At 46.3% G+C, this 71,626-nt stretch overlaps 4 protein-coding genes across 9 annotated transcripts in view; all 4 read left to right on the forward strand.

Annotated features, from left to right (window-relative positions):
* Positions 1-8,030: 8,030 nt before the first annotated feature.
* LOC135543056 (four and a half LIM domains protein 2-like) lies at positions 8,031-21,055 on the forward strand. Its single transcript, XM_064970160.1, has 6 exons — positions 8,031-8,115; positions 12,153-12,340; positions 13,451-13,625; positions 18,498-18,667; positions 19,236-19,422; positions 20,536-21,055. The coding sequence occupies exons 2-6, from the start codon at positions 12,185-12,187 to the stop codon at positions 20,685-20,687; spliced, it is 840 nt and encodes a 279-aa protein (XP_064826232.1). The 5' UTR covers positions 8,031-8,115; positions 12,153-12,184; the 3' UTR covers positions 20,688-21,055.
* A 1,003-nt stretch (positions 21,056-22,058) lies between these two features.
* LOC135543515 (uncharacterized protein C7orf57 homolog) lies at positions 22,059-26,530 on the forward strand. 2 transcript variants are annotated; one of them, XM_064970843.1, is made up of 8 exons: positions 22,059-22,135; positions 22,457-22,523; positions 22,975-23,160; positions 23,637-23,724; positions 24,021-24,144; positions 24,515-24,603; positions 24,816-24,940; positions 25,195-26,530. In XM_064970843.1, exons 1-8 carry the CDS (start codon positions 22,073-22,075, stop codon positions 25,248-25,250), a joined length of 798 nt encoding a protein of 265 aa, XP_064826915.1. In that variant the 5' UTR covers positions 22,059-22,072; the 3' UTR covers positions 25,251-26,530. The 2 variants fall into 2 exon arrangements, with proteins under 2 accessions (XP_064826915.1, XP_064826916.1); XM_064970844.1 differs by having other exon boundaries at positions 24,840-24,940.
* Positions 26,531-26,897: 367 nt separating this feature from the next.
* On the forward strand, positions 26,898-48,517 carry LOC135543513 (plakophilin-4-like). Of its 4 annotated transcripts, none has more exons than XM_064970833.1 (21): positions 26,898-27,174; positions 27,702-27,853; positions 29,938-30,062; positions 30,329-30,366; positions 30,754-30,894; positions 35,979-36,163; positions 36,439-37,003; positions 39,192-39,371; positions 39,602-39,830; positions 40,971-41,103; positions 41,919-42,132; positions 42,548-42,731; positions 42,978-43,095; positions 43,320-43,511; positions 44,385-44,558; positions 44,811-44,961; positions 45,047-45,324; positions 45,503-45,623; positions 45,842-45,973; positions 46,112-46,185; positions 47,027-48,517. In XM_064970833.1, the coding sequence occupies exons 2-21, from the start codon at positions 27,719-27,721 to the stop codon at positions 47,300-47,302; spliced, it is 3,645 nt and encodes a 1,214-aa protein (XP_064826905.1). In that variant the 5' UTR covers positions 26,898-27,174; positions 27,702-27,718; the 3' UTR covers positions 47,303-48,517. The 4 variants fall into 4 exon arrangements, with proteins under 4 accessions (XP_064826905.1, XP_064826906.1, XP_064826908.1 ...); XM_064970834.1 differs by having other exon boundaries at positions 47,030-48,517; XM_064970836.1 differs by having other exon boundaries at positions 30,754-30,888.
* Positions 48,518-58,644: 10,127 nt separating this feature from the next.
* LOC135543512 (protein TANC1-like) overlaps positions 58,645-71,626 on the forward strand; it is a 47,907-nt gene continuing 34,925 nt past the window's right edge. For both annotated transcript variants that reach the window (XM_064970831.1, XM_064970832.1), the window contains exons 1-3: positions 58,645-58,798; positions 60,671-60,893; positions 61,643-61,924. In XM_064970831.1, coding sequence (XP_064826903.1) covers positions 58,718-58,798; positions 60,671-60,893; positions 61,643-61,924 — 586 coding nt within the window. In that variant the 5' untranslated portion in view covers positions 58,645-58,717. The remainder of the gene's footprint in view (positions 58,799-60,670; positions 60,894-61,642; positions 61,925-71,626) is intronic.

Below are 71,626 nucleotides of genomic sequence, written 5' to 3' on the forward strand. Positions count from 1 at the left end.
GTATCACACCCTCTACTCTACCTCTCCCATCATACAGTATCACACCCTCTACTCTACCTCTCCCATCATACAGTATCACACCCTCTACTCTACCTCTCCCATCATACAGTATCACACCCTCTACTCTACCTCTCCCATCATACAGTATCACACCCTCTACTCTACCTCTCCCATCATACAGTATCACACCCTCTACTCTACCTCTCCCATCATACAGTATCACACCCTCTACTCTACCCCCATCCCATCAGACAGTATCACACCCTCTACTCTACCTCTCCCATCAGACAGTATCACACCCTCTACTCTACACCTCCCATCAGACAGTATCACACCCTCTACTCTACACCTCCCATCAGACAGTATCACACCCTCTACTCTACCTCTCCCATCAGACAGTATCACACCCCCTCTACTCTACCCCTCTCCCATCATACAGTATCACACCCCTACTCTACACCTCCCATCATACAGTATCACACCCTGTACTCTACCTCTCCCATCATACAGTATCACACCCTCTACTCTACCCTCCCATCAGACAGTATCACACCCCTACTCTACACCTCCCATCATACAGTATCACACCCCTACTCTACACCTCCCATCAGACAGTATCACACCCTCTACTCTACCCCTCCCACCAGACAGTATCACACCCTCTACTCTACCCCTCCCATCATACAGTATCACACCCCCTACTCTACACCTCCCATCATACAGTATCACACCCCTACTCTACACCTCCCATCATACAGTATCACACCCTCTACTCTACCCCTCCCACCAGACAGTATCACACCCTCTACTCTACCCCTCCCATCATACAGTATCACACCCCTACTCTACACCTCCCATCAGACAGTATCACACCCTCTACTCTACCTCTCCCATCAGACAGTATCACACCCTCTACTCTACCCCTCCCATCATACAGTATCACACCCTCTACTCTACACCTCCCATCATACAGTATCACACCCCTACTCTACACCTCCCATCAGACAGTATCACACCCCCTACTCTACACCTCCCATCATACAGTATCACACCCCTACTCTACACCTCCCATCATACAGTATCACACCCTCTACTCTACCCCTCCCACCAGACAGTATCACACCCTCTACTCTACCCCTCCCATCATACAGTATCACACCCCTACTCTACACCTCCCATCAGACAGTATCACACCCCTACTCTACTCCCATCATACAGTATCCACCCTCTGCTCTACCCCTCCCACCAGACAGTATCACACCCTCTACTCTACCCCTCCCCATCATACAGTATCACCCCCTACTCTACACCTCCCATCAGACAGTATCACACCCTCTACTCTACACCTCCCATCATACAGTATCACACCCCTACTCTACACCTCCCACCAGACAGTATCACACCCCCTACTCTACACCTCCCATCAGACAGTATCACACCCCCTACTCTACACCTCCCATCAGACAGTATCACACCCCCTACTCTACCTCTCCCATCAGACAGTATCACACCCTCTACTCTACCCTCCCACCAGACAGTATCACACCCTCTACTCTACCTCTCCCACAGACAGTATCACACCCCCTACTCTACACCTCCCATCAGACAGTATCACACCCCTACTCTACCCTCCCATCATACAGTATCACACCCCTACTCTACACCTCCCACCAGACAGTATCCCATCAGACAGTATCACACCCTCTACTCTACCTCTCCCCATCAGACAGTATCACACCCCTACTCTACACCTCCCATCAGACAGTATCACACCCTCTACTCTACCTCAGACAGTATCACACCCTCTACTCTACCTCTCCCACCAGACAGTATCACACCCCTACTCTACACCTCCCATCAGACAGTATCACACCCCTACTCTACCCCTCCCATCATACAGTATCACACCCCCTACTCTACCCCTCCCATCATACAGTATCACACCCCCTACTCTACACCTCCCATCAGACAGTATCACACCCCCTATCCCATCAGACAGTATCACACCTCTACCCTCTATCACACTCTACTCTACCCCTCCCATCATACAGTATCACACCCCTACTCTACCCCTCCCATCATACAGTCTCACACCCCCTACTCTACCCCTCCCATCATACAGTATCACACCCCCTACTCTACCCGTCCCATCATACAGTCTAACACCCCTACTCTACCTCTCCCATCAGACAGTATCACACCCTCTACTCTACCTCTCCCACCAGACAGTATCACACCCTCTACTCTACCCCTCCCATCAGACAGTATCACACCCTCTACTCTACCCCTCCCATCAGACAGTATCACACCCCTACTCTACACCTCCCATCAGACAGTATCACACCCTCTACTCTACACCTCCCATCATACAGTATCACACCCTCCCACCATCAGACAGTATCACACCCTCTACTCTACCTCTCCCACCAGACAGTATCACACCCTCTACTCTACCTCTCCCACCAGACAGTATCACACCCTCTACTCTACCTCTCCCACCAGACAGTATCACACCCCCTACTCTACCCCTCCCATCATACAGTATCACACCCTCTACTCTACACCTCCCATCAGACAGTATCACACCCTCTACTCTACCTCTCCCACCAGACAGTATCACACCCTCTACTCTACCTCTCCCACCAGACAGTATCACACCCCCTACTCTACCTCTCCCATCAGACAGTATCACACCCTCTACTCTACACCTCCCATCATACAGTATCACACCCTCTACTCTACACCTCCCACCAGACAGTATCACACCCTCTACTCTACCCCTCCCACCAGACAGTATCACACCCCCTACTCTACCTCTCCCATCAGACAGTATCACACCCTCTACTCTACCTCTCCCATCATACAGTATCACACCCTCTACTCTACCTCTCCCATCCAGTATCACACCCTCTACTCTACCCCTCCCACAGTATCACACCCCTACTCTACCCCTCCCATCATACAGTCTCACACCCCTACTCTACCCCTCCCATCATACAGTATCACACCCCCTACTCTACCCGTCCCATCATACAGTCTCACCCCTACTCACCTCTCCCATCAGACAGTATCACACCCTCTACTCTACCTCTCCCACCAGACAGTATCACACCCTCTACTCTACCCCTCCCATCATACAGTATCACACCCCTACTCTACACCTCCCACCAGACAGTATCACACCCCTACTCTACACCTCCCATCAGACAGTATCACACCCTCTACTCTACACCTCCCATCATACAGTATCACACCCTCTACTCTACCTCTCCCATCAGACAGTATCACACCCTCTACTCTACCTCTCCCACCAGACAGTATCACACCCTCTACTCTACCTCTCCCACCAGACAGTATCACACCCTCTACTCTACCTCTCCCACCAGACAGTATCACACCCCCTACTCTACCCCTCCCATCATACAGTATCACACCCTCTACTCTACACCTCCCATCATACAGTATCACACCCTCTACTCTACCTCTCCCATCAGACAGTATCACACCCTCTACTCTACCTCTCCCACCAGACAGTATCACACCCTCTACTCTACCTCTCCCACCAGACAGTATCACACCCTCTACTCTACCTCTCCCACCAGACAGTATCACACCCCTACTCTACCCCTCCCATCATACAGTATCACACCCTCTACTCTACACCTCCCATCAGACAGTATCACACCCTCTACTCTACCTCTCCCACCAGACAGTATCACACCCTCTACTCTACCTCTCCCACCAGACAGTATCACACCCCCTACTCTACCCCTCCCATCATACAGTATCACACCCTCTACTCTACACCTCCCATCATACAGTATCACACCCTCTACTCTACACCTCCCACCAGACAGTATCACACCCCCTACTCTACACCTCCCATCAGACAGTATCACACCCTCTACTCTACCCCTCCCATCATACAGTATCACACCCTCTACTCTACACCTCCCACCAGACAGTATCACACCCCCTACTCTACACCTCCCACCAGACAGTATCACACCCCCTACTCTACACCTCCCATCAGACAGTATCACACCCTCTACTCTACCTCTCCCACCAGACAGTATCACACCCCCTACTCTACCCCTCCCATCATACAGTATCACACCCCCTACTCTACCCCTCCCATCATACAGTATCACACCCTCTACTCTACACCTCCCATCATACAGTATCACACCCTCCCACCCCTCCCATCAGACAGTATCACACCCCTACTCTACACCTCCCATCAGACAGTATCACACCCTCTACTCTACCCCTCCCATCATACAGTATCACACCCTCTACTCTACACCTCCCATCAGACAGTATCACACCCTCTACTCTACCTCTCCCATCATACAGTATCACACCCCCTACTCTACCCCTCCCATCAGACAGTATCACACCCTCTACTCTACACCTCCCATCATACAGTATCACACCCTCTACTCTACCCTCCCATCCAGTCACACCCCTACTCTACCTCTCCCACCAGACAGTATCACACCCTCTACTCTACCTCTCCCACCAGACAGTATCACACCCTCTACTCTACCCCTCCCATCATACAGTATCACACCCTCTACTCTACCTCTCCCACCAGACAGTATCACACCCTCTACTCTACCTCTCCCATCAGACAGTATCACACCCTCTACTCTACCTCTCCCACCAGACAGTATCACACCCTCTACTCTACCTCTCCCATCAGACAGTATCACACCCTCTACTCTACACCTCCCATCATACAGTATCACACCCCCTATCACACCTCCCATCATACAGTATCACACCCTACTCTACCTCTCCCATCATACAGTATCACACCCTCTACTCTACCTCTCCCATCATACAGTATCACACCCTCTACTCTACCTCTCCCATCATACAGTATCACACCCTCTACTCTACCTCTCCCATCATACAGTATCACACCCTCTACTCTACCTCTCCCATCATACAGTATCACACCCTCTACTCTACCTCTCCCATCATACAGTATCACACCCTCTACTCTACCTCTCCCATCATACAGTATCACACCCTCTACTCTACCTCTCCCATCATACAGTATCACACCCTCTACTCTACCTCTCCCATCATACAGTATCACACCCTCTACTCTACACCTCCCATCATACAGTATCACACCCCCTACTCTACACCTCCCATCATACAGTATCACACCCTCTACTCTACCTCTCCCACCAGACAGTATCACACCCTCTACTCTACCTCTCCCATCATACAGTATCACACCCTCTACTCTACCTCTCCCACCAGACAGTATCACACCCTCTACTCTACCTCTCCCATCATACAGTATCACACTCCTCACACCTCCCATCATACAGTATCACACCCCTACTCTACACCTCCCATCATACAGTATCACACCCTGTACTCTACCTCTCCCATCATACAGTATCACACCCTCTACTCTACACCTCCCATCAGACAGTATCACACCCTCTACTCTACACCTCCCATCATACAGTATCACACCCCTACTCTACACCTCCCATCATACAGTATCACACCCTCTACTCTACCCCTCCCACCAGACAGTATCACACCCTCTACTCTACCCCTCCCATCATACAGTATCACACCCCCTACTCTACACCTCCCATCATACAGTATCACACCCCTACTCTACACCTCCCATCATACAGTATCACACCCTCTACTCTACCTCTCCCACCAGACAGTATCACACCTCTACTCTACCCCTCCCATCATACAGTATCACACCCCTACTCTACACCTCCCATCAGACAGTATCACACCCTACTCTACCTCTCCCATCAGACAGTATCACACCCTCTACTCTACCCGTCCCATCATACAGTATCACACCCTCTACTCTACACCTCCCATCATACAGTATCACACCCTCTACTCTACCCCTCCCATCAGACAGTATCACACCCTCTACTCTACACCTCCCATCATACAGTCTCACACCCCTACTCTACACTCTCCCATCATACAGTATCACACCCTCTACTCTACCTCTCCCACCAGACAGTATCACACCCCCTACTCTACCCCTCCCATCAGACAGTATCACACCCCTACTCTACACCTCCCATCAGACAGTATCACACCCCTACTCTACACTCTCCCATCATACAGTATCACACCCTCTACTCTACCTCTCCCACCAGACAGTATCACACCCTCTACTCTACCTCTCCCATCAGACAGTATCACACCCTCTACTCTACCTCTCCCATCAGACAGTCTCACACCCTCTACTCTACCCCTCCCATCATACAGTCTCACACCCTCTACTCTACCTCTCCCATCATACAGTATCACACCCTCTACTCTACCCCTCCCACCAGACAGTATCACACCCCTACTCTACCTCTCCCACCAGACAGTATCACACCCTCTACTCTACCTCTCCCATCAGACAGTATCACACCCTCTACTCTACCCCTCCCATCATACAGTATCACACCCTCTACTCTACCCCTCCCATCATACAGTATCACACCCCCTACTCTACACCTCCCATCAGACAGTATCACACCCTCTACTCTACCTCTCCCATCATACAGTATCACACCCTCTACTCTACCCCTCCCATCAGACAGTATCACACCCTCTACCCTCCCATCATACAGTATCACACCCCTCTATCACACCCCTACTCTACACCTCCCATCATACAGTATCACACCCTCTGCTCTACCCCTCCCACCAGACAGTATCACACCCTCTACTCTACCCCTCCCATCATACAGTATCACACCCCTACTCTACACCTCCCATCAGACAGTATCACACCCTCTACTCTACCTCTCCCACCAGACAGTATCACACCCTCTACTCTACCCCTCCCATCATACAGTATCACACCCCTACTCTACACCTCCCACCAGACAGTATCACACCCCCTACTCTACACCTCCCATCAGACAGTATCACACCCCTACTCTACCTCTCCCACCAGACAGTATCACACCCTCTACTCTACCTCTCCCATCATACAGTATCACACCCTCTACTCTACACCTCCCATCAGACAGTATCCCATCCACTTCCCTGCCCAGCCTTAATGGCTACAACTGGAGTAGCTTTATATAACGATGGCGAGGGATTGGCTGTGAGACACAAGCGGCCTGGTGTTGATGATTCTAGCTCACAAATGACGGAGAACAAATAATGTAGTCTTCATGATCATCCATCAGGAATGAAACACACCGGTTTAACTCTTGTTTCAAATGATAAACTAATCATGGTAGTCAGTCTGAACCTTGGTTATTTGAACCAGTCAGGTAAGTGCTGGGCTGGCGTTGAACGTCAGCCTGTTTCCATTCCATAGCCTTCCAGGAATAAAGTTGAAACCCTCCTCAGCTCCACCTGATTCCCCTGACATGGTGAACTCGCGCAGCCCTGTTGCGTGTGATTTTGTTTTTCTCGGGGAACCTAGAATAATCAGTAATGTCCTCCTCGAGCATATTAGACGCAGGTCGACAGGAGGCCTCTTGAGGCCATGTTAAGCCATTCCAGTCTGTCTGTCAGGGCCATTGTGTCCATTGGAGATATCAAACCTCTCCTGGAGTGGAGTGTGAGTAACAGGAGCGGAACACAAATCCTTTTTCCAGAGGCCACGGATGAAGTGAGCTTACTGAGAGTCCACTGTTTGGAAACATTATATTTCTCTTTAGAGCTATTGCGTTTTATGTAGCAGACATTTTTTTTTTCATTAAAAAAAATAACTCAAATAATTGTCAATGGGATGGAGAGGGATGGTAGATCAGGTATAATCATTTGCATGTGTGACTGCATGTGTGCTTGTGTGGGCATGCCTGTGTATCTGTGTGACAGTATTCTCTATAATATACAGTGAAGCCAAAAAAGGCCACTGTCTGTCTGATGGTGGTGAGATGTAAAGTTCTGGCTCCAGTGTAGCTCAGTAGTTACGTTATATTTATAGCCTCAGATCAAGTGGTCCGGCCCACCATAGTCACCCCACTGCACAGTCCCCGGGTACTGCTCCTCTTAAACCAATCAAGCAGAGACGAGGACTGGTCTTCTCCCTCAACTCTCTGTCTGCTCTGACTCCTCTGGCAAGAGGCACACAGGCTGAGGCTGCCACACTCACAGGTAGGAGGACATTTCTCCGGACACTTCTCTCTCTACTCTGGCTCTGGTCCACTGTTCTGGTAACTGACTACTGGTCTACTCTCTTTTTTTTTTACACTTCCTTTGGTTATTCTAGACATCCGCTTGTTTATTTCTGTCTGTTCCACTGCTCTCCGTCTCACTTGCTAACTTGCAGCCACTCACACAGCTGAGGCTGAGCTGCAGATGCTTTCTTCAGGCTAGAGCTTGTTCTCTTTGGCAGCAAATTAGCTTTTTTGGATTTGTGAAACTTTGCGATGCTTTGGAGCTAACCCGCATCCTTTTATTTTGGAATTAGGTGGTTGATGTTTGCTTGATGCATTTTGTTTCAGATTAGTTTCAAATGCTTTGGTATATACAGATATCAATAGCTATCAGTAACTATCCACTGGGCACACACTGGTTGAATCAACGTTGTTTCCACGTAATTTCAGTGAAGTTACTTGGAACCAACGTGGAATATACACTACCGTTCAAAAGTTTGGGGTCACTTAGAAATGTCCTTGTTTTTGGAAGAAAAGCACATTTCTTTGTCCATTAAAATAACATCAAATTGATCAGAAATACAGTGTAGACATTGTTAATGTTGTAAATGACTATTGTAGCTGGAAACGGCTGATTTTTAATGGAACGTCTACATAGGCATACAGAGGCCTGTGTTCCAATGGCACTTTGTGTTTAAAAGGCTAATTGATCATTAGAAAAACCCCTTGCAATTATGTTAGCACAGCTGAAAACGGTTGTGCTGATTAAAGAAGCAATACAACTGCCCTTCTTTAGATTAGTTGAGTATCTGGAGCATCAGTATTTGTGGGTTCGATTACAGGCTCAAAATGGCCAGAAACAAATAACTTTCTTCTGAAACTCGTCAGTCTATTCTATTCTAGTCTATAACTAGACACTCTAATGTAATTGTCCTCTTGCTCAGGTTTGCACCAGGGCCTCCCAATCCTCTTTCTATTCTGGTTAGAGACAGTTTGCGCTGTTCTGTGAAGGGAGTAGTACACAGCGTTGTATGAGATTTTCAGTTTCTTGGAAATTTCTCACATGGAATAACCTTCATTTCTCAGAACAAAAATAGACTGATGAGTTTCAGAAGAAAATGATTTGTTTCTGGACATTTTGAGCCTGTAATCGCACCCACAAATGTTGACGCTCCAGATACTCAACTAGTCTAAAGACTAGGTGCACAACTGAGCAAGAGGACAAGTACATTCGAGTGTCTGAACGCTGAAGATGGACTGAACGCTGAAGAGTAAGTAGTCTTCGAAAACAAATAGCGGCTAAATACAGGAATCAGTGCAGTGTGGCTGGATGAAATGAGATGGAGGTTTGGGTGGGCTGGGCAGTTGCCTGAAGGGCCACGTTTTTGGAATGCCCATCCATGGTAGGGGACCTGGAGTCACTCATCATGATCTCTTATTAGTCATGGTGTCATGGTACTGTCGTGACAATTTGTGTGGCCTGTAAGACTCTACGGCCCTGCAATGAGATTATGGCTAAAGCAACAAATGGTGGTCCAGGGACTAATTACAATTACAATAATAGAGATCCATTGTAGACCTTGAATTAGACAGGAGATTGAGGGGAAATGAGATCTCGTTGGGCTTAATGTATGAATCCATTTATTGTTAGTAAAAGGGTCTAAACTACTACTAACACCTGACAAAGGTTTTGAGCCTGACTCTGATTTGGTAATGGATGAATTGAGGTCTTTGTTGTGGTAGGGAAATGGGACAGGAAGCCAACTGAAATTAGATTTGGATTGTTATAGGCTACTGCATGTGACAGTGTGTCACAACTACGCTCATGTCTTATTCTGAAAATGGGAAGTATCTACATGTCATGACAGAGATCTATCTGCGTCTCATACCCAACACTATTCTGATTATTCTAGATGACAGGGGGAAGGAAGTATGTCAATGTGCTGGTGAATGAGGTCTGCAATGCAGGTTTCATTGAATTTCCTGAGACTTCAAAGTTCTTCAATTGTCCTTGACAGATCAAATGAACCTGCAAATCAACCATAAATATCACTGTGGAATCTAAGTATTTGTGAAGTGCATGTCTCTATTTACAGTAGGGATCACTTCGATCTTGATCACAAAATCACTCAATTCCATTTGTGGAGGTGAACGAGTTGCGTTGAGTGTTGTGGTGTGTGTGGAGGAGAAGGAGTTACATTGAGGGTTGTGGTGTGTGTGGAGGAGAAGGAGTTACGTTGAGGGTTGTGGTGTGTGTGGAGGAGAAGGAGTTACGGAGGAGAAGGAGTTACGTTGATTGAGGGTTGTTGTGGTGTGTGTGGAGGAGAAGGAGTTACGTTGAGGGTGTGAGTGGAGGAGAAGGAGTTACGTTGAGGGTTGTGGTGTGTGTGGAGGAGAAGGAGTTACGTTGAGGGTTGTGGTTGTGTGTGGAGGAGAAGGAGTTACGTTGAGGGTTGTGGTGTGTGTGGAGGAGAAGGAGTTACGTTGAGGGTTGTGGTGTGTGTGGAGGAGAAGGAGTTGCGTTGAGGGTTGTGGTGTGTGTGGAGGAGAAGGAGTTGCGTTGAGTGTTGTGGTGTGTGTGGAGGAGGAGTTGCGTTGAGGGTTGTGGTGTGTGTGGAGGAGAAGGAGTTACGTTGAGGGTTGTGGTGTGTGTGGAGGAGAAGGAGTTACGTTGAGGGTTGTGGTGTGGGTGGAGGAGAAGGAGTTACGTTGAGGGTTGTATATGTGTGGAGGAGAAGGAGGAGGAGGAGGTATGTCGCTCTGTTCCAAACTCCTCTTATTGAGTTATGGACATCAACGCCAGCACACCGCCTCCCTGCCCCGGCCAACAGCTGCGCCAAATACTTCATCTTGTCATCCTGAGATGGTGGATCATCCGGGTCCATTCCAAAACAGAGAGAGAGGAGGAAGACAAGGGAGGCACAGAGGGAGAGAGGCCTAGAAATATCCACTGCTGTCGTAAACCTCTGCCAGAAACAACCTGTGGAATGAAGTCTCCTATTATAAGAAAGAGATACGCAATTAAATGCATCACTGCATACCTCATTGTCAATTCCTTCAAACTCTGCTCCTCTGCAGTGTTGTATTGTGTACCACGGGGTGGCCACCACAGGAGGCCGCTGAGGGGAGGACGGCTCATAATAATGACTGGAACGGAGCGAATGGAATGGCATCTAACCATGTGTTTGTATTTTACACCATTCCACTTATTCCGCTCCAGTCATTACCACAAGCCCATCCTCCCCAATTAAGGCGCTACCAGCCTCCCGTGGCGTCTACCTCATAGAAATAGACTTACTAAAAATAACCCCGGACCAAAGACTGCCACAGATTAGACTGCCACAGTCTATTCCATGTTGGTTCAACGTCATTTTATTGAACCAGTGTGTGGGAACTATTTACATTTCTGGCTGATTACAGCATTCTACCACTTTAAATGTGAAGCTCTTAAGCATTTCGTGGGACAGTCAACACCACGTGTATACAACTGATGCGATAGCTCACCAAAGCAGCTGATTGCGTAACCAATTTACTCTCGCGGACTTCCTTCTCCAAGGTCTCATCGTGACTTGAATTTTGGTCCATTGATTGAACCACAGAGATACTTTTATTTTTCGCTACGTTAGTAAGCCTTATATGTCATAGTCGAGTTCATTATGTCATTACATCACATTGACCTTGTAGTCTCATGGTCATTGAGACCAATCCACTATTAAAATACATCACATGTTGCTCCAAATCAAATCAAATTTGATTTGTCACATGCGCTGAATAGAACAGGGGTAGTAGACCTTACCGTGAAATGATTACTTACAAGAACTTAACCAGCAATGCCGAAAATATAGTTAAGAAAATATTTACTAAATAAACTCAAGTAAAAATTAAATTAAAAATATTTTTTTTTAAATGGAAGAATCATGTAACACTGAAACCAATTTTTCACTCAGGGGAAAAACTTCAATTTAAGTCAAATTTTCACTCAGTCTCCCATTGAAGAAACTGGGTGACTCTAAATGTTAATGTCCTCTTTTACAGGCAAGAGAGCAAAGGAAGAGATTTGATCCAAAATGGCGGAACGCTACGACTGCCATTACTGCAAGGAGTCCCTGTTTGGGAGGAAGTATGTGCTCAGGGAAGAGAACCCCTACTGTGTGAAGTGCTACGAGAACCTTTACTCTAACTCCTGTGAAGAGTGCAAGAAGTCCATTGGCTGCAGCAGCAGGGTAGGTGGTCCACTAAACGTGGTGGTGTACAGTAGAGTTTACCAGTACCCAAATTCTCTACACCGCAATAGCTTGTATTCCTTCCTACTAGTATTCACTTCATTTCTATTACCCAGGTGTTAAACAGAACTTGGAATTAGAACAGGAGTCGATGGAATTAAAACACAAATACCCCAGACCCAGGCACAGTCATTGACCTAGAGGGACACAGGACATACCACTATACACCGGCTCTCAGCATCTTAGCACACATGCACCCACACAGATACACACACACACATACACGTTCAAGCTACACACACGTCACAACTGCTGCAACCAGACTCCCATTATGACTGCTTAATACTACACAATTTAAACACTTGCCCCCCAATCCCCCCCTTCCATTATACACGTGTAAATATTGGACGATACATTGTGCTTTCATGATTTGTACTTATATCCTGTTTATTCTATTCTACTGCCATTTTACTTTATGTTCGTATTCCCATCTTTTATCTATTGTCGCTGTTGCATGAAGGAACCTGCAAGTAAGCATTTCGTGGGACAGGCAACACCACGTGTATCCTGTCCATATGTCTAATAAAGTGTGAAACTTGGAACTTGTGGCCTTCTAAGTTCGCATTCTTGCCGTGCGGTTTTTTTCCCAGCAATTTCTGTCACTTTACATGGTCATTAGTGTCACAGATGAGATGACTGTCACTCCCCCTGGATCGGCCTGGAGGGGGGGGGCTCATCTGTGCCGAATGTCCCTGTCCCCTGTAGCAGCTAGTCAGTCATCCGTCCTAGGCCTCTTTCAGTTTATCTAACCCATAGCTGTGAATGCCACCCCTGCTCCCATGTCAGTCATTATTCAGTCATTCATCTAAATTGGTAGCTAATTAGGCACATGTTGTCACACATCCATTGTCACCACGCCTCCAGCAGATAGGAGTTGAGTTGAGGTCACTGCTATGGCAGATCACTAGAACACAGGGCATGGTAATCTTAACAGACTGGTGGCCCTTAGATTCAGTAAAAACGCAGATGTCCATTATCCCAGAAAAGGAGGCAACGAGGTGAATGGAGATACACCTGACCCTTAGTCTCTGTCCCATCCTCCTTCTTCAGGACCTGTCCTACAAGGACCGCCACTGGCATGACGACTGCTTCCACTGCTTCAAGTGTAGCCGCTCCCTGGTGGACAAGCCCTTCTCCACCAAGGACGACCAGCTGCTCTGCACCGAGTGCTACTCCAACGAGTACTCCTCCAAGTGCCACGAGTGCAAGAAGACCATCATGCCAGGTAAGGAAATGTCTGGCCTGACAGAGGGATGGGGGGGGGGTCAGTGAATGGGGCTCTCCGTTGGATTTAGCCAGTACACAATCTACTGGTACAGGTAGAGGAACACCCCCTATCCTCATCAATGGAACAGTTAGTGGAGAGGGTAGTAATTTTTAAGTTCCTCGGCATACACATCACAGACAAACTGAATTGGTCCAGCCACACAGACAGCATCGTGAAGAAGGCACAGCAGCGCCTCTTCAACCTCAGGAGGCTGAAGAAATTCGGCTTGTCATCAAAAGCACTCACAAACTTCTACAGATGCACAATTGAGAGCATCCTGGCGGGCTGTATCACCGCCTGGTACGGCAACTGCTCCGCCCACAACCGTAAGGCTCTCCAGAGGGTAGTGAGGTCTGCACAACGCATCACCGGGGGCAAACTACCTGCCCTCCAGGACACCTACACCACCCGATGTTACAGGAAGGCCATAAAGATCATCAAGGACAACAACCACCCGAGCCACTGCCTGTTCCCCCCGCTATCATCCAGAAGGCGAGGTCAGTACAGGTGCATCAAAGCTGGGACCGAGAGACTGAAAAACAGCCTCTATCTCAAGGCCATCAGGCTGTTAAACAGCCACCACTAACATTGAGTGGCTGCTGCCAACACACTGACTCAACTCCAGCCACTTTAATAATGGGAATTGATGGGAAATGATGTAAAATATATCACTAGCCACTTTAAACAATGCTACCTGATATAATGTTTACATACCCTACATTATTCATCTCATATGTATACGTATATACTGTACTCTATATCATCTACTGCATCTTTATGTAATACATGTATCACTAGCCACTTTAACTGTGCCACTTTGTTTACATACTCATTTCATATGTATATACTGTACTCGATACCGTCTACTGTATCTTGCCTATACTGCTCTGTACCATCACTCATTCATATATCTTTATGTACATATTCTTTATCCCGTTACACTTGTGTGTATAAGACAGTAGTTTTGGAATTGTTAGTTAGATTACTTGTTGGTTATTACTGCATTGTCGGAACTAGAAGCACAAGCATTTCGCTACACTCGCATTAACATCTGCTAACCATGTGTATGTGACAAATAAAGTTTGATTTGATTTGGGTAAGGAAACTACTGAAGGGGAAAGAGTTGACAGATTTGCCAGACATCTAACTGAGTTGAGGTTTGAGTAGGATTTGGCTACTAGCAAGTCTATTTGGTGCAATCATGGGTGCCAAGTTTCCACCTCCTAGGAGGTGTTAGGAGTTTGTGTTAAATGATGTCGTTGCAGCAGTCAAGCGGGACAGGGGATGGTCTGTTATAGTTTGGTGGAGCCAGCTCACGTACCACTACTGATGTCATTATTCAATGTGTTACTCTGGAAGATCAGTCCCTATGTAACCAGATTTTCCTGTTTCTCTGATCTCAATTATATTATTATATCTACAGTTGAAGTCAGAACTTTATATACACTTTGGTTGGAGTCATTAAAACTAGTTTTTCAACCACTCCACAAAATTCTTGTTAACAAACTGTAGTTTTGGCAAGTGGGTTAGGACATCTACTTTGTGCATGACACAAATAATTTTTCCAACAATTGTTTACAGAAAGATTATTTCACTTATAATTCACTGTATCACAATTCCCGTGGTTCAGAAGTTACATACACGAAGTTGACTGTGCCTTTAAACACAAACACCTTGGAAAATTCCAGAAAATTATGTCATGGCTTTAGAAGCTTCTGATAAGCTAATTGACATAATTTGAGTCAATTGGAGGTGTACCTGTGGATGTATTTCAAAGCCTACTTTCAAACTCAGTGCCTCTTTGCTTGACATCATGGGAAAATCAAAAGAAATCAGCCAAGACCTCAAAAAAATGTTTTTACAGACCTCCACAAGTCTGGTTCATCCTTGGGAGAGATTTCCAAATGCCTGAAGGTACCACGTTCATCTGTACAAACAATAGTACGCAAGTATTAACACCATGGGACCACGCAGCCTTTATACAACCCAGGAAGGAGACGCGTTTCGTCTCCTAGAGATGAACGTACTTTGGAGAAAAAAGTGCAAATCAATCCCAGAACTACAGCAAAGGAACCTGTGAAGATGCTGGAGGAAACCGGTACAAAAGTTTCTATATCCACAGTAAAACGAGTCCTATATTGACATAACCTGAAAGGCCGCTCTGCAAGGAAGAAGCCACTGCTCCAAAACCGCCATAAAAAAAGCCAGACTACGGTTTGCAACTGCACATGGGGACAAAGATCTTACTTTTTGGAGAAATGTCCTCTGGTCTGATGAAACAAAAATAGAACTGTTTGGCCCATAATGACCATTGTTACGTTGAGGAAAAAGGGGGAGGCTTGCAAGCTGAAGAACACCATCCCAACCGTGAAGCACGGGGTGGCAGCATCATGTTGTGGGGGTGCTTTGCTGCAGGAGGGACTGGTGCACTTCACAAAATAGATGGCATCATGAGGTAAGAAAATGATGTAGATACAGTGCCTTGCGAAAGTATTCGTCCCCCTTGAACTTTGCGACCTTTTGCCACATTTCAGGCTTCAAACATAAAGATATAAAACTGTATTTTTTTGTGAAGAATCAACAACAAGTGGGACACAATCATGAAGTGGAACGACATTTATTGGATATTTCAAACTTTTTTAACAAATCAAAAACTGAAAAATTGGGCGTGCAAAATTATTCAGCCCCCATAAGTTAATACTTTGTAGCGCCACCTTTTGCTGCGATTACAGCTGTAAGTCGCTTGGGGTATGTCTCTATCAGTTTTGCACATCGAGAGACTGAAACTTTTTCCCATTCCTCCTTGCAAAAGAGCTTGAGCTCATTGAGGTTGGATGATGAGCATTTGTGAACAGCAGTTTTCAGTTCTTTCCACAGATTCTCGATTGGATTCAGGTCTGGACTTTGACTTGGCCATTCTAACACCTGGATATGTTTATTTTTTAACCATTCCATTGTAGATTTTGCTTTATGTTTTGGATCATTGTCTTGTTGGAAGACAAATCTCTGTCCCAGTCTCAGGTCTTTTGCAGACTCCATCAGGTTTTCTTCCAGAATGGTCCTGTATTTGGCTCCATCCATCTTCCCATCAATTTTAACCATCTTCCCTGTCCCTGCTGAAGAAAAGCAGGCCCAAACCATGATGCTACCACCACCATGTTTGACAGTGGGGATGGTGTGTTCAGGGTTATGGGCTGTGTTGCTTTTACGCCAAACATAACATTTTGCATTTTTGCCAAAAAGTTCAATTTTGGTTTCATCTGACCAGAGCACCTTCTTCCACATGTTTGTTTGGTGTGTCTCCCAGGTGGCTTGTGGCAAACTTTAAACAACACTTTTTATGGATATCTTTAAGAAATGGCTTTCTTCTTACCACTTCAATAAAGGCCAGATTTGTGCAATATACGACTTATTGTTGTCCTATGGACAGAGTCTCCCACCTCAGCTGTAGATCTCTGCAGTTCATCCAGAGTGATCAAGGGCCTCTTGGCTGCATCTCTGATCAGTCTTCTCCTTGCATGAGCTGAAAGTTTAGAGGGACGGCCAGGTCTTGGTAGATTTGCAGTGGTCTGATACTCCTTCCATTTCAATATTATCGCTTGCACAGTGCTCCTTGGGATGTTTAAAGCTTGGGAAATCTTTTTGTATCCAAATCCTGCTTCTTCACAACAGTATCTCGGACGTGCCTGGTGTGTTCCTTGTTCTTCATGATGCTCTCTGCGCTTTTAACGGACCTCTGAGACTATCACAGTGCAGGTGCATTTATACGGAAACTTGATTACACACTGGTGGATTGTATTTATCATCATTAGTCATTTAGGTCAACATTGGATCATTCAGAGGTCCTCACTGAACTTCTGGAGAGAGTTTGCTGCACTGACAGTAAAGGGGCTGAATAATTTTGCACGCCCAATTTTTCAGTTTTTGATTTGTTAAAAAAGTTTGAAATATCCAATAAATGTCGTTCCACTTCATGATTGTGTCCCACTTGTTGTTGATTCTTCACAAAAAAATACAGTTTTATATCTTGATGTTTGGAGCCTGAAATGGGGCAAAAGGTCGCAAAGTTCAAGGGGGCCGAATACTTTCGCAAGGCACTGTATATTGAAGCAACATCCCAAGACATCAGTCAGGAAGTTAAAGCTTGGTCGCAAATGGGTCTTCCAAACGAATTATGACCCCAAGCATACTTCCAAAGTTTTGGCAAAATGGCTTCAGGACAGCAAAGTCAAGGTATTGGAGTGGCCATCACAAAGCCCTGACCTCAATCCCATAAAACATTTGTGGGCAGAACTGAAAAAGCGTGTGCGAGCAAGGAGGCCAACAAACATGACTCAGTTACACCAGCTCTGTCAGGAGGAATGGGCCAAACTTTCACCCAACTTATTTTGGGAAGTTTGTGGAAGGCTACCCAAAACGTTTGACCCAAACCAATTTAAAGGCAAAGCTACCAAATACTAATTGAGTGTATGTAAACTTCTGACCCACTGGGAATGTGATGAAAGAAATAAAAGCTGAAATAAGTAATTCTCTCTTCTATTATTCTGACATTTCACATTCTTAAAATAAAGTGTTGATCCTAACTGACCTAAAACAGGGAATTTTTACTAGGATTAAATGTCAGGAATTGTGAAAAACTGAGTTTAAATGTATTTGGCTAAGGTGTATGTAAACTTCCGACTTCAACTGTTTCTCTCTCTCACTTCCCCTGTCTCTCTCTCTCTCTCTCTCTCTCTCTCTCCCTCTCTCTCTCTCTCTCCTCTCTCTCTCTCTCTCTCTCTCTCTCTCTCTCTCTCTCTCTCTCTCTCCTCTCTCTCTCCCCTCTCGCAGGCTCCAAGAAGATGGAGCATAAGGGCAACAGCTGGCATGAGACCTGCTTTACTTGCCAGCACTGCCAGCAGCCAATCGGCACCAAGAACTTCATCCATAAGGACAACAGTAACTACTGCGTGCCCTGTTACGAGAAGCAGTTTGCCATGCAGTGTATCCAATGCAAGAAGGTAGTATATACTGTTTTATATATATATTTATATTTAACCTTTTTTTGTACTAGGCAAGTCAGTTAAGAACAAACTCTTATTTACAATGATGACCTACACTGGCCAAAACCGGATGACTTTGGGCCAATTTTGCGCCGCCCTGTGGGACTCCCAATCACAGCCGGTTGTGACACAGTCTGGATTTGAAGCAGGGTGTCTGTAGTGACACCTCTAGCACTGAGACATAGTGCCTTAGAATGCTATGCCATTCGGGAGCCCTATATAACCCACTGGAGTGTGCTTAAATGGAGTGTACTGTATCAGAATGTATGCTTTTGGAGAGTTCTGTGTTAAAATGGATTGCTCCTCTCCAGATTCACATTTATTAACATTTTTTGTCAGCATTTAAAACTGGTTCCTTGTGCACACAAAACAAAGATTGTGATGAATAGAAGTTCACCTCAAATCAGTTGAACCTGCATTATGCAGTACTACTTTTTCCCATGGTCAAATACCTTCATAGGTATTGATGGTACCTAATTATTGATTGGTGGTTGAACTTGTCACTTCCTGTTTCTGTCTCCTGTAGCCAATCACCACAGGCGGGGTGACCTATCGCGATCAGCCGTGGCATAAGGACTGCTTCCTGTGCACCGGTTGTAAGCAGCAACTGTCTGGCCAGCGGTTCACCTCTCGGGACGACTTTGCCTACTGCCTGAACTGCTTCTGCAACCTGTATGCCAAGAAGTGTGCCACCTGCACCACCCCTATTAGTGGTACGTATGATCACTCACATTGGCTCATCCTTGCACATACCTGTAGTCTCTGGAGCCAATTTCACTTAAGTGAAATATTCACTTAGTCATGCATGGATGTCAATGGGAGACTAAGTGAAAGTTCAACATTAGTAGAAGTTAGGATTTACCCCTCTATGATTAGTTAACTATACACTGAGTGGACAAAACTTTAGGAACACCTGTTCTTTCCCTGACAGACTGACCAGGTGAATCCAGGCGAATGCTATGATCCCTTATTGGTGTCACCTGTTAAATCCACTTCAATCAGTGTTAAGGAAGGGGAGAAGACAAATTAAAGAAGCATTTTTAACCCTTGAGACATGGCTTGTGTATGTGTGCCATTCAGAGGGGGAATGGGCAAGACAAAATATTTAAGTGCCTTTAAACGGGGTATGGTAGTAGGTGCCAGTTGCACGGGTGTGAGTGTGTCATGAACTGCAACGCTGCTGGGGTTTTCACGCCCAACAGTTTCCTGTATGTATCAAGAATGGTCCACCACCCAAAGTACATCTAGCCAACGTGACACAACTGTGGGAAGCATTGGAGTCAACATGGGCCAGCATCCATGTGGAACGATTATGACACCTTGTAGAGTCCATGCCCCAAGGAATCGAGGCTGTTCTGAAGGCAAAACAGGGTGCAACTCAATATTAGAAAGGTTTTGTACACCCTAGTCACACACAAAGTGTACTGTGTTAAAATGTCACTAGGACCAGGACTTTTTCCTTACAATGTGACAAAAAACCCTGCCTGAAATACTCTTGTTCCTTATCCTTTCACTCCATACTCTCCACTTCTATTCACTCCTATTCAAATCATTCTGTAGTAATGGCCCCAACTCAAGGTTCCTTACTTACAGTGAGGTTACATATTAACTAGTCAGGTGATCTATTTATCTGTTGTTATAGAAACATGGCACTCAGATCATGGGTTTTGAATTCCTTCCAGAAAAATGTACTTACTCACTATCTATTAGAGTATTATTACTTTAGTGATCCGGAGTAATTTATAAGGAAATGCGCTGGACAGTGTTCCCACGCTCATCTTTCTCCATCCCTCCCTCTCTGTGCCTGTCTCGTCTTGCTTGTGCAGGTCTGGGTGGCAGCAAGTACATCTCGTTTGAAGAGCGCCAGTGGCACAACAACTGCTTCAACTGCAAGAAGTGCTCCATCTCCCTGGTGGGAAGGGGCTTTCTGACGGCCCGCGATGAGATCATGTGTCCCGAGTGTGGCAAATACGTCTAAATGCTGTGTGCCAGGATGAAGCGTCAAAGCCAGAGATGGCAAAGATGCAAGAGAATATAGGCCTACTCCTACTAACAATTCCTATATTAGAATGATATATTTATTCAATAATATACATTTCAGACTAACCCAAAGGGCTTTCTGCATGCACCGGCCTCAGATTGATACAGTATGTTGTCTGATGAATTGAGCACAAATTGCATTAAATTCTTAGAAAGAGAGATATAATTTTGATGTATTTTAAACAAAATAACAACTTTGTCTGTGGTTTGTTACCATTGAAACGTTTAACTATTGTGTTGTATGTTAGGATAATCATCCGTGACACAACTATAACAGGAGTTGTACTTTTCATTATAGCAGTGAAATCTAACGAGAACATGTCATGTACCTGCACTCTAAATGTGAAATAAAGTATTTTAAAGGCAATTCATTGATAGACTGATCTTTCTGACATTTCATTTTGTTCCAAATCTGTAAAGACAACAATAAAACCAATGGACTCTGGTCGAAAGTAGTGCACTATAGGGTGGCATAGGGAATAGGGTGGCATTTGGGAAGCACACCTACAACCCCCATGAATGGCTTACCCCTGACTCCATCCAGCGGTACAAACACCCCTTGGGGGGGAAATGGACTCTTGGCGTCTTGAACACTCAAAAACACATAAAGGAGATATGTGATGTGAACATTAGTGCCTAAGGGCGAGGGCCTGGGCCTGGGCCTGGATCTGTCCTGGTCTTGGCTGCAGGTTAGCTTTTGTCTTAATGAATCTTGTTCTGGAGGCAGCTCTGCAGAGTGGTCACTAGCTGGCACAGCCACAAAGTAACAGCCACAAAGTAATTAACCCCTAATGTCTAACCCTAACCTTTAATTACGACCAAAAAGCAAATTTTTGTTATGAATTTTTACAATATAGTCAATTTTGACTTTGCAGCTGACCTATCTAAGGGGAAATCACTCATTTCTGCCTCCAGTACGTCAATCTCTCAAATGTATTGGTCTGGGTCTGGAAGATGTTATTTCTGGTGGGGTTGTAGGATGAGCTGTCCATGGTTCTGAAAAGGTTCAGGGTGACGCTGTGGCTTGTTCGAGGTTGCTGTCCATGGTCCTGTACAGATGTATGGCGCTGGTTTTAGGTGAAGAAAATGAAAATTTTCTGTAATAAATGAAAATTCTAATTTACAGTATTACAAATCCAAAAGACACGAACGTCTCCTAATTGAAGTCAATCTATTTATACATTTTGGTTTATTGTAACTGTAATAAATAATTGTATGAACATGTGTAATGTATATTGGTAGGATATTTCTGTTTTGGGTGTTTTCTTTATAAATAATAAATACAACCACATGACCGGATGTACATGGAATGTGCAGCAGGAAATGCTAACCGCATTAGCTAACCATCCATATCGAGGTCTTCACGCTCACCGGCACACGAATTGTGTAAGATAGCTTTTCTAAACCTAAAATTCCTCTCTGAACATTGCATTACTCTCTGTGCGATTACCAACATGACATGATAACCTGTTAGCCAGTCGTGCTCGTTTGATGGCTTTTGTGTAAAGCTAGCTAGCTAGCTAGCTAAAGGATGCTATCCCACTAACTAGCATTGAACAAAGGTTGTGTGTGCCTCTCCCCCCTGTGTCTGAAACGGGGATACCCGATTGTCGTGTGGTTTACATATAGTGAGAGCTGCTAGCATAGTTTATCTTGCATATTTAACTGACGCTGCAACTTTCTTGTCTTTTTATTTTACCCTGTCAGCTAATTCTGGAATCATCATCAGCCAAAATGAGTGCTGCTCCCAACCACAGACGGACCAAGCCTGGTGGTAAGCTCGCTTGCTAACGTATTTTAGCCTCTGCATGTAGTCAGTTAACTGGACATCTGAGCCAACTAATACAGTATCCTTGCATTTAAGCAAACTCTCCTGTGCCATAAAGGGCAAGACCTCTAAGCAGAGTATTCCTAAAAAGAACCGAGAGAGTGTGGATTTATCCCTCTGCTTCCACCAAATGTAGCAATTGAGGAATGGCTGAGGTGGTACTTGAACCAGTTACCTTTGGGTTGCAGGGGAAAGTGCACTAGCTACCTCCCTTGCAGCGAATTTCGAGGCTTTCATATGCTTACATACAGGGAGGCTACACTATATCACTCAATATAGCTTTTACATCTAGGCCATGAATTCTCTAGCCAGCCAGGGCAGTTACGTCATCTGCCTGTAAATGCAGGCTTAAGTGCTGGTGACAACACCCATTCAAAACCGAATCATTTTATTACAGGCGTAAAGACAGGCTATCCAGGCCAAGCCCCCGCCAACGGTGTTACGGGACCCACTTCCCAGATCCCCGGGCTGTGCCAGGAAGCCACTGAGGGTGCTCCTGAGGCCAGGACCAGCGGAAGGCGTGTGGGAATATTCGACTCCGACTCCGACTATGTTAAACTTGCCAAAGGAGGGGGACAGAAGGGTAACAATGTTTTGTGACATAGCTTTGTGCTGCTTTACAGTAGATGCATGCTTTACACTTTGGTACATGGTCATTACTATGTCCTCATAGGACACAGATTAGTGTGGCTGTAATAATATTAGCTAGTTCAAATGATAGTGAATTGCTCTATATATCATGCTCAACTCACTTGGTATTTGGTATATTATTAGGATCCCCATTAGCTGTTGCGAAAGTTGCAGCTACTCTCCCTGGGGTTCCACACAGAACATGAAACGTGACATAATTCATGACATTAATAGACACAAACAGCTCAAGGACAGAACGACATGCGCAGCCTGCACATCAATACATACACCCAAAAATACCTAGGTCAAATAGGGGAGAGGCATTGAATTCCCAGAGGAAATGAAAAAAGACTGCTTTTCGAAAGACATGAATTCATGTTTAGTCATGTTCCTACTTTTAAGTACCTTGTATTATGTGTCCTTCCACAGGTTTACTGTGGCATGAGGACAACAAGGAGGAGGCTAGGCCTAATAAATCCTACAACTCGCCTGATTGGTTCTCAGCTGAATCTCAGAGGTAAGGACCCCGGACCCCGTTGGTTCGTTGGCTCTGTTTGATGAAAATATTATTGGAATGTCTCATTTTCTAAAGTGGGATCACGGAACAATATGTCAGGCCTAAGAAAACATTCTGCATCATGTCATGTCTGTATGTGTCTTGAAAACAGATGAACAGGTCATGTTTCGAATGGGAAGTTACATCTTGACTCTTGGTGGTGTACCTTTAGTCATCCAAGCCAGGGTTCTCAAATGGCCTCTTGGCCAAAAGTAGTGGCCAATGTAGGGGTATTACAATGGTTTTGTGCTTTACAGCGGAAGTAAAGCGGCATCCCCTGATGATTGTCAAGGATACGGCAAAAGGCAACCTCTAGCTGCTCCCTTCGGGACTGATGATATTTCAGCCTGGGAAAGGGAGAGTGATAGCTATAAAGAGAAGGTGAATTCAATGGCCCCAACAAACCCCCTCATCGCTGACACAGTTGTTATCATTTACCATCCTCCCCTCCCTTTATTTTGTCCTCAGTTCATCTCTTGAGTTGACTCCGTCAATACGTTCAGAAAGGGATCGGGGTGGTTGACTTCTGTTGAAATTCTTTGCCTTGTTTTTCACCAGTGTACTGTAACAACATTTCATTTGTTTGACTGCCAACCAGATTGCTGTGGTCATCATATCTTCATCCATTTATTTACTCGGTCCTCCATTTCATTGTTAGAAGTGTTCCATGCGCTCGTATACTTCATACAATGAGTATTCTTGTACTGGGCCTGACCGACTGGTTTGAGCTGGTTTGTATTCTTGTGTGCAGAACCCCACAGTCACTGATGCATCCAGCCAAATGGAGAACATGTCTCTAAGCCAAGGTGGTTATATGGAGATCAACAAATACAAGAAGACGTGAGTTTCTGCCTCTGTATTCCACATCTACTATTCATTCTGGAATTCCATTTCACTTCACGCTTAATAATACCAACATGCTGAAATATGCGTGTATCAGTATGTGATATGTTTGTATAACCTTTATAAGCGGTGTAGTATATCATTTGTGTAATGTTGGAAGTTATAAATTCAACATAACCACTAACACCATTGAATTTCCAACCTCTCAGTCAAAGTGATTTTACTATGGACAGGTCCGTTGAGAAGAAAACTGCTCCCGTGAGCATGTCCAAGCTGCTGAGCTTTGGCTACATAGAGGATGAGAAGAAGTCCACCAACGAGGATGACTGCTCAAGTACGACAAATTACTTAGCCTTATAGTCTTTGACAGACTTTTCCTCAACATGTATTTTGGAGGAATTAGCAGCAGCACTATATGTTTATTCTGCTAAATGAAACAACATTTCAAACAATTAAAGTGTTTATTTCATAACATATGGAAATTCTGGACTAATGCCAAACATGACTCATGGGTTGGCTACGGGATTGAATGCATTTTGAATGTATACCATTATTACATATGACCAACCTGTGTGTGTTGTCTTTCAGGTGTGACCTCTGAACAGACGAGCACCATCGCACCTGAGGATGAAGATCTGGAATAGGGAGGAGAACAGAAGAGGTCCATCTGGGGTAGAAAACAACAGTGGATACACACACCCACACATACCATTCACTCTACGGTCTGTTCTCTCTCTCTCTCTCTCTCTCTCTCTCTCTGAGTGACACACTTTCTCTCATTACCGTACATCCCAACTGTTATGTTTTGTAATTATGCAACGGTACCGTCTCTGTTAATTTATTTATTTATTTATTTGTCTTTTGTTTTTTTACTCCGTGTAATGTTGTTCTCAGAACACCGACACAGCTTGTTGATGCTTGTCATGTTTATATTATTGTTCTTGAATTGGAAGATGATTTGTGTGACTATGAAACTCTACACTGGAGTTTCTATTTGTGGTGTAAAAAAAAATGGTTTCGGTGCTGTGAAGATTGTTTGTGAACAAGGCCTACTGTACGGACACACAAAGGAGACGTCTGTGGCTCACGCTTTTCAGCTCCCATGTTGAATAGGATCGGAAACCGAGAGCTCTGCCAAAAAAAGATGGAAACATGGGTGCTAAAGTGATTCACTTGTCATGGGAAGGCAGACATGGTTTGGAATGGAAGACAGAAATGCCAATGAATCTACTTCATTCTATCTCATACCAGGATATGGTTCAGTGTTATGAAGTTATGGTGGCCATTGATTCCATAGATAGATAGAAACCTTTTGTGATGTTCTAACAACGGTGTCAATTCATTCTATATATTTAGGGAATAGTGGCAATTGTATCGTGCAATGATATTGTTTGCTTTGAAGTAAAAATGGTTTTGCTTTTGACGTGAAGGTAGGGCTGGGCGATATGGCCAAAACTATATCACTATAGTTTACAACGGTATGGTGGTATTCAACTGTATTTTATGTTTCTGAATAATACAAGATCCAAATGTGTTTTATTATTAGTGCATGAGACTAGAATGGCAACAAATGATTTTAACAGGCTTTCTTCATTACGGTTTTATTCTCAACCAAACTAAGACAAAAGTGACGTTGAAATAGTCCAATGTGTTGAACTGTTCAGTTATTTAGCACTTAATAAAAAAAACATTTTTTGATAGATGACATGTTGATCCAGACCGGTATTCGCCCAGCACTACCTGAAGGTACATGTGGCTTGGAGACATTTTCCACTTAGCACAGTAAATATACACAGTAATAATCTTCCCTAGTTTTTCATTGATGGATAGGTCCACTTTATTAACACAGTCAATGTGTTATTCTCACATCTTTCTTAAAGTGATGAGTGAATATGTCATTAAAATAAATTAGCATGTGCATGTACCCCTCGTGCTCTTTCTTGATTAAGCGGTAATTAGCTACACTGTCAGAACAGTACTAGTGTTAATAATCATGCCTATTGACAAGTACAGTATAAAACTATCACATAGCTTCCTACAGGTTATAGAACATAAATAATATGCAATCAAATTCATTCTATTCATATGCCTTATTACATTACAACAAAATATGATAGCATATTCATTTCATTCAATATATATTTGGAAAAAACACCACTTTAAATGTCATATCTGTTGATTAAACTATTATTTTGTAAGGTGAAGACAGTGTGTTGTATTCCTATGGCCCCAGCGAATTACCATATAAATACCTCCGTGTACAAACCGCATGGTGACGTCACACTTATCTTCGATCGTGGGTTGGTGCCACAGAAGTCAATTGCACCGTAGCTGGGTAGATTTTGGACAGCCAAGGCAGATACATAAATAAAAATATTGACATTCGCCAATGCATGGAATATTGCTTGAATCATTTCTAACGGATGAAGTAGTAATGTAGTTTTAGCGAGACTGTTTGCAAAATGAAGCTGTCGCGGTCGTATGGAAAATGGATTCCTGACGGACGTATACCCTGAGCAGTACATCAGCAACATCTGGCGGCTAAGGAATCTCACTAGCTCGTGCCTCGTAAGTAAGCAGCTGTTGCAGAATTGTAAATACATGATTCCTATCATTTTAACCTAGGTAGAGTCGGATGATTCACCTTCTCAATATCCATATGCGCCGTGTACATTTTCTCTTGCGTGTTCAAACTTCAAACACGGTGATTTTGTTTGTTACAATATATCTATCATGGGGTTATAGCTTCAGTGTATCATCATACCATCATGCATTGACCTCACAGTCCATTTTCATTGAACTGGCTGCACCAATGCCCTGATGTAATGCAGCAGCATCTTGCATTAGGAGAGCTGACATACCGTTGACAGTGGCTGTAGTAAATGTATTGCTATTATACACAGGCTTCTAGTTGAAGTGCTGTGCAGTGCTTCTCAGCCTGTCACATTGGTGGAAGTGCATGCATGCATTGCAAATAGGTAGCAAAATGACATGGCAAGCAATTGGGCCTTCCATGCACTGCAGTCCTTGTTTGGGTTTTAGTGCTGGACAGTAACATATTGTCTGTGTAATGTGTACTGGGAATGTCTCCACAGGGCAGAGAGGGTGGAGGATGTCCTCCCCGGAGCAGCGAGCAACGGAGATGGGGGAGGAGGGGGGAGGGTCTCTGCTGACCAGAGAGGGACCGAGCGGGCACAGCCAAGCAGACACCAGCACCAACAACCTACTGGCCTCGGTCAAAGAACAGGTATGAATAGCTCCCTCCTTTGCTCCTCTCGTGCTCTCGCAGTAGGAATGAATCGCATTCTCTCTCTCTCTCTCTCTCTCTCTCTCTCTCCCCTCTCTCTCTCTCTCTCTCTCTCTCTCTCTCCTCTCTCTCTCTCTCTCTCTCCCCCATCTCATTCTAGTTCTATGAGTCTTTGTCCCTCCCCTTTTCCCTTCTGCTGTTATTTTATGAATTTAGAGATGCTAGAATGTACAAGGAAATAACCTCCATTGATCGAGCAGTGTTTTCTGAGACTGTCGCTCAATCAGAATTGTGGGTAGGCAGAGTGCTTACAGATCCAGGATTTACAGATGGACAGTGTAGGCTGCCTCACTGTCCTGTCCTCCTGAGTGCTTAGTACAGAAATGAGTGATGACTGTGACAATATTCCAGACGTTTAATCAAACCCGTCACCTAACTGGAAATGAATGCAGTATCTTTTTCATTTTTGTCTCATTCTGAAAACTGGAAGTGTCTTCCTGATGTGATTTCATAGATTTTCTTGTATCTTTTAGTTAAAAACCAAATTGATTCCTGTTTGTTGTTGTTGTTGTTGTTGCGTACACTGTATTGCTGCATGAGTATGGCAGTGCTGTTTTGATGTGTTTTGACACCTAAGGCTTTAGGCTAAGTGTTTTCTAATGGGTTTCTCTCTTGAATTCTGTCAGATTTTGTGAAGAGTCAGCAGAAAGTGTGGGGGTCAGCTAACTGCGGTAGCATGATGAGCCGCAGCAATAATCTTTGCAAAATCAGCATTTTCCTTCTGAATAGCAATAGGAGTCCATCAGATGCTGTAGCAAACAGTATGCTGAATGAGCGATTAGCCATTCAGAAATTGGCAAACCCAGTAAGATGTTTAAAAAAATCAGCGGATGCCATGTTCGTGCCAAAAGTCCCAAGAGAACAAGACGTTCTAGTAAGAATTAAGTCTTGATGATTTTCTTGTTGTTGTCATGGAATGTTTGGTACCAGTATGTAGGATGAACACTGTGCCTCGCTGGTTTAGTTTTCCGGGAATGGTCCATCTCTCATCTCTATCCTAATCTAGATCTGTAGGTGGAGTTAAAGCACCAGTCAATCCAGTTACATCACCCACCCTGCTGCCCTGCCCGTATTTCACTGAGGTCCCTAATGCGCTGCAAACTGTTGAAGTTAGACAGCTGTCAGGGAGTGTATGTGTATTTATGCCCCCCCCCCCCCCCTTGTATTTATTGTGCGTGTGATGTGCTTGGTTGAGCCCAGTAATTCTCTGGTGAGAGTGTGTGTATGCTCTGTGTGTGTTGCACTCACGCACTCTGTCTTTGGCTGCGTTTCCTGTGGGTTTGCAGGATCCCAGTGTGTTGCAGAAGTTGTCTGGTTCTCTCTGGTGTGTGTACATCTGGTTCTAGTTTGTGTACAGCAGACAGGATCTGAGCTTCTGGGGTCGACGCCTCTCACTAGACAGAGACACTTTTGTGTTTGTGACCCTGTGACAATGGGCAGTCAGTCAGTGACGCCTCCAGTTCACCACTCAGCTGGTACAGTACTAGACACAACCTGGCACTGCTTGGCAGGGGAGGAGGGATCATTGGCAGGACGTCATCCTAATAAGAACCCATCCTGTTCAAGCTGGTGGCTGGCTGCCACTGTGCCACTGATTGCTTCCATTAGATGATGCTTCGTCATTTAGCGGTTAGTCTCACCTCTTGGCCTATAAAGTCTGCCTAGTCTATATACACATTTTTAGACATTTGTAGCCCTGAAGGGTTTTTAATTGACTTCTTATAATAATGCTGACTTGTAACAAACACATTAAGAAACACCCGTCCCTGTTCAGCGTGAAATCTGCCTGATGAATCTGGGTAGCTCTGACCTTAATGCCACAAAGCCTCTTTTGTTGACTTATTCATTTGGACCATAGATATTTTACAGGTCAAACATTAAAATGTTCTAAAATCGACTCAGAGTGAGCATGCCAAAGGCTGTGTACCTTGGTTATTGTTATCACAATGGAGGCTGTTGTCAGTGAAAGAAAGTGTCATTCGGCGAGTATGATTCTACCGTTTGTCCCTTCCGTGTTGCCGTAGGAGCTCCAGTTTGAGCGTCTGACCCGGGAGCTGGAGGAGGAGCGTCAGATCGTCGCCAGTCAACTTGAGAGGTGCATGCTGGGAGCTGAGTCGCCTGGCGATGATGATGATGATGCCAGTAGCAGGTACATAAACGCACACACACACACACAGAGCTCTGACCCTGTTTCTCAGCATGTCACCTACATTGGAGCTACTGATGATGAGTAGCTACAGTAATGCCTTTATCCAGGCTTACTGAATGCACAACATGCAACACACACACACACACAAATACAAACACAGGATTAAATTGTAAACGGTCATGTTGATCTAACGCTCATCTCCTCTCCATGCCTGTCCTGACCCACCTCCTTCCCTCCATTATCTAACTACCTTCTCTTCTTTGCAGTGACTCATCAGAGAAGTCCTTTGCTTGGAGATCATCAGGTACATCTTCTCCCATATCAAAATCACATTGACCCCCTATTGAAATCCTATTGTCTCGACACCCATAGGGTTGCCCAGTGGAAGTACAAGGGCATGTAGCGATTCCTATCATAAACTGCTTTTGAGGTACGCTACGTTTATACCACAGGAGGCTGCTGAGGGGAGGACGGCTCATAATAAGGGCTGGAATTGAGCAAATGAAATGGCATCAAACACCTGGAAACCATGTGTTTAATGTATTTGATACCATTCCACTTATTCTGCTCCAGTCGTTACCACGAGACCGTTCTCCCTAGTTAAGGTGCCACCAACCTTCTGTGATTTTGAAACCGTCTCGATAGCGATCACAGGATACAGGTTGACACGACGCCGTCATGTTTTCCTCAGTAGATGTGTCTGGTACAGGAGAGCACCGGGCTGCTGTAATGGACAGTCACCAGTCACCCTCCCGTCTCCTCCGAGCTGATCAGGGTCACGGGTCACTCTACCTCCCTGAAGCGGAGAGGGCATCCCCGCATGACAGTGAGGGTCTGTTACTTCCTGCATCCTCTTTATCATCTGCCTTCTTCTTCATTTGTTGTTGTTGTTGTTGTTGACAGTTTAGATTTAGCGTGGAGAATATAGAGCGTTTAGGGCTAGATGGGATTATTATTCTTTTTTTAAACTCAGGAATAATTACATAAAAAAAGGGGTGGGGGGGTTGAAAGTCAAAAGGCAGAAATGCTTTGAAACCAAAAAAAACTGAAAATGCTTTGAAGACAAGAGGCAGAAAATTCTTTGAAATAAAAAGTAGCTGTGGGATAACATCAAAGTATACCAGGTACAACATGCCATTTATAACGTAGCAGTGGTTTACTAATGAAATATTAAGACAACATCTACAACTAATGGAACCACGGCTTTAATTTGGCCATAAAATGCACGATAAACAGTATGTCGTCCTACGCGTGCGCATTCCGTAAGGTAGTGACAATGCTTCTTTAAATGGGCACTTATCTTTTACATACCGTGGGATGCTGTATTCATTATGAATGTATCGATTGCATTAATGCTCATTCGCTGTGTAGCCTAGCTCTGAAATAGACCTGAAGACCAACGAGGCAAACATCATTCTGTCCTCTCCTCCCTCCCATCTTTCTCCTCTCCTCCCTCCCACATCCCCCTCTCCTCCCTCTCCCCCCTCCTCTTTTTCTCCTCTACCCCTCCCCTCGCCTCCCTCTCACATCCCCCTCTCCTCCCTCTCCCCCTCCTCTCTTTCTCCTCTACCCCTCCCCTCGCCTCCCTCCCACATCCCCCTCTCCTCCCTCTCCCCCTCCTCTCTTTCTCCTCTACCCCTCCCCTCGCCTCCCTCTCACATCCCCCTCTCCTCCCTCTCCCCCCCTCCTCTTTCTCCTCTACCCCTCCCCTCGCCTCCCTCCCACATCCCCCTCTCCTCCCTCTCCCCCTCCTCTTTTCCCTCTCCCCCTCCCCTCGCCTCCCTCCCACATCCCCCTCTCCTCCCTCTCCCCCCTCCTCTCTTTCTCCTCTACCCCTCCCCTCGCCTCCTTCCCACATCCCCCTCTCCTCCCTCTCCCCCCTCCTCTCGCCTCCCTCCCACATCCCCCTCTCCTCCCTCTCCCCCTCCTCTCTTTCTCCTCTACCCCTCCCCTCGCCTCCCTCCCACATCCCCCTCTCCTCCCTCTCCCCCCTCCTCTCTTTCTCCCCCCCTCCCACATCCCCCTCTCCTCCCTCTCCCCCCCCTCCTCTCTTTCTCCTCTACCCCTCCCCTCGCCTCCTCCCACATCCCCCTCTCCCTCCCTCTCTCCTCTCCTCCCTCCCACATCCCCCTCTCCCTCCCTCTCCCCCTCTCCCCCCTCCTCTCTTTCTCCTCTACCCCCTCCCCTCCCCTCCCTCCCACATCCCCCTCTCCTCCCTCCCCCCCTCCTCTCTTTCTCCTCTACCCCTCCCCGCCTCCTTCCCACATCCCCCCTCTCCTCCCTCTCCCCCCCCTCCTATCCCTCCCTCCCACATCCCCCTCTCCTCCCTCTCCCCCTCCTCTCTTTCTCCTCTACCCCTCCCCTCCCCTCGCCTCCCTCCCACATCCCCCTCTCCTCCCTCTCCCCCCTCCTCTCTTTCTCCTCTACCCCTCTCCTCCCTCTCCCACCTCCTTCCCTCATCCCCTCCCTCCCTCCACATCCCCCTCTCCCCCTCCCCCCCTCTCACCTCCCTCCCCCTCCCCCTCTCCCCCTCTCATCCCCCCCTCTCCTCCCCCCCTCCCTCTTTCTCCTCTACCCCCCCTCCCCTCGCCTCCCTCCCACATCCCCCTCTCCTCCCTCTCCCACCTCCTCTCTTTCTCCTCTCCCCCCCCTCTCCTCCCTCTCACATCCCCCCTCTCCCTCCTCCTTTCCCTCTACCCCTCCCTCGCCTTCTCCCACATCCCCCTCTCCTCCCTCTCCCACCTCCTCTCTTTCTCCTCTACCCCTCCCCTCTCCTCCCTCCCACATCCCCCTCTCCTCCCTCTCCCACCTCCTCTCTTCCTCCTCTACCCCTCCCCTCTCCTCCCTCTCACATCCCCCTCTCCTCCCTCCCCCCTCCTCTCTTTCTCCTCTACCCCTCCCCTCGCCCTCCCTCCCACATCCCCCTCTCCTCCCTCTCCCACCTCCTCTCTTTCTCCTCTACCCCTCCCCTCTCCTCCCTCCCACATCCCCCTCTCCTCCCTCTCCCCCCTCCTCTCTTTCTCCTCTACCCCTCCCCTCGCCTCCCTCCCACATCCCCCTCTCCTCCCTCTCCTCCCTCCTCCTTTCTCCCTCTACCCCTCCCCCTCGCCTCCCTCCCACATCCCCCTCCCTCCCTCTCCCCCTCCTCCTTTCTCCTCTACCCCTCCCCTCCTCCTCCCACATCCCCCTCCCTCCCTCTCCCCCTCCTCTCCCTACCCCTCCCCCCTCCTCCCTCTCACATCCCCCTCTCCTCCCTCTCCCCCTCCTCTCTTTCTCCTCTACCCCTCCCCTCTCCTCCCTCCACATCCCCCCTCTCCCCCTCCCCCTCCTCTCTTTCCCCTCTACCCCCTCCCCTCGCCTCCCTCCCACATCCCCCTCTCCTCCCTCTCCCCCTCCTCCCTCTATCCCTCCCCTCGCCTCCCTCCCACATCCCCCTCTCCTCCCTCTCCCCCCTCCTCTTTCTCCTCTACCCCTCCCCTCGCCTCCCTACCACATCCCCCTCTCCTCCCTCTCCCCCTCCTCTCTTTCTCCTCTACCCCTCCCCTCGCCTCCCTCCCACATCCCCCTCCCTCCCTCTCCCCCTCCTCTCTCTCCTCTACCCCTCCCCCTCCCTTCCCACATCCCCCTCCTCCCTCTCCTCCCTCCTCTCGCCACCCTCCCATCCCCCTCTCCTCCCTCTCCCCCTCCTCTCTTTCTCCTCTACCCCTCCCCTCGCCTCCCTCCCACATCCCCCTCTCCCTCTCCCACCCCTCCCCTCCTCCCCCCTCCCACACATCCCCCCTCTCCCCCTCCTCTCGCCTCCCCCACATCCCCCCCTCTCCTCCCTCTCCCCCTCCTCTTTTCTCCCCTCGCCTCCCTCCCACATCCCTCCCCCCTCTCCTCCCTCCCACATCCCCCTCTCCTCCCTCTCCCCCTCCTCTCTTTCTCCTCTACCCCTCCCCTCGCCTCCCTCCCACATCCCCCTCTCCTCCCTCTCCCACCTCCTCTCTTTTTCTCCTCTACCCCTCCCCTCCCCTCCCCCCACATCCCCCTCTCCTCCCTCTCCCCCTCCTCTCTTTCCCTCCCCTCCCCTCCACCCACATCCCCCTCTCCCCCTCTCCCTCTCCCTCCCTCCCACATCCCCCTCTCCTCCCTCTCCCCCTCCTCTCTTTCTCCTCTACCCCTCCCTCCCACATCCCCCCCCCACATCCCCCTCTCCCCCTCCCCCCCTCCTCTCCTCTCCCCTCCCCTCCCCTCGCCTCCCTCCCACATCCCCCTCTCCTCCCTCTCCCCCTCCTCTCGCCCCCTCCCACATCCCCCTCTCCTCCCTCCCCCCTCCCTCTCTTCTCCCCTCTACCCCTCCCCCTCGCCTCCCTCCCACATCCCCCTCTCCTCCCTCTCCCCCTCCTCTCTTTCTCCTTTCTCCTCTCCCCACCCCTCTCTCCTCCTCCCTCCCTCCCTCACATCCCCCTCTCCTCCCTCTCTCCCCTCCTCTCTTTCTCCTCTACCCCTCCCCTCGCCTCCCTCCCACATCCCCCTCTCCCTCCCTCTCTCCCCTCCTCCTTTTCTCCTCTACCCCTCCCTCCCTCCCACATCCCCCTCCCTCCCTCTCCCACCTCCTCTCCTCCTCTACCCCTCCCCTCCCCCCTCTCCTCCCCCCTCCCCTCGCCTTCCCCTCTCCCTCCCTCTCTTTCTCCTCTACCCCCCCGCCTCCCCCCACATCCCCCTCCCTCCCTCTCCCCCCTCCCTCTTTCTCCTCTACCCCTCCCCCTCGCCTCCCTCCCACATCCCCCTCTCCTCCCTCTCCCCCTCCTCTCTTTCTCCTCTCCCACACCCCCTCCCCTCTACCCCCTCCCTCCCACATCCCCCTCTCCTCCCTCCCCCCTCCTCTCTTTCTCCTCTCCCCTCCCCTCGCCTCCCTCCCACATCCCCCCCCTCCCTCTCCCCCTCCTCCTCCCCCTCCCCCCCCTCCCCCTCTCCCCCTCCCACCTCCTCTCTTCCTCCTCTACCCCTCCCCTCCCTCCCTCTCCATCCCCCTCTCCCCCTCCCCCTCTCTCTTTCTCCCTCTACCCCTCCCCTCGCCTCCCTCCCACATCCCCCTCTCCTCCCTCTCCCACCTCCTCTCTTTCTCCTCTACCCCTCCCCTCTCCTCCCTCTCACATCCCCCTCTCCTCCCCTCCTCCTCTCCTTCTCCTCTACCCCCCTCCCCCCTCTCCCCCCTCCCTCTTTCTCCTCTACATCCCCCTCCCTCCCACATCCCCCTCCCCCTCCCTCCTCTCTTCTCCTCTCCCTCCCACATCCCCCCTCCCTCCCACCCACCCCTCCCTCCCCTCCCTCTCACACCCCCCCCTCCTCCCTCCTCCCCTCTACCCCTCCCTCCCTCCCTCACATCCCCCTCTCCTCCCTCTCCCCCTCCTCTCTTTCTCCTCTACCCCTCCCCTCGCCTCCCTCCCACATCCCCCTCTCCTCCCTCTCCCACCTCCCTCTCCTCCTCTACCCCCCCCCCCCCTCCCTCCTCCCCATCCCCCTCCCTCCCTCTCCCCCTCTCTCTCTTTCTCCTCTACCCCTCCCCTCCCTCCCACCCCCTCCCTCCCTCTCCCCCCTCCTCCCTCTCCCCTCCCCTCCCTCCCACATCCCCCTCTCCTCCCTCTCCCCCCTCCTCTCTTTCTCCTCTACCCCTCCCCTCGCCTCCCTCCCACATCCCCCTCTCCTCCCTCTCCCCCCCTCCTCTTTTCTCTTCCCCTCTCCTCCCACACCCCTCCCCTCCCTCTCCTCCCTCCCACATCCCCCTCTCTCCTCCCTCTCCCCCTCCTCCTTTCTCTCTACCCCCTCTCTCCCCATTCCTCTCCTCTACCCCTCCCCTCTCCTCCCTCCCACATCCCCCTCTCCCCCCTCCTCTCTTTCTCATCTACCCCTCCCCTCTCCTCCCTCTCACAGGATCTGTGGCCCATATGACGTCCTATGCAGACAGTGGCTACCAGGACAGCAGTATGAGTTACTACAGTGTGAGCAGAGAGAACGTGGTTCTGTCAGAGCCCAGACACGTGCTGTCAGGCAGCGGCCCCAGGGGAAGCCCCAGTCACGGCAGGAGCTCCCGGGCAGAGGGACAGGCCTCCGCACAGGTAGCCAATATACACTAACCCACCTCTACTGTGAAGAGACAGACACAACCTATTTATACGCCCACGTATTCATATGATATAACCTTTTAAATGCCCATTTATATAATATCTTAGTTAATCGACACAAACTGTTTACAACTCAAAGTTAAAGATAACCATATGTAAGGACTGAATTGGCTTTCCTGTGTGACGTGCCTTGTCCATACTGTATGTCTCCCCCACTCCCTGACACCCGGTATCTCTCCCCCACTCACCCTGCATCCCTCCTACTCCAGGTCTCAGCGTCAGGGCGGGTGATGAGGAGGATGGGCTCCCTCTCCTCCCGGGGCCAGTCTCCTGTGTGTGGTGTGGGGGGCACCGTGTCCCCGTCCCGGGTCTCTCTCCGCACCTCCCAGGGTGGCAGCGCCTACGGCTCACCCATCCTCACCGAGCCCAAACCCCTCGCCAGCATCTTCCCCGGGACCACCATGCCCCCCTCCTCCCTGCCCGGTCCAGGCACCACCCCCTCCTTCCAGCGCGCCACCTCTCCTTACTCCCCCACCCACCAGAGGAACGGGAACGGCGACTCTCCTCTCCGGACCAGCCCCCTTCCAGGGAGCGCCAGTCATGCCACCTCACCTCAACAGGCGATGGGTAGTGTCTCCGGGCGCCTGGGGTCTACACTGTCTCTGGTGGAGGGGAGGGGGCTGTCTGGATCTCCTCTGAGGTCCTGTATGATGGCTGTGCCCCAGCACTACGGCTCCACTCTGCCCCGCCAGGGGGCTCTCCCCTACGGACATGACGTCTACGGGCTCTACGAGAGGACCGCCCTGCCTCTGTCACGGCCTGACAGCCTCACTGGTTAGTCATACAGCAGGACTCTGCCTCGAAGCACACACGTTCATGCATACACACACACACACACACACACTTAAAGTTGGAATCCTTAATTAAAACAATAACAAACAAAGCGGTCAACCCGCCTGTGTTTTGGTAAGAAGCTGAGGGATGGGCCTGGGTAAATTTAACCACATTCAAATGCAAAGCTATGTAAGCAAGGACTGACCATCCATCAACATAATGATAGTAGTTTTAACCATGTTTTATGGCTATACAGCAGGGATCATCAACTAGATTCAGGCGCGGGAGGATTTTATTTTTGAGGGGATGGTCAGAGTGCCGGAACATAATGACAAATCATTTGTAGACTGCAAATTGACCGCAAGAAGCCCAAACCGATATAATATTTGACCAAAACATCATAATTTGAAACCTTGCTTACATTTTGTATTGCGATCACATTCACAGTATCTCCTTTTATTTGTGGGAATTACTTTGGAACAGATTTGAGATAAAATCCTCTGCAGGCCGCTAGTTGGGGAACCCTGCTATACAGCGTTTATTTACATTTGCTTTGTTTACAAACATCGGAGTATTAAACAGCTTATATTTTGGGTTCTGATGGGGTAGGCCTATAACTATTGAACCAGGTTCATGAGGCATTTATTTAAGTTATATTCTTCAAGAATCAATGGGTATATACAGTATCATTCATTTATAAGTCCAAAAATGGATGTAGCAAGTAAAGAGTCTAGCTTTAAAGGGTCATTTTATGCTGGTTAAAGGGTAGGAAAAATATTATTGAAAAGGGTAAAACGGTACCAGTCTCTCTTATTTACGTGCGGAGAACTTGCCTTTCTGAATCGATTTAGCTCTGTAGAGATCCATTGGTTTCTGTGTGAAAGGGATTATATTAACTAAATACTAGATCTGTAGTGTTTGCGACAGAGAGATGCTTTGTCCTTTATTCTGATCCATCATATCACCTAGCCTACCCTACTGACCCACATAGCCCTGTTTTAGAAATCCCGTGTTCGGAGGTTAACCATAGGGCTGTTGAAAGAACTGGACCAAGGTGCAGCGTGGTGAGCGTACATGTTCCTTTATTTCATATGACGCCGACAAAAACAATAAACCATCCAAAACAACCGTGAAGCTAAAGGCTATAGTGCCAACAAACAAAGACAACTACCCACCAAGACAGGTGGGGAAAAGGGCTGCCTCAGTATGGTTTCCAATCAGAGACAACGATAGACAGCTGTCCCTGATTGAGAACCATACCCGGCCAAAACAAAGAAATACAAAACATAGAAAAATGAACATAGAATGCCCACCCAAATCACACCCTGACCAAACCAAAATAGAGACATAAATAGCTCTCTAAATTCAGGACTTGACATCTGGGCAAACGTAGTGCACTTTATAGGCAATAGGGTGCCATTTGAGGCATAGCCAGAGTCGTTCGGAGCACTGCTCTGCTGTGGGGGGTGTTTGGTAAATGACAAAGCAGCATGGATTGGTTTCCATCTATTTTACAGGGCCAAAAGAAAGGTGCCTGTCGGCAAAGTGAATCAAGTGCGCCCTGGAGAACCATAAAGCATAGCCTTTTACAGCTCGTAACACTGAGGCAGAGGGATGCAGGGGATTCTTGTTGGCCATAGGCCTATACTGCACAGTACATCTCAATAGGTTGAGCTTTCAAAAGAGGTTGAACCATCCAAGATGCACTCTAGCATTAGTGTGGTCACTTCAACCAGCATTGTATTTGGGACATATCATTCGCTAAACCCTAAACCTCACCTAAATCTTCTAATGAATAATGGGGCAATTGAGCACGTTGAGGGGACTAAAATGATTGGTGTAACCCTAGATTGTAAACTGATCCCCATTAATTACTTGGTAGTAATTAATGGTGATCCTAATAACATACTAAACCACTTACATCAACCTGAATCATGAACATAGGTCTACTTTCACGCTGTACTGCAGCCTAGAATCAACCATTCACAACCAACATATGACACAACTGGTTGCAGATTGTAATATTATTTTTAGATTTAAGGTTGATTTTTAGGGTTGATGAAGAAATTCACCCCCATTTCTCCACCTTCCATCACCCACAACATTGTCCTCAAAGCCCATCTTGACAGCTGACACAGTGTAAATAATGTCGTGACTATTAATGTTCCACTACTGTGTGTGTGTTCAGGCCTGCACAGCTCCTACGCCACTCACCACAGCCCACTGGACCAGGATATGAGGATGGCCATGTCTCCTGACTGCCACGTCACGCCTGTCTACGACGACAGAGCCTTCCAAAGCCCCCTGTATCACAGTCCCACCCACACCCACCACGGATCACACAGCGCTATCTACAGGACACTCACAGGTACTGCAACACACTACGAGCAGATGCAACTCCACATGGCTTGGACCGTTGGGACCAGAGACTTGCACAGTGTGTAATGACTAGTTTGCAATCTACAGTCAACAAGATATTCATATGTGGGCTGTCTTTTCTAAGACACAAGACTCAAAGTGGAGAAGTGTGTGTGCGTGTGTGCGTGTGTGTGTAGGCTACGGCCTATCCTGAATATATCTGTGTCTTTGTATTCCCAGGTGCGGAGAACCTTCAGCGGACCCTCCAGAGGACCACAAGCCATTGCAGCACCCTGGCGTACCAAAGAAGCAGCTATGGGCTGAACACCGCAGGGTCATACGCAGACCCCTACAGGATCTCCCAGCAGGGACAGGGGCCCAATGAGACCACTTTCTCCAGGCACTCTGGTCTGGTCGACAGGGCTGCCACAAGGTCCCCCTCCATAGACAGTATTCAAAAGGATCCTAGGTACAAATACACAACGCACATCACACACTCACACACACGTCGAGCCACGTGATGATTACATCCAGACATGTTATTGATGAATTCAAATCAAATGTTGTGTCGTAGATGTTGGAAGCAATCGATTGGAAAGTGCTTTTAGACTCACTTTCTCTCCCTCTCCCCTACTATCTATTTCTCTCCCTCTCCCCTTATCGCTCTCCTACTATCTATTTCTCTCCCTCTCTTCTTATCTCTCTCCTACTATCTATTTCTCTCCCTCTCTTCTTATCTCTCTCCTACTATCTATTTCTCTCCCTCTCTTCTTATCTCTCTCCTACTATCTATTTCTCTCCCTCTCCTCTTATCTCTCTCCTACTATCTATTTCTCTCCCTCTCCTCTTATCTCTCTCCTACTATCTATTTCTCTCCCTCTCCTCTTATCTCTCTCCTACTATCAATTTCTCTCCCTCTCCCCTTATCTCTCTCCTACTATCTATTTCTCTCCCTCTCCCCTTATCTCTCTCCTACTATCTATTTCTCTCCCTCTCCCCTTATCTCTCTCCTACTATCTATTTCTCTCCCTCTCCCCTTATCTCTCTCCTACTATCTATTTCTCTCCCTCTCCCCTTATCTCTCTCCTACTATCTATTTCTCTCCCTCTCCCCTTATCTCTCTCCTACTATCTATCTCTCTCCCTCTCCCCTTATCTCTCTCCTACTATCTATTTCTCTCCCTCTCCCCTTATCTCTCTCCTACTATCTATTTCTCTCCCTCTCCCCTTATCTCTCTCCTACTATCTATTTCTCTCCCTCTCCTACCCTCTTATCTCTCTCCTACTATCTATTTCTCTCCCTCTCCCCTTATCTCTCTCCTACTATCTATTTCTCTCCCTCTCCCCTTATCTCTCTCCTACTATCTATTTCTCTCCCTCTCCCCTTATCTCTCTCCTACTATCTATTTCTCTCCCTCTCCCCTTATCTCTCTCCTTCTATCTATTTCTCTCCCTCTCCCCTTATCTCTCTCCTACTATCTATTTCTCTCCCTCTCCCCTTATCTCTCTCCTACTATCTATTTCTCTCCCCTTATCTCTCTCCTACTATCTATTTCTCTCCCCTTATCTCTCTCCTACGATCTCTTTCTCTCCCTCTCCACCCTCTGCAGGGAGTTTGCATGGCGTGACCCCGATCTCCCTGAGGTGATCCACATGCTGCAGCATCACTTCCCCTCGGTCCAGGCCAACGCTGCAGCCTACCTCCAGCACCTGTGTTACGGAGACAACCGTATCAAAGTGGAGGTACCAGGATGCCCGTCTGTCCTTGTCTGTTCCTAGCCTCTCAGCTGACGTGTATGATTAAACAGACTATATGGGGATGGGAAGTCCTTCCCTACAGAGGATTTGAAAGCACAAACACATAGCCCTTTTCTGCAGTTGAATGACCAAATCGCACTCTAGTGGTGTCATGGGTGGAATGTCATTCATATTTTTCATCATTTAAAAAAAAAAATTTTTTTCTTTTCAGAAAATGTCAAACGGTTTTGTTATATTTCAGTCTTCTGTGATGTGTATATAAAGTGTAATATTGGGATGCAAACTCAAAATGTAATACAGTTCAACTCTATATCTGACATGGCACAGTTGATTCTTTATTTTAAGCCCATAACCATGTCTGTGAGGTGTATGCCTTTGTTTCAAAGTAGATTGGTTAAAGACGGCCAAGAATCACTTTGTGACCCTGAATTTAGCCCACTGCAGTAAAAGGTGAATTAATATAAAGTATAGTCCTAAAAACACAAATATAAACTGGGTGGTTTGAGCCCTGAATGCAGACCACGGGTATGACAAAAAAATGGTTTACTGTTCTAATTACATTGGTAACCATTTTATAATAGCAATAAGGCACCTCGGTTGTTTGTGGTATATTGCCAATATACCACGGCTAAGGGATGTATCCAGGCATTCTTCTTTGCGTCGTGCTAGGGAACAGCCTTTAGGCGTGGTAAAATGGCCATATACCACACCCCCTCTGGCCTTATTGCTTTAGTAACTGTGTTATTGACTATACCTTTTTTGTCAGCTCCAGGTGTGTGACAATGACCCTCTTCTAACAGGTGTGTCACCTGGGAGGTATCCAGCACCTGGTGGACCTGCTGGACCACAAGGCTGTGGAGGTGCAGAAGAGTTCCTGTGGAGCCCTGAGGAACCTGGTTTATGGCAAGGCTACAGACGACAACAAGGTGGCCCTGAGGAACTCTGGTGGCGTTCCCGCTCTGCTCAGACTGCTGAGGAAAACCACAGACAACGAAGTCCGGGAGCTGGTCACTGGTACGTCTCTCTGCCTCACTGTCTGTCTCTGTCTTTTTATTTTGCTGTCTGCCTGTTTTTATGACTGTCTAGACCAGGGGTACTCAACTCTTACCCTACGAAGTCCGGAGTCTGTTGGTTTTCTGTTCTACCTGTTAATTAGTTGTACCCACCTGGTGTCCCAGCTCTAAATCGGTCCCTGATTAGAGGGTACCAATGACAAAAACGTAGTGGAACTGGCTTCGAGGTCCAGAGTTGAGTTTGAGAGGTCTAGATCTAGGTCTTTATGCCTGCTTTCTGATACAGCATTTTTTGCTTGTCTCTGCATTATCAACTGAGGGATGACTGGATACAACCTTATGGCCACACCTCAGCACGATGTAGTGAGCAGTGTCCTCTGCTCACTACATCCGTGCCTATCCCCGTTTACCACCAGGGGTGCTGTGGAACCTGTCGTCGTGCGACGCGGTCAAGATGACCATCATCAGGGACGCTCTGAGCACCCTGACCAATACTGTGGTCATCCCCCACTCTGGCTGGAGCAGCAGCAACTACCGAGAGGAGACCAAGCTCAAGTTCCACTCCTCTCTCCTGCTGCGCAACACCACCGGCTGCCTCAGGTGAGGAGTGAGGAGGTCATCCCTGTAAGAACAGATGACTGTACATCGCTTTGGATTAAAGTGTCTGCTAAATGGCTTCTCTCTCTCTGTGTGTGTGTGTGTGTTGTGTGTGTGTGTGTGTGTGTGTGTGTGTGTGTGTGTGTGTGTGTGTGTGTGTGTGTGTGTGTGTGTGTGTGTGTGTGTGTGACCCTTAATGTACTGTATAAGTGCATGTATTGTTCACCTTTCTACTGTGTTTTGCTACAGAAACCTGAGTTCAGCAGGAGAGGAGGCCAGGGGTCAGCTGAGGTGTTGCGAGGGGCTGGTGGATTCACTTCTCTATGTCCTCAAGGCCTGCGTTAGTACCTCTGACTTCGACAGCAAGGTGGGCTTACTATAAGAGGAGTACATTTAGGCGAGTCCAAAAACAATGACACGCACCTCATCCGCCTGAACCCCATCTACTTTACCCATAATTAGACCAGTCCTCTTCACTCAGTATCTGCCCATCGATCTCTGCTATCCCGACTTGAAGTTCCTGATCTTACCCCCTTTGTGTGTGTGTGTATGTTGTGTGCATCACTGAAATGCTTCCCCCTCCTCTCCCAGATTGTGGAGAACTGTGTGTGTACTCTGAGGAACCTGTCCTACCGTCTGGAGATAGAGATGCCCTCGTCTCGCCTGCTGGGGACTCAGGAACTGGATGCCCTGCTGGGCTACGGGTCCCCCAGTAAGGATCTAGACTACCTCTGCTGGGGTAAGAAGAGGAAGAAGAAGAAGAGGGGCTGGCTGGATGATAAGGTGTGTATAGTAGGGGGTTATCCGCTTTCCTTGGCTAAGTCACACTCTGACACCTATGATAAAGGCGCCTGGAAATGTGTTAGAATTAACACAGAACATTAGCTAAGATACACTATGTACACTAAGTATGTGGACACCTGCTCGTCGAACATCTCATTCCAAAATCATGGGCATTAATATGGAATTGGTCCCCGCCTTGCTGCTATAACTGCCTCCACTCTTCTGGGAAGGCTTTCCTCTAGATGTTGGAACATTGCTGGGAGGATTTGCTTCCATTCAGCATTAGTGAGGTCGGGCACTGATGTTGGGTGATTAGGCCTGGCTTGCAGTAGGCTTTCCAATTCATCACAAAGGTGTTCGATGGGGTTGAGGTCAGGGCTCTGTGCAGGTCAGTCAAGTTCTTCCGCACTCATCTTGACAAACCATTTCTGTATTGACCTCGCTTCATGTACGGGGGCTTTATCATGCTGAAACAGGAAAGGGCCTTCCCCAAACTGTTCCCACAAAGTTGGAAGTACAGAATCGTCTAAAACGTCATTGTATGTTGTAGCGTTAGTTCCAGTGAAGGGAAATCCTAAGGGGCCTAGCCCGAACCATGAAAACAGCCCCAGACCATTACTCCTCCACCAAACAAGAGTCCAATGGTGGCGAGCTTTACACCACTCCAGTCGGCTCTTTGCATTGCGCACGGTGATCTTAGGCTTGTGTGCGGCTGCTCAGCCACGGAAAGCCATTTCATGAAGCTCCAGAGGCAGTTTGGAACTCTGTAGTTGGTGACAGTGTTTCTTCCATTCTGTGGGGTGATTTCTCCTCCAAGATTTGATTAGAACCGAATGCCTATATCCCGCTCATGCTCTTCATTATGCTTTCAAGTGGGACGGCGTGGGACCCATCCCGGGGTTTGGTAAGCCTCCGCGGGGGGCAGAGATGCTGTGGCACCCGGCCGTGGTGAAGCCCTACCTCAGCCTGCTGGCAGAGAGCTCCAACCCTGCCACCCTGGAGGGCTCCGCCGGATCCCTTCAGAACCTCTCCGCTGGAAACTGGAAGGTGTCCCATTTTTTTGTTTCATTGTAACCTTTGTTTAAGCAGGTTAGTCTCATTAAGATGTCTCATTGAGATCAAATCTATTTCGCAAGAGACCAACAACCCCCACCTGACGCTCGTGTCTGTTATGCGTCGCTTCACACCATTTATCGGGTGTTATTGAATGGTAATGATGCTGTAATAACATACTTGGACTTCCTGGGTAAATGAAGGTTCAATCAAAATACGATAGAAATTATTATGCCCTGTGTGCAGTTTGCGGCCTACATCCGCGCGGCGGTGCGCAAAGAGAAGGGGCTTCCTATCCTGGTGGAGCTGCTGAGGATGGACAACGACAGGGTGGTCTGCTCTGTGGCCACCGCTCTGAGGAACATGGCCCTGGACAGCAGGAACAAGGAGCTTATAGGTCAGACACACACACACACACAGAAACTCGCTCTCTTTCTCACCCACACACTTAAGTCCTTCATGCCCCCTGTCTCCCCTCTCAGGAAAGTATGCGATGCGGGACCTGGTGAACCGTCTCCCCGGGGGAAGCCCCTCCCTGCTGTCTGACGAGACGGTGGCGTCTGTCTGCTGCACGCTCCACGAAGTCACCAGCAGGAACATGGAGAACGCTAAGGCCCTGGCAGACACGGGGGGCATCGAGAAGCTGGTGGACATCAGTAAGGGCAGGGGGAAAGGGTATTCCATGAAGGTGGTGAAGGCTGCTGCTCAGGTCCTCAACACGCTGTGGCAGTACAGGGACCTGCGCACCCTCTACAAACAGGTCAGATCACTGTGTCTTCACAAGTCAATGGTTTTGGTATAATCGCTTAACTCATATCAAAAGTTAGAGACTTGGCTCCATTTTAACCTTCGAAAAACTGAAGTGATCTCTGATAAAATACCTTGATATCCAATGTAAAACATCACTGTCCTGAGAGTTGCAATTATCTCTGTTGTAGGACGGATGGCACCACGGTCATTTCATCACTCCTGTGTCCACTCTGGAGAGAGACCGGTACAGGTCTCAACCAACCCTGCCTACTAGCACCTTACAGATGTCCCCCGTGCCCCGCCAATCAGGTGAAGAGCACTCAACTATCATGTTCAAGCTACTCATCAACACACACCACAATGGACGTTCGCTCCGGGTCTGGTTCCTCTCAAGGTTTGTTCCCTGCCACTATGCTTCCGTTTGCTCTTTGATGTCTAGGCCCGGGTTACTGTCGAGCACTTTCTGACCAGTGGTTTCTAAATATAATGTTGATTAGAGTGATTGAATGAATGGAATGTCTTCTCAGGTGGTAGTGCAACCTCCTCTCCTGCCATGTTAGGAATCAGAAGACACAGCTCTAACTACCAGAGGGCTCAGTCATCTATGCAACTTGATACATATTATGGAGACAACAGTTTACATAGAAACCAGTACACAGGTAAGCCACGATAGTCTCTTTTTTTTTATTCACCAGTACATTTTCCGTTGTACATTTGCATATATTTTGAATGTTTCATACACCGAGTTGAGTTCAACAATGCCTCATGTTTGTATTCTCTTTGTTTTTCACTTTCAGGGTCAGAAAAGCAAACACCATATTTTATCGGGTCCTATTCCTCACCATCAAGAGAGGACTATCCTAGGTCCCAGGTAAGACAAAGAAATGTTGTGGTTCTGTTGTCTTAAAGGGCCAATGCAGCCGTTTTTATCTCAATATCAAATCATTTCTGCGTAACAATCAAGTATCTTACTGTGATTGTTTTCAATTAAATGTGTCAAAAATAAACAACAATAGCTTCTTAGCAAGAATTTAGCTAGGCCTGTCTGAGAGTGGTCTGAGTGGGGAAAACAGGCTATTTTTGGCAGAGAGGTTGAATTGGAACCCTCTTTCTTATTGGTCTATTAACTCATTTACCACCTGGTGACATACCGGGCACTCCAAAACTCCATCCCACCCAAACGGAATGAAACTTTGTTCATTTCAAACAGCTCTTGGACTTAAAGGGGCATTATCATAATTTTTTAAATTTCACAGTATTATTCCAAACTCATTATGTGGAAATGTATATTAAGCACAAGAAAATCTCAATTCTGACTGCACTGGGCTTTTAATTATTTTTCAGTTACCTAAAACAAGATTACACAACCCTATTGTCCTTTATTGGGGGTAGTGGTGCCCACTGAGTCCGCATAGAGCCATCCATGTGTTGAAGGGATTAAATGTATCTTAAACGTTTGGTCTTTCATTGTGTTCGGTGGTGTAGTGGAGAGTACATTTTCTGTTTTGGAAGAGGGTTCACCCATCTTTTCTGGAAAAATGCATTGAAAGTATAGGACTACGGACTGCGATCAGAGATTACCAACCTATTTCATTTTTTTACCACGACGTCACTGGTTGTGTGTAAAAGTCCCTCCACTCTCATGTAGGACCCATGTTTGTTGTCTTGAAGGGACTGAGTTTGTCTTAAGAATTTGTCTTTTGTTTTACGAGCAGGAAGATGTGTTCTACTCCGACGAGCCGGATAGGAATACCTACAACAACTACAGAATGTACCTGTCATCGCCGCACGGTTACGAGGAGGAGGAGCCTGGGTCTTACCGGGACGAGCCAGAGAACCTGACCTCCACAGAGCGATACAACACCTCCCAATCTAACAGACTGAAATCCAATACCAACACCACTAACTACGTGGACTTCTACTCCACCACGAGGAGGCCTTCTCAGAAGGCTAACCAGTACACTGGATCCCCTGACTCCTGGGTGTAGGGGTGGAGAAACCATGTGGAAACCATGGACCGACTCATCTGTGTGTGTGTGTGATATTTTAGTGGGAAAGAGCTTGTTGTTTTCTGGAGTGGTGTAATGTCTGCCAAAGAACGTGTTCTATTACAGGATAGTCTGTTCTAGTTATTCTCAGCAGTAGGGAAGGTCCATTCGCTTTATGATGTGAGGTTGGTTGGATACGAGCCAATCATCCGCTTGGTTGGAAATGTGGAGAATGGAGAAAGTGCTGAAGAAGTGCGTAAAAAAAAAAAACATTAAAGGGATAGTTTACTCAAAATAGAAATTAACATGATGTTCAATATATGTTAGCTGTAGTTGATAAACTAAGACCGTTATGGATATAGTAAAGGCAGCAAATATCTCAACTAGCTTGATGAATCGACTACAGCCAAAAGGAAAATAATGTGAATTTGTATTTTGAGTAAAATAAATTATTTCCATGTTGGCCAAATATATATCATGAAGTCATATCTGTGAAATGTCAAATAGTATTTGTACAGAGAAAAAAAATGTTACGCTGTGTTGTTACATAACATTACTGTATTCAATGTGTAGACTGTGTATGTATGATATGGTGTCTAGTGAATTTTTTAATGATTGTTGTATGTTTTCCAACACTGGCGAAGATGTGCCATGTGTCAAATCGAAGTGTATGAAGAATAAAAAAGAGCGTATCATAAACACTAAAAAAAAGATTCAGAGTTGTGAAAATGAGGCTTTGTTAAATAAATCAGCTGTGGAATGGAACTGCAGGTGTTGGTGGATTTTATTTATTTATTTTTGTCATCCAAACGTTCTTCACTTCGAGGACTCGCGCACCCAGCTCCCAGAAAGCGCACGACAGAGAGAACCTTTCATCAGCAACTCCAACTTCGAGGATGGATCACATCTCGGCTCATGCAATGAACATTCCTATAGCTATGGAGGGAAATGCGTTGTTTTGAAGAAACCTCGACGAACTTAACTTGACTCTTCTTTTTTTAACAGGTATATTTTGCTTGTACTGTTAAATGTGAGGTTGTCGGCTGTTTTGTGTGCCAACTTCTAGATGCGTGAAGTATCATGACAAACCGTTACATTGTTTAACGTTACAGTTTACATAATCGTTAATGTGCCGCGTCAAAGTTGTTGTATTTTTTAAAACTGTGTCGTGTGTGAATTCATTCGTAAGTAATACTGTTAGATGAAATAAACGGATTTCAGCATGTGCCTCGCATTTGTTTTCAAGTCTAATTTTCTGCTATTCACCTTTGCTAATCTGGAATCCATTTCACATTGAGCTGCATCCATTCATTTGTACTCCACATTTCCCTTTTTGTCAGGTTTCATTCCAGACCACTGTGCCTGGATTCGTTAGGGCTCATCATAATCCATATCTTCCCATGTCTAGTGTTGCCTCATTTAGGAGTATATGGTAATGTTACTACACTAGCACTTTTTGCAGAGGGAATAATATATTTGTATTGACTATCTTTCACAGAACTCCCTGCAATCAGTTTAACATGTTCAAAGCAGTGTTTGTGAGGAATAGGAAAGAAGAGAAGAGGAGCAGGAGGGATCCAGGTAGGAACGAGAACAAACAACACCATCAACAACATTGCACCCATTACAGTTTGTGACAGGTTGCTAAACACCTTTTCACTGACTATAATAGTGTCATATGATTTTGTTGATAAAAGGGTGGGTTGACATTTTTGCCGATAGGGTACTGATGGATTTCTGGAGCCGTGGGGATGATTCTGGAATCTGGGTACTATCTCTGTTGTATCAGTCTCGGGGCAGAGATCGTTTCTGGCGAAGTGAAACCAATCCTTGACATTAGTAGCACTCGCCCTAATTGAAGACGGTAGCTACTTGGCTGCTCCGAATTTCCTGTCCCCGGGTGTTTGAGTACAGAGCCATTTCAATTAGCCTAATTAAGGAGTGAATGCTGCCTCCCACTGCTGTAAGTTCCTCTCAGACCTAAAGTGTGTCACGAGAAGTTGGAGTGGGTTAAACAAACAGCCCTGACCCACAAAAAGAAGATACTGAAATTATCAATAACTTTTTGGGTCATGAGGGGTTACTATACAAAATTAGGAAGAACACCTGCTCTTTTCATGACACAGACTGACCAGGTGCATTCAGGTGGAAGCTATGTACCCTTATTGGTGTCACTTGTTAAATCCACTTCCAATCAGTGTAGATGAAAGGGAGGAGACAGGTTAAAGAAGTATTTTTAAGCCTTGAGCCAATTGAGACATGGATTGTGTGTATGTGTGCCGTTCAAAAGGGGCAAGACAACATATTTAAATGCCTTTTGAACAGGGTATGCTAGTAGATGCCAGGCGCAACGGTTTCTGTCAAGAATTGCAACGCAGCTGGGTTTTTTCACGCTCAACAGTTTCCTGTGTGTATTAAGAATGGTCCACTATCCAAAGGACATCGAGCCAACTTGACACAAACTGTGGGAAGCATAGGAGTCAAAATGGGCCAGCATCCCTGTGGAATGCTTTCAACACCTTGCAGAGTCCATGCCCTGATGAATTGAGGCTGTTCTGGGGGAAAGGGGGGAGGGGGGGATATAACTACAGTATATAGCTTTTTCTTACCAGTTCTAAATCATTTTAGTCAACCCTCTTTATTTTGGTAGGCTATAATCTATTATTCAGATTGATGCTGGGCCTCGTGTGCTTCCGCTGTGGGGTTGTGCTTCTTTCCAGTAGTTATGTAGCTACTAGTTAGCTCCATTCTGTGAGGTAACAACAAGGGTGTTGTCAGTTTCTCATAATGTGAGTGTTCACCCCTAGAGAAGTCTGGGGGAAATCAGAAGGCACTCTAGATGTATGGGTACAAAGTCAGCATATTGCACATGAAATATTTAATGCATCTAATGTTGACGAGCTACAGAACTCAGAGAACTGTGTCAGTCTCATCTACCATCTACCATGAAACCTACCATTGATGCCTCTAGGTCCTTAGATTTCGTCCAAAAAGGTGGACTGCCATGCTACTAATGGCATGTACATTTTAAATCATTTTCGTTGTTGGACATAAAAGGCTGTAAAATCACCAGGAAATCATCTCAAAGTGATTTTAATGTAGGAAATCTGTTCCCAAGTATTCCCACGCATAAATAGAGACATATGCGATGCAATATAATCAAGGGTTGAAATGATTATTTTTTGTGTCTAATACTACAGTATATCTGTTTGGGATTATTGCGGTCAATTTGCAGTGTACAAATGATTTATAACTATGTTCCGGCCGTCCGACCATCCTCTCAAGGAAAAATTGGCCCAGGGCTGAATGTAATTGGCGACCCCTGGTCTAAGCCTATGGGTATACGTCGTGTGACGCTGACTGTGATTGGATGAAAAGCCTTGAGAGAGAAAGTTGTTCCCTGACTACATGATGAGCAGCATATGTTTCCCATAAGGCTGTGGCCTGGAGGCTCGCTCAGAGGCATCAGAGAAGGAGAATGGAAACTTTGCAGCACGATTAGGGGCCCTGAATTTATTACTAATTACAATCAAGTTATAGCAACTCCCTACCTTGTAATGATGGTTTTTGTCCAAAACCTGTACGTTCTGCTTTTTAAGGCTGTGTATCCTTGCAGATTGTCGTTCAAATACATTATATAATGTAGATTACCATCTGTCTCCTTGTCTTCCACAGGAATGAGGTCACTGTATAAACCATGCGATATTTCAATGGGCTGCTTTAATGTCATTGTTTTGTAGCATTACATACATTACATACTACTCCAGCCCCAGTGTTATTATTGCACTCTATGCATCAGTTAGTAGCCACGAACTGCAATGACTACTAGACTTCAAGAATAGATCCGGTCTCTTAATGCAAGGGGATGTCGTCCACTTATTGTTGCTTCAAAACATGTATTTGACGGTCCTGTTTAAAGGGATAACCCACCCTAGAAATAAAAATCATACAACTCCTGTCAATTTGGTGAAAGCCTATGTTCTATCAGTAAGTTAAAAAATAATAATAATAAATCCCCCATGATTTAACTTCTAAGTGGTCCATCTGTGAAATCAGGAATTCGTGTCGGAACGAGTCAGAGCTACATGGTTCTCCTCACACACACTATCACATTTAATAACACTTTTTTTGTGCTCAATCTAAACAGTGTACAAAATGATTCAACTCAGTTTCTCTTTCAAGTAGCATCCCACAATGCGCCCTGTCTGTGGGAAAGGTGGGAAAGGGCCAGTGTTGCCATAGCAACATCCTCTGCACTCACTCCAGTCAGAGATGAACTTCAGGTTGAACTCGGTGAGATAGACTCCTAAATTGCTAGTGCAGTTGGTTTAGGCAATTTTACAGATAGCTAGCTACTTCACATGCTGATATTGACTTTGGTATTATTGTGTGTAGATACGTTTGCTACTTAGCTAAATAGCCAGCCAGCCCAGATAGCATTGCATTGTGGGTTTTGTAGTCGACTTGAGCTGCAACAGATTTCCACTACGATTTTCACATGTTGCAACCAACCTTGTTGTAACGACAAAATTAAACATTTGTTCACAAAAAAATATTGTTTTCACATATTAGTGTTATTTAACACTGTTAATCATAAGAATTAGTGGTTTGGGGTGGATTATCCCTTTACGTTTCCAGACCTTTTGATAGGCCCTGTTATTGATTACAGTTTAATTTGTTCTCTCTCTCGCTCTCTCTCTCTTCTTTTCTGACCCCTTTTAATCTCTCTTACCTTTCCCACTATATCTCCCTCGCCTCTCGCTAGCGGTAGTCACTGATTACCACAGCCACAGTATCCAACGAAGGGGTGCTGGTGCTTGGGTGACCCACTACCAGGAACCTAGCCATGCCCACCACCCCCACCCCTCAAGGGGCAGGCCGAGGGGGAAGCTGGCTAAGGGGGAGTCCATCTCCCTGCCTTCCTCGCCCCTGGTCCATCGCCAGTCCTACATAATGCCCTCACATATGGGCATCAAGTCCCCAGGTACTGTAACAGCCATTCACCAGGCTTTTGTTCTTCTAATGAACACACATATACAGTTGAAGTCTGAAGTTTACATCCACCTTAGCCAAATACATTTAAACTCAGTTTTTCACAATTCCTGACATTTAATCCTAGTAAAAATTCCCTGTCATAGGTCAGTTAGGATCACCACTTTATTTTAGTGTGAAATGTCAGAATAATAGTAGAGAGAATTATTTATTTCAGCTTTTTTTCTTTCATCACATTTACGTACACTCAATTAGTATTTGGTAGCATTGCCTTTAAATGTTTAACTTGGGTCAAACGTTTCGGGTAGCCTTCCACAACCTTCCCACAATAAGTTGGGTGAATTTTGGCCCATTCCTCCTAACAGAGCTGGTGTAACTGAGTCATGAATGTAGGCCTCCTTGCTCGCACACGCTTTTTCAGTTCTGCCCACACATTTTCTATGGATTTCAGATCAGGGCTTTGTGATGGCCACTCCTCCAATACCTTGACTTTGTTGTCCTTAAGCCGTTTTGCCACAACTTTGGAAGTATGCTTGTGGTCATTGTCCGTTTGGAGGACCCATTTGCGACCAAGCTTTAACTCTGATGTCTTGAGATGTTGCTTCAATATATCCACATAATTTTTTTGCCTCATGATGCCATCTATTTTGTGAAGTGCACCAGTCCCTCCTGCAGCAAAGCACTCCCACAACATGATGCTGCCACCCCCATGCTTCATGTTTGGGATGGTGTTCTTCGGCTTGCAAGCCTCCCCCTTTTTCCTCCAAATATAAGAATGGTCATTATGGCCAAACAGTTCTATTTTTGTTTCATCAGACCAGAGGACATTTCTCCAAAAAGTACGATCTTTGTCCCTATGTGCAGTTGCAAACCGTAGTCTGGCTTTTTTATGGCGGTTTTGGAGCAGTGGCTTCTTCCTTGCTGAGGTTATGTCGATATAGGACTCGTTTTATGTGGATATAGATACTTCTGTACCTGTTTCCTCCAGCATCTTCACAAGGTCCTTTTCTGTTGTTCTGGGATTGATTTGCACTTTTCGCACCAAAGTACGTTCGTTCATCTCTAGGAGACAGAACACATCTCCTTCCTGAGCGGTATGACGGCTGCGAGGTCCCATGGTGTTTATACTTGCGTACTATTGTTTGTACAGATGAACGTTGTACCTTCAGGCGTATGGAAATTGCTCCCATTTTTTTCTGATGTCTTGGCTGATTTCTTTTGATTTTCCCATGATGTCAAGCAAAGAGGTACTGAGTTTGAAGGTAGGCCTTCATACATCCACAGGTACACCTCCAATTTACTCAAATGATGTCAATTCGCCTATCAGAAGCTCCTAAAGCCATGACATTTTTTTCTGGAATTTTCCAAACTGTTTAAAGGCACAGTCAACTTAGTGTATGTAAACTTCTGACCCTCTGGAATTGTGATTCTGTGAAATAATCTGTCTCTAAACAATTGTTGGAAAATTTACTTGTGTCACGCACAAAGTAGATGTCCTAACTGACTTGCCAAAACTATAGTTTGTTAACAAGAAATGTATGGAGTGGTTGAAAAACGAGTTTTAATGAATCCAACCTAAGTGTATGTAAACTTACGACTTCAACTGTACACACACATACACACACACATACACACACAGAGGGAAGGGCACATCTATAGATCATCTGTAAAAACAAATATACTTTCATCATGCTCTTTTTTGCAGGTCACCTTGTTCTCGTTGCTATGTTCGTTGCTAGCCTAGCGACGAGTCCGGCTCGTATGCATATTGATCACATGTGCTGGTCTGTAGCTCCCACGGTTCTGACAGGCTCTTGTGTGCTCTTTGTGGAGATTAGGTTATGATGGCTCTGCCTGGTTTTTAAGTCCAGTGGGTTTATAGCACAGCCAGTACATGCCTAGTGATTGATTAAAGGCTATTCACACAGCTCGCACTTTATTTCCCCTGGGAGAAATAGTAGATTATGCTCAAATCCCATTGTCAAATGTACATGCTGTCCAGGATACCATACAACAATAACAACAACTCACTGTATCTCCAAGGACTGAATGCTGGGGAAGTTTAGAAAGCAAATAGTATGTCATTAGCTTTTTGATTATTTCTACTATGCCTTGATTTCTCAGTGGCAGGCCAGGGTTATGTAGTAACTGGGTTTCTACTCTCCACAGTTCAACCTCTTTCTCACTGACCCAGTGCCCCCCACTGCTCAGCTTTGGAAAGGAACGGTATACCTTTTTTGGAAGATTATGTTTAGATGTCTTCAATGTTTGTGTCTTCGGCATTCTAGCTGAGTAACACTAGGTGGCAGTGCGGTGTGCATCAAGCTGAAGCTTCAAGTTTACTGTCGTGGTGTGGACCTTTACCTCAACACACACAGACACACACACACAGACACTCATGTTGGCGATTTGAGCTGTTATCATCACAGGGATTAGTTTATACTGTACTGCATGTATCCGAGCTCATGCTGGCTTCTCCCAACTGGTGGGAGAAATTCAAATTCCCGACTGCAAATCCCATCTGGAAGAGTTGAATTTCTCTCTCTCTCTCTCTCTCTCTCTCACTTTCTCTTCCCTTTCTCGTTACCCCCATCTCACTCTCTCTCTCTGTTGCTCTGACTGAAGGTCCGTACAGGAAGCTGGAGTATGTGGAGAGTCCTTCTTTTCCTGGAGATGCGTTCGTCTTCGCTCTGAACAATAGCAAGACTTCCCAGAGAGGTGAGTGTGAGCGTGTCTGCACAGAGAGTTGTGGATGCGAGACAAAGGGAGGGGAGAGAGAATGACATGCGGTACGGTACATTTGGAAAAGGAGGAAGAGAGGTACAGAGGATAGAGAGAAGAGAACAAATCTTCCATAGTTTTGTTTACATGTTAGTTGATTTAGCGCCTGCTGTTATTTTTCCAACTGCACATGTACAGTTTGTGCAAGCGTATTTGTGCACGTGGATGCATGTGTCCATGCGCATGTGTTTAATTGACCTGCCAAACCTAAGTGGTGCTGAGGGTAACAGTGTAAATGCCAGCCATCCCCTGCACAGCTGTCTATGTGGAGAGGCTGGGGGCTAGTCCTGAGGCGGAGCAGCCTGTCTCCAGCATCCTCCTGCCCTCTTGTTGCCAAGCTCCGCTCTTCTCCCTCTGCTTCTCGTAACCAGCAGCGACAGCGTGCTGGTCTGTTTACTGTGTGTTTCAATCATTCTGAACCCCCTTCCTGGAATTTGTCGCGCAGAGGTCAGAGTTCGATTGATGAAGCTTTCAATAGTGTCTGGTTGTTTTAGTTACGAGGTGTTGTTCCTAATAGTGCCATGGAGAGCTGAACGCAGAGGTTCACTGATTATAGCTTCCTGACCTCAGGTGGGAAATCAGTTGGGCACTTAGGCAATGGATGGAGACATTGGCTGATATACTGCATCCTCAATCTATCTTGTTCTCTCTCTCTCTCTCTCTCTCTCTCTCTCTCTCTCTCTCTCTCTCTCTCTCTCATTCTCTTTCTCTCTCTGTGTCTCACTCTCACACCCTCCCTCTCACTTTCTCTCTCTCGGTTTGTCTTGTTTAGTTTTAGCCACAGTTGTGTGATTTGAGGGTAGCTTTTTAAAACAGTAACCACCATTTCCCACTGCCCACATAGACCCACAATGTATCTCCAATAACCATTATGAATGTAAAGTAAATCTAGATCATTATAACATACATTTACTAACCATTTCCTTCAAATTGTTGTGTTAATTTGCAATACTTTTCAATGGGATGTTTTCCATATTTGCTTTTCCATGTGCTTAGCTCGTTATGAATTTTAATGAACCCTGAATGGTGCCGAGGTATAATTTCAACAGCATATAAGATTATTAGGTTTGCCTTTCGAAACCAACTCAGCAGACTCAAACAAATGAATTGATTAGAAATGAATAGCTGTAAAATACATTTCAGTGTATACTATGAATTCAATGTTCGGTAATGACTCTGACTTTGGTAATGACTGACAGGCCACATCATTATTCTCTTTTGCACAAAAAAAAACAAGAATACAAGAATTTCTCCCCGAATTTGAAGGGGTTGTTTCCTTGAGACAGAGGGTGCAGAGTCAGATCTTGTTCTCAGTTTCTGTGGATCTCTGCTTTGACCCGAGTGCCTTTCCTCTGAACTGTTTGAATCAACATTGTTTTCACCAGTGGAGGCTGCTGAGGGGAGGATGGCTCATACTAATGGCTGGGATGGAGTCAATGGAATGGCGTCACATGCAAACCACGTTTGATACCATTCCATTGACTCCATTTCAGCCATTATTAGTTGCCGTCCTCCCATCAGCAGCCTCCACTGGTTTCCACATCATTCTATCCCCCCAAAAATGTCATGTGAGGACATTGAATCAACGTGGGAAAATGATTGGATTTCCAAAAAGTCAGCAACGTAAGGGAATTTCATATTTTTTCCCCGCCCAACTTTGAACCTTAATCTGATGTCTTTGTGACTTTTCGTTGTTGTTGATTCCACGTTAGTTGACCACTCAAGCAATTGCAATTCAAAAATAGACGTTAAACTGGCGTCTGTGCACAGTGGGTTGAAGTGTGCTAAGATTTGATTGAACAACCTTCTGCCAGAAAGAACCAAGCGTGCTCCAGCTCCCGGTCTATTACACAACCCAGTGTGGACCAAAAGACTTTGGATGTATGTTTTTCACAGAAAGAGAACATGTATCAGAGTGATAATGTGGAAGGGAGCTGCTAATGTGACAGCTGCTGTGACTACGGTTGGTTTGCTACTTCACTTCCATGAAGCTGGATAATGGAGGGTGACATCACAGGATTCATTTAGTTCAGGTGATACCCCTGTTATGATTTCCATCTGAGATGGCACCCGACTACCCTGGCATTGACGGTCTCTTTTTCTTTCCCATTTGTAATGTACACCGTTGAATCAGGAGCTCCAGCCAGACAGTCAGATCTCTTGCAGACAGTCCGGCCCCCTGTGCCACCAAGCGTCTGTTTGTCCTTCTGTCTCCCTCGCTGTCTGTGATTAACAGCTCTACGTGTGATCTCTGCTGTGTAGGAAAGGTGCCGGTGCCGGTGCCTGCCTTTCGTCTAACCCGGCAGCTCGTTTCATCACCGCCCCTTGCCTGAGAGATGGAGGAAGTTGTGACTTTAGGGGGCGGGAGAAGAGAGGAGGGATATGCAATAGTGAGGTGGTGGTGGCTGTTTCCTCTTATTTGCTTACTGTGTATTGCATCATCTCTACGGTTCATTGGAGAGAGCAATGGATTATGTGGAGGCGGGGAGAGGACATCGACAGTGAGATTGAAAGAATGGGGCGATCCTGAGGGCTTGGGGGGGGGGATTGATGGAGGAATACACTTAGAAAAAAAGGTGCATTCTAGAACCTAAAACGGTTCTTCGGCTGTCCCCACAGGAGAACCTTTTGAAGAGCCCTTTCTGGTTCCAGGTAGAACCCTTTTGGGTTCTATGTAAAAACCCTTTCCCACAGAGGGTTCTACATGGAACCCAAATGAGTTCCAGCTGAATCCAAAAAGGGTTCTACCTGGAACCAAAAAGGGTTCACCTTTTGGAACTCCTTTTCCCAAGAGGGATTGAGGGGAGTAATGGTTGAGAAGGTGTCTAACCCACGAAGGGTTGAGAGTAACTAACGCCCAACAAGCTGTGTCTCGGCCCTCCCACATTCCTTCCCTTCTTCCTCATCTCTCTCAATAGTATCTCTGTTTCCTAGACATCCTCATATTTTCCAACTCACTGTAAACAGGATATAGAGGTGTCGTATTGAACACCCTCTCCTCATCCACCTCTGCATCTGTACAGTGGCGAGCTGGAGGTGAAAGGTCAGGTACATCAGGCCCTTCTCAGTGATGTATCAACGCACCATATTGCTCATCTCAGCCCAATATGTCCGGACAGGTCAGCCAGAGCCAAAGACGGCGGTGCAAAGGCGCCTATCCTCTGCTGGAGGCCAGGGCTGAGCTGAGCTCATTGAGATTCTACGCCTGTCTTCTAACCAAGCGGGAGCGCTGAGCAGGCACACACACACACACATACACATATGGACACACACGCAGACGGAGCTGCTTCAGTCATGCAGTCGGGGACTGAGAAAGCCACAGCCTCTTCATCGGTAATGAGGCCGACCGGCGCTGCTGCTGACCTGTGGATGCATATACATTAACCTCTCCTCCAGCGGCATAATATACATAATCCTCCATCCAATCGACGTAGCCAGGTAGGAGGAAAGGCAGGAAGGAGGAATTGAGCTGGACTGAGCTGAACTGGGCTGCGCTACAGAACGGTGTGTGTGTGTGTGTTTGGTGTGGTCGTGTCGTGCTGCTCACAGCGATCCGCTCGTCTGTCATCTCTCTCCATCTGTCCTCCAGAGCTGCACGCGGAGCTCCAGCCCAGCTCCTCCTCCTTCTCAAACCAGGAACTGATGACCAGGCTGGGCTTCTTACTGGGAGAAGGGACCCCAGCCTCGCCTAGCACCCCCATGGAGGACCGGAGGGAAAAGAAGGTGTGTGAAATGAAAGATGTTGGGAAGGATGGGTAGAAGAAAAGAGGGAGAGTGACTGAGAAAGTCAGATGTCAGAAATATGAAAAGGAGGCTGATGTTTTCTTTGCAGAAGTGAGGAGTTTTTGTATGGCTTCTTTAATTAGATTTAAAGGCAATGTTTTGTATGATAACCAAGATTGAGAGTTTGTTTTTGTTAAGCTGCAGATTTAGAAACTACAACTTTGAAGGTAAATTACCAGTTGAAAAAGAAAATCGGAGGCAGTCTTGACTTAATATTTGAAAGTATATACTGTGATGGCATTTTCTTTATGGAATGTGTACATAAGGTGATGTCAGTTGAATATCTTGCTTTTAATCTTGTTGCATTGGTTCGCAACATGCTGTTGAGCCTGCAGGACGTTTATATACTGTACTGTATCATTATATCATAGTTTGAGCATTGCCCCACTTTCCTAACCTCCTTCCTCCACCTGAGCTCCAGATGGAGCCAATTTTATAGAGACAATGTGTCGGCTGTGAGCAGTGTACCGTGTCCTGGTTCCGATGACTGATGGGGTGGTAAGGTGGGAATAGCACTGAGCTGAACGTTCTCTAACGTTGCAAAAACGCTGAGTGCTGGGATGAGTTGAGACCTATAGGATCTAGGAAATGTAGGGTTCGGGTGTTGTTGGAGACATATGAAGAAGGATGCAGATATTGGGGTTTGGGGACATTGGGAGGAGAGGGGGACATTGACACACACACACTGAGTGCTGGGATGAGTTGAGACCTATAGGATCTAGGAAATGTAGGGTTCGGGTGTTGTTGGAGACATATGAAGAAGGATGCAGATATTGGGGTTTGGGGACATTGGGAGGAGAGGGGGACATTGACACACACACACACACACACACACACACTTATCTACAATGACCTATATACCATACATTAACCTGGGGACAGCTGGAAATGGGGCCAACAGGGTCTATACCTCTGATAATACTTGTCCATAGACAGAGCTTTAAATAAAACACCTCTTTCTCTCTCTCTTCTTCCTTCCCTTTCTCTTTCTATATCTCTCTTCTCTTGCCACACGTTCTATCCATCTCTTCTCACTTTCTACTTGACTGATATCGCCTACTCCCCCCTCTTTCTATCCCCCTCTCCTCTCTCGTCCCTCTCTCATCCCTCTCTGCCCATCCCTCTCTCTCTCCCTCTCTCCCTCCCTCTCTCACCCTTCTCTCTCTCATCCCTCTCTGCCCATCCCTCTCTTGTCCCTCTCTGCCCATCCCTCTCTCCCTCTCTGCCCATCCCCCTCTCTCGTCCCTCTCTGCCCATCCCTCTCTCCCCCTTCTCTCTCTCATCCCTCTCTGCCCATCCCTCTCTCTCTCCCTCTCTCTCTCCCCCTTCTCTCTCTCGTCCCTCTCTGCCCATCCCTCTCTCCCTCTCTCCCCTCTCTCCCCCTTCTCGCTCCCCCTCTCTGCCCATCCCTCTCTCTCTCCCTCTCTCCCCCCCTCTCCCCCTTCTCTCTCTCGTCCCTCTCTGCCCATCCCTCTCTCCCTCTCTCGTCCCTCTCTCCCCCTTCTCTCTCTCGTCCCTCTCTGCCCATCCCTCTCTCTCGTCCCTCTCTGCCCATCCCTCTCTCTCTCCCTCTCTCGTCCCTCTCTCCCCCTTCTCTCTCTCGTCCCTCTCTGCCCATCCCTCTCTCCCTCTCTCGTCCCTCTCTCCCCCTTCTCTCTCTCGTCCCTCTCTGCCCATCCCTCTCTCTCTCCCTCTCTCGTCCCTCTCTCCCCCTTCTCTCTCTCGTCCCTCTCTGCCCATCCCTCTCTCCCTCTCTCGTCCCTCTCTCACCCTTCTCTCTCTCTCCCTCTCTCGCTCCCTCCCTCCCTGTAGTGTAATATCTCTGGCCAGGCGGTGAGCCCATGCTCCACATTGACCTGCAGCACTACGTCTCCATGCTCAGACAGCCCCTGCTCCACCCTGGGTAGTAGCAGTACCGGGGGGCCACCCTCCTGTCTTCCCAATCCCAGCCCCAGCCCAGGTGGGACCCTCCTCAGCCCCAGTCCCTGCCGGAGCCCCAGCTCCACATTTGAGAGCCAGGATAGCGGAATCATAGGTGAGTGGCTTATATAGACCATCATCCCCATAGTTGGATCAATTTCAATTTTTTCTGTGTTGTGTTTGTGTTGTGTTCTCTTCTCACCTCCCGAGAAATAATGGATATGTGCACATGATTGTGAGACCTCTATGGAAGAAAAAACACCATCTCGTCCTTCCATTGGTCATCAATATATCTCAGTACTCACATTGTCAATAATCCTGATTAGGATATAAGGGCCTCAGCACTGAAGAAATAGAGATGGATGATACTTGTTTCACCTTGCTTTGAGTTCTCAGGCTCTTTCTATCTCCCGACTCTCTCTCTTTGCCTGTGCCACTTTAGTCGAGAGGCTTCAGTTCCCTCTTGACAAAACTGGGACGTTGCTGTCTTTGCTGCGTACGGGTCTGGACTTTCTAAAATAGGACATCTTTCTCCCTAAATAGAGCTTGTATTTCTCGGTAAATACATAAGGACAAAGGGTGCACAGTACACGCGTTTGATTGTGTTGATGTCGATGTGTGACTGATGCCTCGTCACTGTTGATGTGACTGATGATCGGCCTTTTACTCTAAACTCGGTACAGTGTCACTGCCAATAACGTACCAGACTGGAAAACTACAGTGAACTGAAGCAGAGTTTGAGCTCATCCGAAATGACAGCTATTCCTAACTTGATCTTATCCAAAAGGCACTCATGAGGAGTCAACAGTTTGGTTTTGTCGTTTGTAATCCCCTTCACCCCTGTCTACTCCCCCTGTGCCTCAGCTACCATCACCAGCTCTCCTGAGAATGAGGATCGCGGTGGTTCCACTCTGGACCTGAGCAAAGATGGCAGCTGGAGGGGCGCTGGGCGTGGCGGGCACCAAGGCGACTCCTGCCCTCCTGTCGCCAAGGACGACCTGCCAGGACGCAGCGAGGCCCCGCCCAGGTCTGAAATCACCATCCTAGAGGCACCCAGAACTCCGCCCCCAGCCAAGAGGCCCTTCCCACAGCGCCACACGCACAGCACTTCTTCCCTGGTGATGCCACGCCCTAACTCTGTGGCAGGTGAGTGACCATCTCTTGCCGCTGACTGGTGGTGTCTCAATAGTCTCAACTAGTCTCATTTCCTTGTGTCCTTTCCTCTATGATTACTGGCCTGGTAGTGCATGATAGATGAAAGCAGTACATTGGAGATCTATCCAGTCCTTTTATCTTTTAGCGGTGATGAGGGAAAGGAGATGAGGAAACAGCTCTACCTTGACCAGGTGTCTAGAACCAATCGTTTTTTTGTGGTGAAGTTCTCTTTCCTCCATTCATTTCTGTAGTTAAAACAGCTGCAGCTGAAGCTTTTTCTGACCAAGTGGTTTCTGTGACGTGGAAGAGCCATTAGACAGAGCTGCTTCCTGTCTACTTTCTGTCATTAGACGAGGACGGCATACGGCATTACGTCTCTGGAGGATGGAGACAGTGAACGCTGCCGGCTACAGTATTCCAGGAGGGTTTACGTTGTTATCCTACATCTGTTTCTCCTCTGTGTTTGAGAGAACAAGAGACAACTTTTCCTTCGTTAGATGCCACTCCATTTGGAGAGCGTGGGGGGATGGGGGACGGGGGGGGGGGGGTGATGGTCTCAGGGGAGTGGATCCACTGCAATGACTGACAGACTCTTCTACTCTTGTTAGGGATGCTGCTCGTGAACAACTTTAATTACTTGAAATGAGAATGCATGGCAATATTTGTTTAAATAGACCTCCCTTTCAGGTTGTGATGGCGGGGGGGGGAGATGGGAGTAACACAGGACATGTTTTGGTTTCTTTCAAAGCCCACGCCCCTACATGGGTTTCTATCTGTCGTTGTGGTCCGAGCAGAGAGGAAGTGTTAGTCCCGCATTAAGCCTGATGATTTCAGTACAGCTTGAGAGTTAAGTGGCGCCGTGTGTGAATAGAATGTCAGTATTCCTGCGGTGCCATTGAAAGAGGGCAGACCCCCCCCCCTTGCCATTCAACTGCCATTGGAGCTTTCGTCATAGTGCTCTGAGATTATTATTATACCAACCGACATGTATTTGAGGTGGAAGATCGTGGTCAAATGTGTTTTCTACGTTGTTTAACAGTAACCTGGCCCTGGGTTGAACAAGATTTAGGGTGACTCAGCAGTAGACTGGACATTGTGGTGTTGGGAGGTGTGATGTGAAGTGTCTCTCTGTATCTCTGAGGTCAATGGTTCTAACGCTGAACAATAGCCTGGTCCAGCCTCCAACCGCTTTTTTCCCAAGATCCAGGTGTGACTCTTCACTAGATTGGACATGACGAGGGTGATGTTGGGGTTGTAACATGGTGTTCCAGTGGGTGCTCCTGCCCTGTGAGCTGTGCAGTACGTGTCACAGAGCCGAGCAACGTGACATTCCCCTTCTGATTCCACTCTGTGGGGATTAAAGGTCTCATGTAATGCCAGATTATACTGTAGTACAGGAGGCTGGGCCGCGCACTATTGATTTATGTGCTGCATAAGGTGGAGAGAGAGAGAGAGAGAGAGAGAGAGAGAGAGAGAGAGAGCTATAGTTCCTTGCCATGTGGAACAAAATGTGTTATTTATTTGAGATGCTTCAATCACAGCTTTACTACAAATAGAGTGATTAAACCTAGAAGCCTCAAGCCCATCTAGCGCTGGTCCTAGCTACTATACAACGGTTACTGCAGATTCACTACAATCACATGCACACCCCCATATGCTCACACACAAACACACACACACACACACACACACACACACACACACACAGACAAAGACAGAACATCTCCCTATCCAGATATTACTGTACTGTTATATCACATCCAGACCCCTACAAGCAGATTGCTTCCCATAGGAAAGGACTGTAATCTAGTTAGCTGTTTTTTTTGCCAGACTTGAATTCATAAGCCACTTCTATTGGATCTCCTCTCTCTCACTCAGAGTAGAGAGAACTCGGTCTGGTGGAGCAGAGTAGATAGACTAGGTCTGGTGGAGCAGAGTAGGGAGAACTAGGTCTGGTGGAGCAGAGTAGAGAGAATTAGGTTTGGTGGAGCAGAGCAGAGAGAACTAGGTCTGGTGGAGCAGAGCAGAGAAACTAGGCCTGGTGGAGCAGAGCAGAGAGAACTAAGTCTGGTGGAACAGAGCAGAGAGAACTAGGTCTGGTGGAGCAGAGTAGATAGAACTAGGTCTGGTGGAGCAGAGTAGAGAGAACTAGGCCTGGTGGAGCAGAGCAGAGAGAACTAGGCCTGGTGGAGCAGAGCAGAGAGAACTAGGCCTGGTGGAGCAGAGCAGAGAGAACTAGGCCTGATGGAGCGGAGCAGAGAGAACTAGGTCTGGTGGAGCAGAGCAGAGAGAACTAGGCCTGGTGGAGCAGAGCAGAGAGAACTAGTGAATTAGGATGTGTTAGGTTCTAATTTCCAGAGTACAAACTCAACGGGCACTATGAAAGCTTTAAACCAAGTTGATTCTGCCCAGCGGGTCAGTACAGCTGAATTAGACAAACACATGGTTTCACCCGTGGTCGTATACATGCTCCACTTTGGGTGGAGTCTCCTCCATATCACTACACATTGCATCCTTATTGTTGGGCAGGGAGCTGAGTGATCTGGGCCTTAAATGGTTCCTCCCTGTATCAGTACTGCCACATGTGATCGTTGTCCCTGCACTCAGCCCTTACTAAGCTTCCTTATGGCACCCCTCGTGTCTCTACTATACAGTGGGGCAAAAAAGTATTTAGTCAGCCACCAATTCTGCAAGTTCTCCCACTTAAAAAGATGAGAGGTGCCTGTAATTTTCATCATAGGTACACTTCAACAATGACAGACAAAATGAAAGAAAAAAATCCAGAATATTACATTGTAGGATTTTTAATGAATTTATTTGCAAATTATGGTGGAAAATAGGTATTTGGTCAATAACAAAAGTTTATCTCAATACTTTGTTATATACCCTTTGTTGGCAATGACAGAGGTCAAACGTTTTCTGTAAGTCTTCACAAGGGGTTAAAATTTACAGGCCTCTCTCATCTTTTTAAGTGGGAGAACTTGCACAATTGGTGGCTGACTAAATACTTTTTTGCCCCACTGTACCTAATGGTTCATTATATATAACGCTCAGAAACCAAACTGATCAGATGGAAGACATCAGGTTCTACAGAGCATACATGGACCAGTGTGTATGTCTCATGTTCGTGTACATGTTAAACGGACTGGTCCTTAGAAACACAACATTGTGCTACGGAACAGGTATAATTGGAGCTGGTCTCTGAACCTGGCTATGTTCCTGACCTGTAGGGAGCTGTTAATATCCCAGGCTGGATGAGGATTCACTTGGATCATCATCACCATACATTTTGGACTGATCTAGTGGTCAACGCCAATTTGAATGAGTCGCTAAAGAGTGAGCAAATGAGAGAGAAAGAGAGGCAGAAAGAGAGAGAGGAGGGGACGGGGGAGAAGTAAAATGGACACAGAGAGTGAGAGGATTTCCTATAAGATGCGTTCGAGTTTGTGTTTGTGTGTGTGTGTGTGTGTGTGTGTGTGTGTGTGTGTGTGTGTGTGTGTGTGTGTGTGGCTCTCTGTGTGTGTCTTTGTGTTTTATCCTTGAGTGTCTTTCTCCAGACTATTTAAAGTCACAAAACATGGGCAGCATAAGGGAAGAACTATGACCGATTTGTTTCCCATTTTACTTAAGGACAAGAGTCTTGAATCGCTCTCCCTTATGGCTGAAATACACTACAGGCCACCGGGGTTAACACCCCTGCTCTTATGATAAGTGCCATGGGATCTTTAGTGACCACAGAGAGTCAGGACACCCGTTTAACATATAGCAAAACATAGCTTAGCTTGTTGTTAATCCACCTGGCTTGTCAGATTTCAAAAAAGCTTTTCGGCGAAAGCATACCAAGCGTTTATGTAAGGACATCTCTCTCAGCAGACAAAACATTACAAACAGCTAGCAGCCAAGTAGATTGGTCACGAAAGTCAGAAAAGCAATCAAATTATTCGCTTACCTTTGTTGATCTTCGCATGTTTGCACTCACAAGACTCCCAGTTACACAATAAATGTTCCTTTTGTTCCATAAAGATAATTTTTATATCCAAAATACCTCCATTTGGTTGGCTCATTATGTTCAGAAATCCACAGGCTCGAGCGGTCACAAGGAGGCAGACGAAAATTCCAAATATCCGTAAAGTTCGTAGAAACATGTCAAACGTTTTTTATAATCAATCCTCAGGTTGTTTTTACAATATCGATATAATCGATAATATTTCAACCGGACCATAGCTTTTTCAATAGGAGTGAGAGAGAAAATGTCTGCTCTAAGCTGCTTGCGCATGCAAAACGTTGCTGGCACCCAGCCATCCACTGACGCGATGTGATCTTTCTCACTCATTTTTCAGAATAAAAGCCTGAAACTATGTCTAAAGATGGTTCACACCATGTGGAAGCCATAGGAAAATGAATATGGTTGATATCCCTTTAAATGGAGGGAAGGCATGCAAAGGAACAGAGAGGTTTCAGGAAAAACAGCACTTCCTGGTTGGATTTTCCTCAGGTTTTCGCCTGCAATATCAGTTCTGTTATACTCACAGACAATATTTTGACAGTTTTGGAAACTTTAGAGTGTTTCCTATCCTAATCTGACAAGTATATGCATATTCTATATTCTGGGCCTGAGAAATAGGCAGTTTCATTTGGGTACTTTTTTCATCCAAACATCAAAATACTGCCCCCTACACTCAACAAGTTAACAACCCTCCAGACGAGCTTCAGTGCCATACAACTCTCCTTCCGTGGCCTCCAACTGCTCTTAAATACAAGTAAAACTAAATGCATGCTCTTCAACCGATCGCTGCCAGCACCTGCCCGCCCGTCCAGCATCACTACTCTGGACGGTTCTGACTTAGAATATGTGGACAACTACAAATACCTAGGTGTCTGTTTAGACTGTAAACTCTCCTTCCAGACTCACATCAAACATCTCCAAACCAAAGTTAAATCTAGAATTGGCTTCCTATTTCGCAACAAAGCATCCTTCACTCATGCTGCCAAACATACCCTCGTAAAACTGACCATCCTACCGATCCTCAACTTTGGCGATGTCATTTACAAAATAGCCTCCAATACCCTACTCAATAAATTGGATGCAGTCTATCACAGTGCCATCCGTTTTGTCACCAAAGCCCCATATACTACCCACCACTGCGACCTGTACGCTCTCGTTGGCTGGCCCTCGCTTCATACTCGTCGCCAAACCCACTGGCTCCTGGTCATCTACAAGAGGTAAAGGTAAAGTCCTCCCTTATCTCAGCTCGCTGGTCACCATAGCAGCACCCACCTGTAGCACACGCTCCAGCAGGTATATCTCTCTGGTCACCCCCAAAACCAAATCTTCCTTTGGCCGCCTCTCCTGTCAGTTCTCTGCTGCCAATGACTGGAACGAACTACAAAACTCTCTGAAACTGGAAACACTTATCTCCCTCACTAGCTTTAAGCACCAGCTGTCAGAGAAGCTCACAGATTACTGCACCTGTACATAGCCCATCTATAATTTAGCCCAAACAACTACCTCTTCCCCCACTGTATTTATTTATTCATTTTGCTCCTTCGCACCCCATTATTTCTATTTCTACTTTGCACATTCTTCCACTGCAAATCCACCATTCCACTGTTTTACTTGCTATATTGTATTTACTTCGCCACCATGGCCTTTTTTTGCCTTTACCTCCCTTATCTCACCTCATTTGCTCACATCGTATATAGACTTGTTTTTCTACTGTATTATTGACTGTATGTTTGTTTTACTCCATGTGTAACTCTGTGTTGTATGTGTCGAAATGCTTTGCTTTACCTTGGCCAGATGGCAATTGTAAATGAGAACTTGTTCTCAACTTGCCTACCTGGTTAAATAAAGGTGAAAATAATAATAATAATTATAATAATTCTTAAATGAAAGAAGTTTGAAACCACCAAGACTCTTGCTAGAGCTGGCCGCCCGGCAGACTGAGCAATCGGGAAGAAGGGCCTTGATAATTAGAGCACGATTACTTTGTGGTTGAATTGATGCAAAGAAACCACGGCTGAACAGTGTGTTTGTGTGTTTACCTCTGCCTGTAATCACGCTGGATGATTCAGAATCCATTGAGGAGCTTGAACGATTCATTGACGAGATACTTACGAACTCAAAGAAACATGTCGCTGGTTTCGGAGGATTCAAGCATTGTGAAGGACAACCAACCAAATCAACAAAACAAAACAAAACCAGTTTGGCCAATAGGTATCAACGGTGGAACCAAACCATGCCCTAGTAAGAGGGCGAGTGGGGAGAGGTTTACTGATGTGGATGTAGACTTGTTAAAATCCATCAACGAAAGGCTTGCCAGACTTGACATATTGGATATATTACGAGAGGACATCAGTGCATTATGTCCCAGTCTAGAATTCAGCCAACGTCAGATTGATGATCTAAGGAAAGAGAACACAGCTTTGAAAGGTACTGTAGACTCTATTCATGGCAAGGTGGAGGTGGTGCAAAGGGAGAACAAACAACTTAAAGAAACCTTGCTTGATGTACAGTGTCCATCAATGTGGAACAATCTAATATTTTCAGGGATACAGGAGAATGACAACAGTAGAGGCTGTGAGGACACAGTCCGAGACTTTATGTCAACTCAACTAAAACTGCCCACTGATGTTGTGTGTAATGTCACTTTCTCCAGAGTCCATAGAATAGGTAAGGCCACAAGCTATTATTGCATGTTTTGACAAATTTTAGCTAAAAGAAAATGACGAAGAACATGGGCAGAGAACTCAGAAATACTGATTTTGGAATGAATGATCACTTCCCCACCGAGATCAATGAAAGGAGAAAAAAACTATATCCCATCATGAAGGAAAAGCGTTGCCTGAATCAACGAGTCTCCATGGTGATGGATAAACTTTATATCAACGGGCAACTGTATCGGGACTCTGGAGTAACTCCCTGGCTATTTTAATTTAATGTTCAAATTTGAGTTTGTGTGTTGTAGTGTATCATGACAACTTCAACTATAATGAATATATGCTCTATTGATCCCCACAATAATGAGTACATGCTCTATTGATCTCCACAATAATGAATACATGCTCTATTGATCTCCACTATAATGAATACATGCTCTATTGATCCCCACAATAATGAATACATGCTCTATTGATCTCCACTATAATGAATACATGCTCTATTGATCTCCACTATAATGAATACATGCTCTATTGATCTCCACTATAATTAATACCTGCTCTATTGATCACCACAATAATGAATACATGCTCTATTGAACTCCAATATAATGAATACATGCTCTATTGATCCCCACAATAATGAATACATGCTCTATTGATCCCCACAATAATAAATACATGCTCTATTGATACCCACTATAATGAATACCTGCTCTATTGATCCCCACAATAATGAATACATGCTCTATTGATCCCCACAATAATAAATACATGCTCTATTGATCCCCACTATAATGAATACCTGCTCTATTGATCCCCACAATAATGAATACATGCTCTATGGATCTCCACTATAATGAATACATGCTCTATGGATCTCCACTTGACAAGGAAAGGGTTGCATATAGCTCAGGTTAATGTATGTAGCCTTCCTAACAAAATACATGAGGCTTTTAACTTGGTCAACATAAATCATATTCATATTTTGGCTTTGACCGAAACACATTTAGATGCATCTGTAAATGATGGGCAAATCAACATTCAAGGATATAGTTTACTGAGAAGAGACAGGATTAGGAATGGTGGGGCTGTAGCACTGTACATTCAGAATCATATACCTTTTAAGAGAAGGGATGACCTTAATGTATGTCAAGTAGAGGCACTATGGGCTCAAGTATATCTGCCTCACCAGGCACCCATATTGGTAGGATGTGTGTGTAGACCTCCTAGCTCTAAGCTGTCCTATCTGGGTAACTTATGTACTGGGTTTGACCAGGCCACAGATAGCAACAGAGATGTATTTATCTTGGGGGATTTTAATATAAATTGGAAGGATTACAATAATTTGAATAAAACAAAATTGATGAGATATGCCAAGAACTGTGGTTTGAAACAAATGGTTAATGATACTACTAGATCATCATTTAAGTTGGGTCATTGTTCAGACACATGCATTGATCTGATTTTCTGTAAAATACCAATGCAATGCTTAAAAGCCAGATCAATGCCAGTGGGCTGGACAGACCATAATATTGTGACCATAAACACCAAGGTTCCAAAGAACCCCCCTAGGATTGTGTTTAAGAGAAATGTTAAAACATTTAATCATGAGCTATTTCTAAATGATTTGGCTGCTGTACCCTGGGAGCTGATTTATCTAGAGGATGATTTAAATCACGCTACAGAATGTTTTATTGATTTGCTCACTGAGGTAATGGACCATCTTGCCCCTATAAGAAAGAGTACTGTTGGTGCCTGTCCATCTCCATGGATTAATGATGAACTGGGTGAGGCTTTTTCTCAAAGAAATATGGCAAAAGTCTTAGCAGCCAAGTCAAAATTAGAATTTGATTAACAGAATTATAGAACATTACGTAATTATGCAGTTAAATTGAATCAAAAAAATATATATATATTTTACAACAATGCTTTTATTGATTGTAAGAATGATTGTAAAAAGGTATGGAACACAGTTAAGGGCTTACTTGGTACATCTATCGCATCATGCCCATCTAGTGTGGAGGTTGACGGGAGAACAATAACAAAACCAGTTGATATTGCCAATCATTTTGCAGATTTTTTTACAAAGAAAATTAATTTACTGAGCAACAATGTAAACATACATTCTTCCAAACAAGCTATTGTCCAATGGATTGATGATCATATTATGAGCAACAAGATCTGCTCTTTTAGTCTGCAAACGGTGTCAGTGGAGGAGGTGTTAAACCTATTGAAGTCATTACCTGATGGTAAATCTACAGGTTATGGTCTTATGGACAATTTTTTGCTTCGCTGTGCTGCTCCCCAGGTTGCAGTTCCACTGAGATACATATTTAATTGGTCACTGGAAAAGGGGATGTTTGCAAATGTATGGAAGCATACGAAACTGTGTCCTATACCGAAAGACTGCAAAAGAACCCATTACTCCTGCCAATAGTCGACCAATTTGTCTACTCCCTGCACTCAGTAAGATATTGGAGGGTATTGTGAGTAGACAAATATGGGAGTACATGGAAAATAATTATCTGATTACAGCCAATCAGCATGTTTATCGCAAAAAACATTCCACTACCACTGCAATGGTTGACATGACTGACCAGTGGCTCAATGCTATGGATAATGGCACATTTGTGGGTGTACTATTTTTAGATTTCAGTGCAGCATTTGATTTAGTGGATCATGAAATAATTTTGACAAAATTAATGCATTATGGTTTTAAGGAGGCAGCATTGAATTGGGTACAGTCATATCTAACTGACAGGAAACAGTCCACCTATATCAATGGTTCATTTTCTTCCCCTCATGTGTTAAACTGTGGAATACCGCAGGGCAGCTGCCTTGGGCCACTTATCTATTTAATATACAGTGGGGCAAAAAAGTATTTAGTCAGCCACCGATTGTGCAAGTTCTCCCACTTAAAAGATGAGAGAGGCCTGTAATTTTCATCATAGGTACACTTCAACGATGACAGACAAAATGAGAAAAAAAATCCAGAAAATCACATTGTAGGATTTTTAATGAATTTATTTG

This window comes from Oncorhynchus masou, chromosome 7, assembly GCF_036934945.1.
Source record: "Oncorhynchus masou masou isolate Uvic2021 chromosome 7, UVic_Omas_1.1, whole genome shotgun sequence".
NCBI classification, from domain to species: domain Eukaryota; kingdom Metazoa; phylum Chordata; class Actinopteri; order Salmoniformes; family Salmonidae; genus Oncorhynchus; species Oncorhynchus masou.

Coding starts and splice junctions, on each gene's coding strand:
- LOC135543056 (XM_064970160.1), top strand. CDS start 12,185: ATGGCGGAACGCTACGACTGCCATTACTGCAAGGAGTCCCTGTTTGGG. Junction 12,341..13,450: donor CCATTGGCTGCAGCAGCAGG/GTAGGTGGTCCA, acceptor CTCCTTCTTCAG/GACCTGTCCTACAAGGACCG. Junction 13,626..18,497: donor CAAGAAGACCATCATGCCAG/GTAAGGAAATGT, acceptor CCCCTCTCGCAG/GCTCCAAGAAGATGGAGCAT.
- LOC135543515 (XM_064970843.1), top strand. CDS start 22,073: ATGCTAACCGCATTAGCTAACCATCCATATCGAGGTCTTCACGCTCAC. Junction 22,136..22,456: donor CTCACCGGCACACGAATTGT/GTAAGATAGCTT, acceptor TTACCCTGTCAG/CTAATTCTGGAATCATCATC. Junction 22,524..22,974: donor CAGACGGACCAAGCCTGGTG/GTAAGCTCGCTT, acceptor ATTTTATTACAG/GCGTAAAGACAGGCTATCCA.
- LOC135543513 (XM_064970833.1), top strand. CDS start 27,719: ATGTCCTCCCCGGAGCAGCGAGCAACGGAGATGGGGGAGGAGGGGGGA. Junction 27,854..29,937: donor TGGCCTCGGTCAAAGAACAG/GTATGAATAGCT, acceptor GTGTTGCCGTAG/GAGCTCCAGTTTGAGCGTCT. Junction 45,974..46,111: donor ACATAGAAACCAGTACACAG/GTAAGCCACGAT, acceptor TTTCACTTTCAG/GGTCAGAAAAGCAAACACCA.